The sequence below is a fragment of the Narcine bancroftii genome, chromosome 1, assembly GCF_036971445.1.
Source record: "Narcine bancroftii isolate sNarBan1 chromosome 1, sNarBan1.hap1, whole genome shotgun sequence".
NCBI lineage: Eukaryota > Metazoa > Chordata > Chondrichthyes > Torpediniformes > Narcinidae > Narcine > Narcine bancroftii.
In genome coordinates this window covers 494,404,655-494,476,743 of record NC_091469.1, presented here as the reverse complement: position 1 = coordinate 494,476,743, position 72,089 = coordinate 494,404,655, and the positions used below count along the sequence as shown (strand labels likewise).

Below are 72,089 nucleotides of genomic sequence, written 5' to 3'. Positions count from 1 at the left end.
CCATCTCTCTACTACATCCTGCCCATAAAACAAATTGTCCCAATGCACACCCTGCAAGTCCTTTCGCATCTCCTCAAATCTAGCTTTTCCCCAATCAAAAACCTCAATCCTTGGCCCTGATTTCTCTCTTTCCATAATGACATTGAAGCTGATGGCATTATGATCACTGGACCCGAAGTGCTCGCCAACACTAACCTCCGTCACTTGACCCATCCCATTTGCCAACAGTAGATCTAACACTGCTCCTTCTCTGGTCGGCACCTCTACATATTGTTGTAAAAAACTATCTTGCACACATTTCACAAACTCTAACCCATCCATTCCTTTCACAGAATGTGTTTCCCAATCTATATGTGGAAAATTAAAATCTCCCATAATTACAACCCTGTGCTTATCACAAATATCTACTATCTCCCTACAGATTTGCTCCTCTAGGTCTCGGTCCCCTCCGGGTGGTCTATAATACACCCCTACAAGTGTAACCTCTCCTTTCCTACTCCTCAGTTACACCCAAATAGCCTCCGTGGATGTGCCCTCTAATCTATCCTTCCTAGGCACTGCTGTAATATTTTCCCTGACAAGCAATGCAACCCCACCTCCTCTTGCCCCTCTGACTCTATCACACCTAAAACAACGAAACCCAGGGATATTCAGTTGCCAATCACATCCCTCCCTCAACCATGTCTCACTAATCGCTACCACATCATACTTCCAAGTATCAATCCACACCTTCAGCTCATCCACCTTTTTTACAATACTCCTGGCATTAAAATATATGAATTTCAGGGATTTCCCAATTTTAAATCCCTGTTTTCCCTCATCTTTAAGAACAACATTATTTACTTTTCCTGCCAATTGCCCTTCATCTTCTTCCAGAGCATTTCCCTTCTCTATCACCTGCCCATCCATATTCAAATACTTACTACAAACTTTCATTGTTTGCATTCTAACCTTCTCCTTACTGCTCTGTACTATTTTGTTCCCTCCCCCCAACCATTCTAATTTAAAGGATCCTGAGTAGCCCTAGCAAATACCTCTGCCAGGATTCTGGTCCCCCTGGGATTTAAGTGTAACCCGTCCTTACTGTAGAGGTCACATCTCCCCCAAAAAAGGTCCCAGTTATCCAGAAACTTAAAACCCTGCCCTTTACTCCACACCTTCAGCCACGTGTTAATCCTCCACCTCATTCTATTTCTATTCACACTGTCACGTGGCACAGGGAGTAATCCAGAGATTACCCCCTTTGCGGTCCTTCTTTTTAACTCCCTACCTAACTGCCTGTACTCACTTTTTAGGACCTCTTCTCTAATTCTCCCTATGTCATTGGTCCCTACATGTACCACGACCTCTGGCTCCTGTCCCTCCCACTTTAGGATATCCGGGACACGAGCAGCAACATCCCGGACCCTGGCACCAGGGAGGCAAACCACCATCCGGTTCTCCTTGCTGCGTCCGCAGAATCCCCTATCCGTCCTCTTAACTATGGAGTCCCCTACCACTATTGCCCTCCTCTTCCTTTCCCTCCCTTTCTGAGCTACAGGGGCCGACGTCGTGCCGGAGGCATAGCCACTGTCACTCTCCCCAACCTTGATGTCCCCCTCAACAGTACTCAAAGAGGCGTACTTATTGCTGAGGGTTACATTCACAGGGCTCGTCTCTGGCACCTTACGTTCTTTTGTCCCTCTCCTAACAGTTACCCACCTTTCATCCTCCCGTGGCCCTGGCGTGACCACCTGGCTGTAACTCCTGTCTATGACTACCTCTGTTTCCCTAACCAGCCTGAGGTCATCGAGCTGCAGCTCTAGTTCCCTAACACGGTCCCTGACAATCTGCAGCTCGACACACCTAGTGCAGATATGGACATCCGGGAGTCTGGAAGACTCCAGGACCTCCCACATCCGGCACTCCCGACAACACACAGCCTTAACACTCATCCCTTACCCCAATGAAGAAGTAATGAAGACTATCTTAGCTTTCTCTCCGCCTGCTTTCGCCGAAGCCTGATGAGCCAAAGCCTGGAAGTCCCACTCCTTCACTGGGCTGATGAGCCAAAGCCTGGAAGTCCCTCTCCTTCACTGGGCTGATGAGCCAAAGCCTGGAAGTCCCACTCCTTCACTGGGCTGATGAGCCAAAGCCTGGAAGTCCCACTCCTTCACTGGGCTGATGAGCCAAAGCCTGGAAGTCCCACTCCTTCACTGGGCCACTCACTCGCTGGGCCACTCGCTGTCCCTCTTATTTATTGGCCTTTTACCAATTAACCCCTTCACACTCTCCTGTACGCTGGCTCGACCAATGGCCGCCTCCGACGCCGACTCCTCCCCGCAGACCCTGGTAAGAGACTTTTAAAAAAGTTTTCTTACCTGCCCCGGACTCTTTTCTTTTCTGTCCTTCTCCTCTCTCCTCTCCTCTCCTCTCCCTACTGCTAAGCTCTGTCCCCAGTAAGAGTCTTTAAAAAGACCTTACCTTCCCGTCACACTCTCCTGTACGCTGGCTCGACCAATGGCCGCCTCTGACGCTGACTCCTCCCCGCAGACCCTGGTAAGAGACTTTTAAAAAAGTTTTTCCAGGGGACTCTAACCCCCATTTTTCCAGGGGACTCTAACCCCCTTTTTTTCCAGGGGTCTCTAACCCCCGTTTTTCCAGGGGACCCTAACCCCTGTTTTTCCAGGAGACTCTAATCCCCATTTTTCCAGGGGACTCTAACCCCCATTTTTCCAGGGGACTCTAACCCCTGTTTTTCTCCAGGGGTCTCTAACCCCCATTTTTCCAGGGGACTCTAACCCCCGTTTTTTCCAGGGGACTCTAACCCCCATTTTTCCAGGGGACTTTAACCCCCGTTTTTCTCCAGGGGACTCTAACCCCCGGATTTTCAGGGGACTCTAACCCCCAGTATCTCCAGGGGACTCTAACCCCCAGATTTTTTAAACTTTATTCATTGGCTTCTACTAGGACTTTTGCAGAGTGGTGACAACACACAATTTTATCATTGCCAATAGCAGAACTTCATTTAAACAGGGGTCTGGTTACCTCCTTTTGTTGAGTGGCCACTTGTTGTTATCACCACACCATAATCGACCATTGTTTCGTCTCTTTCTCTTCCGTCACTTCTCCATCTTCATCACGTCGGGGTCACCAAATTGTCGGACTCTGGCTTTACCTACCCTCAATTTAGTCTACGTGTCGTCTGAGTCCAGCGTGCTCGTTGAATGAAGTGATAGGGGAAGGTATTCAGTTTAACAATCAGTTTATTGCACAGCACAAGAATAAAGCTTAACAGAGCTCTGGTTCAGTCGTTAGTTCATAGGTCACCCGCTCAGTGAGCTATTCCCCAAGACTGACTCCTACTGTCCAGTCTCTTCTGTTTATATAGATCAACATTATTACACTGAACAAAAGTTGGCTTTCTTTGCTAGATTCCTTGCATAAGATTTATCTCAAGCAATTTCCTGCTCTGCAGTTATCTAGGGTGTAGACCTCCCATCTTAATACTCAAGGCCAGAACATCCTATTGTCTTGATCAGAAATCAGTTCATACCCCATATATTTCTAATTGTTTCTTTCTTCTCGTCTGGCCATAGTCTTCTGTTCTACTCAACACCTCCTCATGTCTTAGCATTCCTACTAAATTGGTTCATACATTTTCTCTCTTTTGTGTTTGGAGACAGCAAATTCTACACGTACTATAATCAGCCAACTTTGCTACATACTGTGCCTGTTACTTAATTGCATTCCTATTTCCCTTAAACAGTTCTTTCTTTGGCTTGGCTTCGCAGCCGAAGATTAATGGAGGGGTAATGTCCACGTCAGCTGCAGGCTTATTTGTGGCTGACAAGTCCGATGCGGGACAGGCAGACACGGTTACAGCGGTTGCAAGGGAAAATTGGTTGGTTGGGGTTGGGTGTTGGGTTATTCCTCCTTTGTCTTTTGTCAGTGAGGTGGGCTCTGCGGTCTTCTTCAAAGGAGGTTGCTGCCCGCTGAACTGTGAGGCGCCAAGATGCACGGTTTGAGGCGATATCAGCCCACTGGCAGAGGTCAATGTGGCAGGCACCAAGAGATTTCTTTAGGCAGTCCTTGTACCTCTTCTTTGGTATACCTCTGTCTCGGTGGCCAGTGGAGAGCTCGCCATATAACACGATCTTGGGAAGGCGATGGTCCTCCATTCTGGAGACGTGACCTACCCAGCGTAGTTGGATCTTCAGCAGCGTGGATTTGATGCTATTGGCCTCTGCCATCTCAAGTACTTCGACGTTGGTGATGAAGTCGCTCCAATGAATGTTGAGGATGGAGCGGAGACAACACTGGTGGAAGCGTTCTCTTTTGTGTAGTCTTCCAAAGGCGCTATTTGCCTTGGCGAGTCTGTTGTCTATCTTAAACAGTATAATTGAAGTAAATAGTAAATTGTTACATAGTACTGGATTAATGAATACATAATGAATAGTACATAGGCATATTTTCTATGATTAGTTAACCCCTTGGTTCCAACACCATCCTGAGCCCAAGTAGCAGGGCCATAATATGAAATTATACGTTCAAGGGGCCAATCTTCACCCCAATTTCCAATTTTAAGTTCTCTCTTTGGACGAGTATCATGAGGAGATTGTGGGATTTGGTGCATATATAGCTTGGTGGAAAGGTGATGGTCGGCATGCAAAGGCAGTAAGACAAATTGAGGTTGAATGATTCCAATACAACAAGTGCCACTCCAATCAGGTTCTAAAAAGGTATAAGCCATATTCCCACAAATCCAATATAAACCCTCTGGGGCCTATCCATGTGGGATAGTCTGGTTCCAGATCTGCCGAAGCGAGGGGATGCCCCAGTGAGGATTTTCACCTGAACAGTTCCATATGTCACTGGTGTCATTGATGTTCTCATAAAGCACACAATCCGAATCTTTTTCCAGAGAGAAATACCACGTAGAGGTTGCAGGATGCCAAAGGGCTGTAGTATTCTTGAGCAGCTTAAGCCGTTTACAACTGGAATCCCCCTTATAGTGACGGCCTTCAGCCTTCCGAACGCATTCGTGACCCAGTGGGTGATTTACAAGATGCCAAGTTTGGGGGGGGGGGGCGTTCAATTTCATTCGTTGTAGCATTAAAGTGTAGAAGTTCCCATATATCCAAAGGCTCACCTTGCCAGGGGCCAGGTACCATCTTTAGTTGGCCCTCCGCATATCCAACAATTCTTCAACCCCACCAAGTCAGCTGTTCGTTGACTTAAATCTACCCATTTATTGTCACCTAACTGGTGAGTAGCAGCCTGTCTGCGAGCATTAGCATATATATATCCCCTTTATTCCTACTCCAGGTATAGCCCTGACTAATATTTTGCTTATAATTCTCCCACCATCTCCTTTGTACCATATTCTTTGGACTTGTCTTTTTAATACTCTTAGAGGCCGGGACAGAAACCCAATCAACTCCCCTAGGACATTTCTGCTTCCCTGGTCCATGTTGGGATCCTAAATTAAACCACAATAAATGAGGTACCCCACTGTGAATACACTCTATACCCGTGGCCCGTCTGCATTCTAAAGGTAAGCTTGTCCATTCTTCAAAGTAACTATCACCTCTGCTGCCCCTATTCCAGGAGGACTTAATACATTGTGTACAATTGGATGGTTTCCCAAAAATTGGGAACCAGCAGGAAAACAATACAGCAAATAATAAAAATAACATTACAACAATTTTTGTCGGCGGAGCGTAACTTTCAGACCAGAAGGATGCAAAACTACATGCCAGATGGAGGGGATATTATCAACGTCCTTAGTCTGTGGATTAGCACACTTAACGCATTGTACGTGAGTCCATCCCTTTTCTTTTGTTCGTACTACAGTGTCTGTAATCAAAAGTACACATAAGGGCCGTCCCATGTAGGTCCTAGTTTATGGTCTTGCCATGCTTTTACATATACCCAATCACCAGCTTTAATGGAATGAATAGGATAGTCCAGAGGTGGGTTTTGAGCTAATAAACCCTTCTGTCTTAAGTCATATAAAGAAGTAGAAAGTCCCTGTAAATATTTAGATATATATTGGTCATTAACCTCAGGGGTAGGGGAATCGGTGTGGAATCCCATGTAAGGAAGACCAAACATCATTTCATATGGTGAGACAGCAAGGTCCTTACGAGGAGCTGTGCGGATCCTGATTAAAGCTAAGGGTAAGCATTTAATCCAGGAGAGGCCAGTTTCCTCATGAAGTCGAGTGAGTTGGTTTTTCAGGGTCTGATTCATCCGCTCGACTCGGCCTGAACTCTGGGGGTGCCATGGGGCATATAACTGCCAATCTATTCCCAAGATTTTACACACCCCCTGGAGTACCTGAGAGGTAAAATGTGTACCTCGATCTGAATCAATAGTTTGCACAATACCGTAACGTGGAATAATAGCCTCTAGTAATATCCGAATAACGGTGTTAGCATGATCGTTAGGGGTCGGGAAAACTTCAACCCATCGAGTAAAATGATTGACCATTAGACCCCTATCTTGGGCAATTTTGTGAAGTCAATCTGTATTTGTTGAAACGGGCGTACGGCTATATCGCGACCCCCAGGTCTTACATAGCGCATTACTTTCTTATTCACTCGCTGACAAATTGGACATCCCTGAGTACTCTGTTTGGCTAAGGTGTATATTCCAGAACAATTAAAGGACCGTACAAAGGCATCAACCAGTGCCTGCGTTTCCCCAGTGTGTCTGCTGGTGGAGCTGATCAATAATCTGACGAGCCAAGGCTTTATTCAGGACTTGACATCCCTCTGCCGTCCACCATAACCCATCTGCAGTTTGACGCATTCCCTGGTGTTTCATATAAATCTCCTCCTCCTATGAGAAGATGGGAGTCTTTTGAATCTCATGTGGGATGGAGAGTAACAGCTGCATCTCTATTATTTTTGTTAGTGCAGCCTGTTTGGCAGCTTCATCTACCCATCTGTTACCCTGGGCTTCAGGACTGTCAATAATTTGATGGCCTCGTACATGAACTACAGCTATCTCCTCAGGTAACATAAGAGCATCTAAGGATTGAAAAATTAAGTTCTCATGGATCAACTTTTGTCCTTTCCCGGTTATCATTCCCTGCTCTTTCCAAATCTTTCTGAAGATGTGTACTACACCAAAAGCATATTTGGAGTCAGTATGCCCACCTTTCCCTCTAAACCCTGGAGAGCTCTACAGAGGGCATACAATTCACAGGATTGGGCCGACCAATGACCGGGAAGACGACCGGCTTCAGTCACAACTCCTCCTTTCCCATCCACTACACTATACCCGCTATAACGAATGCCGTCAATGCAGCGGGAAGGTCCATCAATAAACCATCTTTCACCCTCCCGTAAAGGTTCATCACTTAAATCATCTCTAATTTTTGTCTGTAAATCGATCACTTCTAAACATACATGCTCTAAATCAATGGGGACAGTATCAGAATCTGGAGAAACCAAGAAGGCGGCTGGATTCTGTTCTTTGTTCATATTCAGTGTCAAATCATCCTTATCCATGAGAATCGCTTCATACTTTAAAATTCTAGAATCAGTAAGCCACCTTCTGGCAAGTTGTAAGAGAATGGTGCAGACTGTGTGAGAGGTATGAACTAACATCGGGGCACCAAACATTCTCCGTGCAGCCCCATGGTGTGCATTAGCTGAGAACCGTGACACCCCTATTCATAATCTTCCTCCATCAATGCATAAGATTGCGTCTCCCTGGCCCGCATCGGGCATTCCCTCTTAAAGTGTCCCTCCTTTTTACAATAATAGCATACCAATGCTCCTGTTTCCCAATTTCTGCCAGGGTCTCCACAGGGACCCGGGAACGGTCGCCATCCCCGGAATCCTCCTCTACCCATAACTCTGTCCTGGTCTCTACTTCCCCCCTCCCGGCGCTCCTCCCAACATCCAGGAGCCAACACACGGCTCCTAACACTTCCTTGCTTTCCATCCACAACTTCCTTTGCTGCCTGCATCAAAATTTTAGCCTTTCCTTTCTGTTTTTCTTCAGACCTCTGGATGTATGCCCTTTGTGCGAACTGCAAAAGCTGTGATAGGCCCTGTTCATGCCAATTCTCTGTTTTTTGTAATTTCTTCCTGATATCTAAAGCTGAATTAGTAACAAAACCCGTCAAGACCAACTGTTCGCCTGCTGGGGATTCTATATCCAACCCCCCATATTGCTGGATGGCCGCATGTAATCTAGTCAAAAATGCAGAGAGGGGTCTCCTCGGGACCTTGGGGAACCTCAAATGCCTTCTTAAAGTTCTGTCCTTTTGGAACAGACTCCTTCATTCCTTTTATTAGATTAACCCTGTACTCATCCATTCGCGTGCGACCATCATTAGTAGTCTTATCCCAATTTGGGTTTACCACGGGAAATTTAGCTTCTCCAGGTATCGCCTCTGCCCCCCCCCCCCCGGTGTTCCCTATCCCAGACTCTGATCCCTGCCTGGCGGATCATTCCACGCTCATCCAAAGTAAATAGAGTCTTAAAGATAGACATTAATTCATCCCAGGTATATATATATTAGGTCCCAAAAATTGATCTAATTTTTCTGCACATCCCTGAGGGTCTTCTATCAGAGGTCATTTCCTTCTTAAAATTGCGCACCTCAGTACTAGTCAAAGGCACATTCACAAATCCGAGACCCCCTGCATCCCCTCCCAAGGGAACCTCTCGTAAAGGTCTCATCCAGTTAGTTTCTGGCTTATCTCCTCCTCTATGATGGTTAAGTTCCTGCCCTCTGGGAGACAAATCAAAGAGTCTGGCCCCTTCCTCACGAAGGGCCTCACACTGTTCTTCTGAATGACCCTCACAATCAAAGTCTCCTCCCTCTCGTGTCAATTGAGGCGGTAATCTTGCACTCTGTGAGCGAGTCCTCATACCACTCCTACTTTCTCCTTTCTTTAACTGTGGAGGAGGAGGGGAAGGTAAAGAAGGGTAAAACATAGGGGGAAAAGGGGAATGGGAGCTGGCACAGGGGAAACATAAGGTGGAGGAAGGGAATGTAACACATCCCATCCCTTTATTTCGGGGCCAGAAGGTTCCTCATGCTTCTTATTTGTATCTTTCTTCTCGTCCAATATCATCTGATTAAACGATTCACTAAGCCAACAGGCTGCATATTCCCTACTCCTGGTATTGTCTCCTTGATTTTGGTAGAGCCAGATGTTCAATGCCTGACACATCCAGCCCTCGTCGGATCCGAACTTTGGCCAATATACTGAACTCCCTTTTATCAGATTCTTAACCCATTCCCGACAACAATACCTGACCATGGTCTGCTTATCCTTCCCACGGGTTTTCCCCGCACTCCAATTGGATAACATTAGCCCTAACGGACTATGTTTTGGTAATTTATCCTCCCATCCTTCTTAAGGACTTTTTCCCTTGCTACTTCCTCCTCCCATATTGGCAGGAAAATGAAATTCCTCTTACCGGAATCCAGTAGCTATTCCTCGCACGCTTCTTTAACGTCCTCCCGTCGTTTGTTCTCAATGCCTCTTCTCGGATATCACTCGCTTCATCCACTGACCAGCTACCCGTCGCCTGGGAGTCCAGCTGAATCAGCCGGGGTGCACCTACCCCCGTCGTCAGGCACTCTGTCAGTGGAGGGAGTGGGATCCCAGACGAGACCCCAAGTTGTGAGAAGTAGAGGTACCTTCACAGATTTCACTCGAGACAAAAATTGAGAACAAAGAACATTTATTTTACAACAGTGCAAAGTTGGGTGCTTCCCCTTACCCTGGGAATACACACACATACTGGGGCTTACCCAACTTTTTATACATTCTATTTCAGTACAGAGGTACCTTCCCCCTTAACATTCTTCTGCCTCCTGGATTGGTTTAGCATTAGGTAATTCTGCCTACGTGCAGTTTGTGCCTTTCTGTGTGTAAACTTGTTTACCAGAAAGTGTCGTCTTTGTTCTTATTCAGAAATCTCAACCCCCTGGACTTGCTAAATCTATCTCTATTCTATTATACTTGCTTAATCCTTCCTCACACTCCATTCTTACTCCACCCTTATTCAACCCATCATAATTCATTCCTATTTAGCACTTGCTTGACTTCCCTTATTCCATTATCCCTTCACCCCATCCTAATTCATTCCTATTTAGCAATTGATTAACTTCCCATATTCCATTATCTCTCTCAAACCTATATCTTACATCTATAAGTTTAGTCGTACTATTCCATCCAGGCCCTTATGCTTATTTGAGTATTTAAATCTATTTCCCATCTTAATCTAGATTTATGTACCCCAGTTTTGGGGGCCTTACTTTGAAGTAAGTTATACATTACTGAAATAAATTTATTTCCAGTAGGATTACAAATCAGTTATTCTCATTCACTTTGATTAGGTAACGTCAAAGTAAGACTTATTTTGCCAGATAAAAAAGCTTTAACTTGGTAATAACAAAATAATTATTTCAAATATATAAATCTCACATTCTCAAAACTATCCTCTTAATACCCTCTATCTCCAAATCTTCTAGAGGTGTTTTTCTTGATATTAAACCTTTCATGCCAATTTCATTATCAACTCAATCAAAATATTTCAAAATAGATGATTCCCCACTTCCAAATAACAGCTTAGGATTCCATTTGTAAATAAAATCTTGGGGATCCACATTCCCTATTGCATTAAATTCAACAGAAACCCAAGCTGGAATATCATCTAAATTAAACAATATATTTATAAATCTCAATTGAGCTGCTTTCTAAAATTCTTCAAATGAGGAAGACGCAAACGCAACCAGCCCTCCACAGAGAAAAGGAAAAAACGAAGCTAAACAAAGAAAACAGAGGAGCTGAAAGATAAAGAAACCAAGAAGGCCCAGGAGATGGCGCCAAAAAAGATCAAAAGATCAGAGCGACAGACAAAGAAGAAAGAAAAACACTGGAAAGAAAAGAGGTAAGCTTTACCTGTACATGGGAAAATCATCTGGCCCCAAAGCTGGCAGGCGCCCAGCAGAGTGGCAACCTCTCCCGGAGCGGACTGCAAAAATGGCTGACTGAGCCAGAAAAAGAAACGCAACTGTGCATGTGCGCCTCCTAGTGCATGCGCAGTGCACCTAACAGAGAAGACGCCGAGGGGAGAGAGGCCCAGCCGCGGGATTGCGGCCAAAGTAGCAGAGGGAGTTGGGCAAGCGACATCGAGGGAAGAGGAGACGCTAAAAAGACAAGAGAAGGAGCCAGAGATGGAAGAAGAGGAAGACAAAGACCTACCACGGGAAAGAAGGTAAAAAAGATAAGCAGTTAATAGATAGGGATTATTTTGATGAGCAAATGAGGATATTAAAAGACATTTTAACAAAAGAATTCAATACAATAAAAAAATGGAAAAGGCAGAAGACAGAATACAGAGAATGGAGCTGGCCATAGCAGAGATAGGAAAAAGAACAGATGAAATGGAAGAAAGAGGGGCAATGGTGGAAACAGATGAATGAACAAAAAGAAAAAGCTGAAAGATAGAGAGGCAAGATTTGTTCATTCAAAAAATTGATGTGTTTTTGGAGAATTATAGCAAACGCAACAATATAAAAATAGTGGGCATGCAAGAAAGCAAAGGGACGGACATAAAGGGATTTATAAAAAGATGGATCCAACAAGTCTTGGAGATGGAAGAATTACAAGAGGAAATAGAAATCGAAAGAGCCCACAGAGCATTGGCATCAAAATAATAACCAAACCAAAGACTGCGCTCCAAATTAATAAAGTTACTAAGTCACACAATGAGAGAGAAAATATTGGAGTGGGCAAAGGATAAAGTAAAGAAAATAAATGGCCACTGGAATACAAGGGACAAAAAATATTTTTCTACCCGGACATTAGTTTCGAACTCTTCAAGAAATGGAAGGAGTTCAACTTGACAAAAAAAGGTATTGTGGAAGAAAGGCTGTAATTTTGGGCTCAACATGCAGCAGTATTAAAATTATTCATCCCTGGGGAGCAGAATAGACTGTTCTCAGATCTGAAAGAAGCTCAATACTTTGCAGAACGATTGCTGAACAGACAGGGAGATGAGGAGTTTTGAGAAAGACAAGACAAAGTATAAAAATAAGTTGTAAAGATGATAATGTGAATATAGAAGTTTAAGGATGAAAAAGATAAGGGGAAAAGGAAAAGAAGAAAAATTTAGTGTTTCTCTGGGAGAAGCTGGGGAGGGGCAGGAAGATATGCCACTACACAATCTGTTGACGTTTGCAGTTATTATCACAACCCAAGTGGATAAGGGAGTTGTGATTGTCTGGCAAGGAGTAAAAGACAACCCAATGCAGGGGGGGAGGGGGTTAATGTTATTTTGGTTAGGAGTATATTATGTGTTAGTTTTTGTGGGGGTTTCTGGGGTACCTTGTTTTTTAATTGTGTCGTTATGCATCGAAACAAGCAAGAATAATTTAAAGAGTAATACTGGATAAAGGGTGATGGAGGAGCTGAGGAGGCAAGAGAGAACTGAAAATAGAGGTATAAGATGGGTACATTTAATTATATGACCTTAAATATTAATGGAATACACAACTTGGAGGCTTGGTTTTTGAGGAATATTGGAAATTTGGTTAGGAGAAAAAGGGAGGTGTACAAGAGGTATAAAGAGCATGGAGCTGAGAATTTAAAGGACTACAAGGAGTGTAGAAGGAATCTTAAGAAAGAAATTAGAAAGGCCAAAAAAGGGCACAAAGAGGCTTTAGCAGGCAGAGTAAAAATAAATCCAAAGGGTTTCTATAGGTACGTTAAAAGTAAAAGATTAGTGAGGGATAAAATTGGACCCCTTGTAGATAACGAGGGGAGGCCGAGTGAGAAGTCAGAGGAAATGGGGGAAATTTTGAATGATTTCTTTGCCTCGGTATTCACTAGGGAAAAAAATATTGAACCAGTTGAAGTAAATAAAAATAGAGGGGAGGTCATGAAGCATATAAGGATAACCGAGGAGGTAGTAATGGCTGTGTTGAAAAAGATAAAGGTGGATAAATCTCCGGGACTGGACAAAATATTCCCAAAGACACTCAGGGAGGCTTGTGGACAGATAGTAGTGCCATTAACAGAGATATTTAGGATGTCACTGGCCACGGGGGTAGTGCCAAAGGATTGGAGGGTGGTGCATGTGGTTCCGCTGTAAACCTGGGAATTATAGGCCCGTGAGTCTGAGATCTGTGGTGGGCAAGTTGATGGAAAGTATTCTGAGGGATGGTATTTACAAATATTTGGAGGTACAGGGATTGATAGGGAGTAATCAGCATGGTTTTGTCAGGGATAGATCATGCTTGACAAACCTGATTGAGTTTTTCAAGGGGGTTACAAAAAAGGTTGATGAAAGGAAAGCTGTGGATGTTGTCTATTTAGACTTTAGTAAAGCTTTTGAGAAAGTTCCCCACAGGAGGTTAGGAAAAAAGGTGGAGGCATTAGGTATAAATAATGAGGTAGTGAAATGGATTAAGCCATTGTTGGATGGGAGGTGTCAGACAGTAGTGGAGGAAAATTGTTTGTCCAATTGGAGGCCAGTGACTAGTGGAGTTCCTCAGGGATCAGTCCTGGGTCCACAATTGTTTGTTATATATATTAACGATCTGGAAGTAGGGGTGGAGAATTGGATAAGCAAGTTTGTGGATGATACAAAGATTGGTGGTGTTGTGGACAGTGAGGAAGATTACCGTAGATTAAAAGGTGATTTAGGAAGGCTGGAGGTGTGGGCTGAGAAATGGCTGATGGAATTTAATACAGATAAATGTGAGGTGCTACATTTTGGAAAGGCAAATCTAAATAGGTCATATGCATTAAATGGTAGACAATTGAGGAGTGCAGAGCAACAAAGGAATTTAGGAGTTGTGGTAAATAGTACCCTCAAGGCTGATACTCAGGTAGATGGTGTGGTGAAGAAGGCATTTGGAATGTTGGCCTTCATAAATCGGAGTATTGAATTCAAGAGTAGGGAGGTTATAATGAAATTGTACAAGGCATTGGTGAGGCCAAATTTGGAGTACTGTGTACAGTTTTGGTCACCAAATTATAGGAAAGATATAAACAAAATCGAGAGAGTGCAGAGAAGGTTCACGATTGGTTATGATGGTTATGATTTCAAGGTTTGAGTTACAGGGAAAGGTTGTGCAGACTGGGGCTTTTTTTCTCTGGAGCGTAGAAGATTGAGTGGGGACTTGATCGAGGTGTTTAAGATTTTAAAAGGGACAGACAGAGTAAACGTGGATAGGCTTTTTCAATTAAGAGTGGGGGAGATTCAAACTAGAGGGCATTGTTTAAGATTGAAGGGGGAAAATTATAAGGGGAACATGAGGGGAAATGTCTTTATGCAAAGGGTGGTGGGGATGTGGAATGAGCTTCCGGCAGATGTGGTCGAGGCGGGATCATTAGTTACATTTAAGGAAAGACTGGATAGTTACATGGATAGGAGGAGGGTGGGGATTTGTTACGGCATGGACTAGTTTGGCCGAACTGGCCTGTTCTGTGCTGTAAGTGGTTATATGGTTATCTGGTTAACTAAATTAAAAGGAAGAGGTTACTGACATGACACAAAAAGGAGTGGACATTGCATTTGTGCAAGAAACACACAACGGAGATAGAACATAGTAAATTGGAGAGACTGGGTAGGTCATGTAGTGGCATCATACAATCCAAAAGCCAGGGGAGAAGCTGGACTAGTTAACAGGAATTTGCCAATTAATATCAAGGATGGAATAACAGATCCAGTGGGAAGGTTTGTAATGAAGTGCCAGATTTACTCCGAATTTTGGAATTTGTAAAATGTTATGCACCTAATGAAGAAGATCAGGAATTCATGCAGGACATCTTCCTAAAGAAAATGGATACACAGGGACATATTTTGCTAGGGAGGGATTTCAACTTCAACCTGGACCCAATGATAGATAAAACTGGGAAGACAATTAACAATATGAATAAAGTAACTAAATTCACGTTAAAATCAATGCAGGATATGAACTTCATTGATCTATGGAGGAAGCAACATCCAAAAGAGAGCACTCATATTACGCAAATGGACATAAGACCTACTCAAGGATAGATATGTTTTTGTTGTCGGTGCAGATCCAAGGGAGAGTTAGAAAGACAGAATACAAAGCAAGACTATTATCTGATCACTCACCCTTGTTATTAACAATCGAATTAGAGGATGTCCCACCAAAGACATATAGATGGAGGATAAACCCTATACTGTTAAAAAGGCAAGCTTTCAGGGGAAAAGATTGAACAGCAAATTAAAACAGATTTCGAGAAAAATATAGACAGTAAAAGATAAATTCATACTATGGGATGCAATGAAGGCCTTTATTAGAGGGCAAATAATTAGCTATACGGCTAACATTAAAAAAGGAATATAACTGTGTGATGCATTGCTGCAGCAGTAGGGAGACACAAAACTCGAGAAAGACAGTACAACAGGCTTTATTCAGTTAAAAGTCTCTGCTACAGTGGTAGCTGTACTGATGGCTCCCAAGTGACTGGCTCAAGAGGGGCCAGCTCAGGATAATATCCCGGATGGTTGATTGACAGCCAGCTGGGTGGAGTTAGGTCTATTCAGGTCGGCTGATTGACAGCTGGCCAGGTGTGGTCTGTCCTCTGGTGATCTTCCTGCAGGTACAAAGATTGCCCTCTACAGTAGGCTAGTGGTCTATCACCACAAACTGGAAAGTAGAACAGATGGAAAAAGAGATAGCATTTATAGAAAAGGAATTAGCAAAAAGAGAAGACAGAGAGAAAGAGAGAATTGGCTGAGAAAAAGATAAAATATAAAACACTACAAACGTATAAAGTGGAGAAAAATATAAAGCAAAGATATTATGAATTGGGAGAGAAAACCCACAAAATATTGGCCTGGCAACTTAAAACTGAGCAAGCTAAAAGAACCATACTAGCAACAAGAAAAGATGATAAACAGATCACATACAACCCATTGGAGATTAATGATAATTTTAAAAAATTCTATAAACAATTGTATCAAACTGAAAATACAGGAAAAAACAACAAAATTGATTAGTTTTTATCTAATATCGAACAACCACAACTACAAATAGAAGATCAAAATAAACTGACAAAACCCTTTAAGATTGAAGAAGTACAGGATATATTTATGAAACTACCAAACAATAAAACACCAGGTGAAGATTTATTTCCCTATAGAGTTTTATATAGTATTTAAGAATCTATTAATCCCGCCCCTCCTAGAAGTAATGAAACAGGTGGAAGAGACCCAAAACTTACCGGAATCATGTCTTCTTTGGCTTGGCTTAGCGGACGAAGATTTATGGAGGGGGTAAAAGTCCACGTCAGCTGCAGGCTCGTTTATGGTTGATAAGTCCGATGCGGGACAGGCAGACACGGTTGCAGCGGCTGCAGGGGAAAATTGGTTGGTTGGGGTTGGGTGTTGGGTTTTTCCTCCTTTGCCTTTTGTCAGTGAGGTGGGCTCTGTGGTCTTCTTCAAAGGAGGTTGCTGCCCGCCAAACTGTGAGGTGCCAAGATGCACGGTTTGAGGCGATATCAGCCCACTGGCGGTGGTCAATGTGGCAGGCACCAAGAGATTTCTTTAGGCAGTCCTTGTACCTTTTCTTTGGTGCACCTCTGTCACGGTGGCCAGTGGAGAGCTCGCCATATAACACGATCTTGGGAAGGCGATGGTCCTCCATTCTGGAGACGTGACCGACACAGCGCAGCTGGATCTTCAGCAGTGTGGACTCGATGCTGTCGACCTCTGCCATCTCGAGTACTTCCACGTTAGGGATAAAAGCGCTCCAATGGATGTTGAGGATGGAGCGGAGACAACGCTGGTGGAAGCGTTCTAGGAGCCGTAGGTGATGCCGGTAGAGGACCCATGATTCGGAGCTGAACAGGAGTGTGGGTATGACAACAGCTCTGTATACGCTTATCTTTGTGAGGTTTTTCAGTTGGTTGTTTTTCCAGACTCTTTTATGTAGTCTTCCAAAGGCGCTATTTGCCTTGGCGAGTCTGTTGTCTATCTCATTGTCGATCCTTGCATCTGATGAAATGGTGCAGCCGAGATAGGTAAACTGGTTGACCGCTTTGAGTTTTGTGTGCCCGATGGAGATGTGGGGGGGCTGGTGGTCATGGTGGGGAGCTGGCTGATGGAGGACCTCAGTTTTCTTCAGGCTGACTTCCAGGCCAAACATTTTGGCAGTTTCTGCAAAGCAGGACGTCAAGCGCTGAAGAGCTGGCTCTGAATGGGCAACTAAAGCGGCATCGTCTGCAAAGAGTAGTTCATGGACAAGTTTCTCTTGTGTCTTGGTGTGAGCTTGCAGGCGCCTCAGATTGAAGAGACTGCCATCCGTGCGGTACCGGATGTAAACAGCGTCTTCATTGTTGGGGTCTTTCATGGCTTGGTTCAGCATCATGCTGAAGAAGATTGAAAAGAGGGTTGGTGCAAGAACACAGCCTTGCTTCATGCCATTGTTAATGGAGAAGGGTTCAGAGAGCTCATTGCTGTATCTGACCCGACCTTGTTGGTTTTCGTGCAGTTGGATAATCATGTTGAGGAATTTTGGGGGACATCCGATGCGCTCTAGTATTTGCCAAAGCCCTTTCCTGCTCACGGTGTCGAAGGCTTTGGTGAGGTCAACAAAGGTGATGTAGAGTCCTTTGTTTTGTTCTCTGCACTTTTCTTGGAGCTGTCTGAGGGCAAAGACCATGTCAGTAGTTCCTCTGTTTGCGCGAAAGCCGCACTGTGATTCTGGGAGAATATTCTCGGCGACACTAGGTATTATTCTATTTAGTAGAATCCTAGCGAAGATTTTGCCTGCAATGGAGAGCAACGTGATTCCCCTGTAGTTTGAGCAGTCTGATTTCTCGCCTTTGTTTTTGTACAGGGTGATGATGGTGGCATCACGAAGATCCTGAGGCAGTTTACCTTGGTCCCAACAAAGCTTGAAAAACTCATGCAGTTTGGCATGCAGAGTTTTGCCACCAGCCTTCCAGACCTCTGGGGGATTCCATCCATACCTGCTGCTTTGCCACTTTTCAGTTGTTCGATTGCCTTATATGTCTCATCCAGGGTGAGGACCTCATCCAGCTCTAGCCTTAGGGGCTGTTGAGGGAGCTGGAGCAGGGCGGAATCTTGGACTGAGCGGTTGGCACTGAAAAGAGATTGGAAGTGTTCTGACCGTCGGTTGAGGATGGAGATCTTGTCGCTGAGGAGGACTTTGCCGTCTGAGCTGCGCAGCGGGCTTTGGACTTGGGGTGAGGGGCCGTACACAGCATTTAGAGCCTCGTAGAAACCCCTGAAGTCGCCAATGTCCGCGCTGAGCTGGGTTCGTTTGGCGAGGCTAGTCCACCACTCATTTTGGCTCTCCCGGAGTTTGCGCTGAAGATGGCTGCATGCGCGACGGAAGGCTTGTTTCTTCTCTGGACAGGACGGCTTTGTAAGGTGAGCCTGGTGGGCAGCTCGCTTCTTTGCCAGCAGCTCCTGGATTTCCTGGCTGTTTTCGTCAAACCAGTCCTTGTTTTTCCTGGAGGAGAAGCCCAGTACCTCTTCAGTGGATTGCAGTATGGTAGTCTTCAACTGATCCCAGAGGGTTTCAGGGGACGGGTCCGTGAGGCGGGTTGCATCGTCGAGCTTTGCTTTGAGGTTTGCCTGGAAGTTTCCTCTCGCTTCGTCTGACTGCAGGTTTCCAACATTGAACCTCTTTCTGGGGGCTTTACTGTTCCTGGGCTTTGGCTTGAAGTGAAGGTTGAGCTTGCAGCGAATGCCACATTGACCGGAATCATGTAAAACAGCAATAATCACAGAAATTCCAAAAATGGGAAAGGATCTGCTGTTGTCAGCATCATACAGGCCAATATCTTTATTAAATACAGATTACAAATTAATACCAAAACTACTACCAAACAGGCTGATTGACCGTGTACTGAAATTGGTGAAGTAGGATCAAACTGGATTTTTTTTAAAAAGATGAGTGGCCGATAATGTTTGTAAACTTACTAATTTAATCCACACAGCCCAAATTAATAAAATGCCAATGGTGGCTGTTATGCTAGATGCAGAGAAAGCCTTTGACAGGGTTGAATGGAATTATTTGTTTAAAGTGTTACAGAAATTTAAATTACTGGAAAAATGTATTAATTGGATTAGAGTACTATATAATGGACTGTTAGCAAAGGTCAGGTACACAATCCTTTATTTGGACATCTATAATCCAGAAAGATCCAAACTCCGGCAATTGGGGAGAGAGATGGCAGCGCGAGTCGGGTAGGTGACGGGAGAGACTGGCAGTGCAGCTGGAAGGGAGTGGGGGTGGATACAGCAGCGCAATTCGGGTGGGCTTCAATCTGGCTTTCCGAAATCCATAAAAATCTGAAATTCAGAACATACTGTCCGCCAAGGGTTCCAGATAAAGGATTGTGTACCTACAGGAATAAATAGATTTGTGTCAGATGACTTCAAATTGAGCAGGTTACTCACTGTTCACTCTGGTGATAGAACCACTGCCAGAGCTGATTAGGAAAGAAACTATGATAAAAGGAATAAAAATAAAAGGGAAAGAATATAAAATCAGCCTATGTGCAGACGACATCATAGTGTATTTAACAGAGCCAGATAGATCAATAAAAAGGCCATATTTGAAACTGAAAGAGTATGGAGAGATATCAGGGTACAAGGTTAACAAAAGTGAAGTGATGCCAATTAATAAAGTTGATTATACGGAATTTAATGATGAATTCCCTTTTAAATGGCAGTCACAGGTGATACATTATCTTGGCATCAGAATAGATAATAACCTAAAACATTTATATAAATTAAACTACGAACCACTAATAAAAAATATACAGGAAGATTTAGAGAATTGGAAAGAGTTACCGTTAACTTTAATAGGGAGACTAAACTGTATTAAGATGAATGTGTTTCCACGGGTGCAATATCTGTTCCAATTACCATTTCCCCTGACAGAAAAGAAAATGTTTATGGAAGGGTAAGAAATTAAGAAGAGCACTAGAAAAATTAACATGGAGATACAAACAAGGAGGGCTGCAACTACCAAACTTCAAAATTATTCTAGGGCAGGGCAGCTAAGATATTTATCAGATGTTTTATCAGAGAGGCGAAAAACCAGACTGGAGTAGGATAGAATTAGATAAAATGGGAGAAAATGTCCTGGAACATGTACTTTACAAATGGGATGAAAAGCTTGTACAATACAACAATTCACCAGTATCACATCACATACTTAAAATATGGAAAAGAATACACATGGAAGACAATAGACAATAGATGCTGGAGTAGGCCAATTGGTCCTTCGAGCCAACATTTATCGGATTTGGCTGATCTTTCCCTTTCAATAACCAATCCTAGCCTTATCCCCATAACCTTCAACTCCCCTGTCCACCAGAGCCTTATCCAACTCTCTCTTAAATCTATCCAATGAATCCACCCCCACCACCCTCTGTGTATTCCACAGACCCTCAACTCTCTGTGTAAAAATTTTTTCCTAATTTCTGTCTTAAATGGATTTTCCTGTTTTCATAAACTATGCCCTCTAATCCTAGTCTCACCCATCATTGGGAAAATGTGCTCTGATTTCACCCTGTCAAGCCCTTTGATAATCCTAAATGCCTTATCCTTCTAAATTCCATCGCATATAATCCAAGTCTTTCTAACCTATCCACATATGACAATCCTGCCATCTCGGGAACTAACCTTGTAAACCTGGGCTGCACTCCCTCTATAGCAAGTATGTCCTTTCTTAAATATGGGGACCAGAACGTGACTCAATACTCCAGGTGAGGTTTCACCAGGGCCCTGTACAACTGCAGGAGGGCTTCTCTTCTATACTCCAATCCCCTCTTTATGAAAGCCAACATACCATTCACTTTCTTCACCGCATGCTGAACCTGCATGCTAGTTTTTTAATGACTGGTGAACAAGAACACCCAGATCCTTTTGCATTACCCCACTCCCTAGCTCAACACCATTTAAATAATATTCTGTTCTCTTGTTTCTGCCTCCAAAATGGACAACCTCGCATTTACTCACATTAAATTTCATCTGCCATCTTTCCGCCCACTCCCCTAAAGTATCCAAATCCCCTTGCAATTTCCTGACATCCTCCTCGCTCTTTACACTCCCACCCAGTTTAGTGTCGTCTGCAAATTTGCATATGTAGTTATTTATCCCCTCATCCAAATAATTTACATAAATGATTAACAACTGAGGGCCCAACACCAACCCCTGCGGGTCCCCATTCGTCACATCCTGCCATCCAGAAAATGACCTGTTTATCGCAATCCTTTGTTTCCTATTTCTCAACCAATTATCTATCTATGACAGACCCCTACCCCCGATACCATGCTCGTTGATTTTTCAAACTAGCCTCCTGTGTGGGACTTTATCGCAGGCTTTCTGAAAGTCCAAGTACAGCACATCCACTGGCTCTCCTGAGTCCACCCTCCTTGTTACGTCCTCGAAACATTCCAGGAGATTAGTCAAGCAAGATTTCCCTTTCAGGAGCCCATCCTGACCAGCACCGAGACTATTCCCTTCCTAAATGTTCTGCTATTTCTCCTCTAATCATGGATTCCAGTATCTTCCCCACCTCCGACGTCAGGCTGGCCGGTCTAGAATTTCCCGTAATCTCCCTCCCTTCTTAAAAAGTGGTACAATGTCGGCCACTCTCCAATCCACCGGCACCTTCCCCGAATCTATGGAACTTTGGGAAATGTCAATGAGTGCCTCCACAATTTCCAGAGCAACTTCTCTTAGCACCCTGGGATGCAGCCCATCAGGGCCAGGGGACTTATCAGGCCTTAGTCCTAAGAATTTACCCACAACCACCTGCTTCTGGATCTGGATATCCATCAAATTCTCTGTTCCCTTTGGTAATTTCACCAAGTCCCTAGATACTGCTTGACCCCCTACCCCTATTCTGATCATAAACTAAATCCTCCTTGGTGGAAACAGATGCAAAGTAATTGTTAAATTCCTCAGCCATCTCCATGTCCCCATTGATAATTTCATCTTTCTCTGTTTTCAAGGGCCCAATTTTGGCCCTAACCAATTTCTTCCTTTTAACATATCTGAAGAAGCTTTTGCTATTCCATTTTATATTACTTGCCAATTTGCCCTCGTACTTCATTTTCCCCTCCTGAATGACTTTCTTAGTTTCTCTCTGTTGGTTTTTAAAGGCCTCCCAATCCTCTAACCTCCCACTCTGCTTTGCCATCTTATACTTACTTCTTTTAGATCTGATACTGCACTTGATCTTCTTTGTCAGCCACGGCTCCCGTTTGCTCTTTGAAGAGCCTTTCCTCCTCTTTGGGATGAATCTATTCTGAATCCTGTGAAAAATGTCTAGAAATACCTACCATTTTTGCCCAGTTGTCCTCCCTGCTAGAATGTCCTTCCATTTTATTTTGGCTAGCTCCTCCCTCATAGCTGTATAGTCACCCTTATTTAGCTGTAGCACTAATGTTTCTGACTTCCTTCTCTACCAAAACTGCTATGGACACAAAACCCATTAATCCTTTTACAATAGATCATTCATTTTTCAAGGTATGGGTTAGAAAAGGAATCAATAGAAGATTGTTTTTTGGGGAATAACTTATTAACATTTGAGCAATTAAAAGATAAATATGGAATAACACAAGGTACAATGTTTGCATATTACCAGTTGAAAATTTATTTAAAATGAGACTACCAGAAAATAGCAGCGATGAATATTTAATCAAGATACAAAGAGAGTTAAAAAAATTTATAACCAACATATACAACAAACTGCAATATAAGATATAAACCGAAACAAAGTTGGGAAAAAGATTTAAATATAAGGATAAAGAACGAAAGATGGGAGGAGTTACGTACAGGAACTATGAGAAACACAACAAATACTAGATTACGTATGATACAATATAACTGGCTACATAGACAACATATTACTCCTTAAATTAAAAGAGTGGGGCCCCACAGCATCGGACAGATGCTTCCGCTGTAAGCAAGAGACTGGAACAACATTACATGCAATTTGGACATGTTCAAAAGTGATAACCTAATATTAAACAAAATCACAAAAAATAATATACCAAAAGATCCAGAAATGTTTCTGTTAAATAGTAGGAGACAAAAAACTAGGACTAAAGTTAGATAGAGCCCAAAAATGATTTATTATGAGAGCACAAGCAGTAGCAAAAAAGTATATTATGACAACTTGGAAAATGGAAGCAAGCCTAAAAATACAACAGTGGTAAACAGAAATAAACAAGTGTATTCCATTCGAAAAAATGACATACCATCTGAAAGACAAGTGGACATTATTTCAACAAATTCGGGAACCGAACATAAAATGTTAGAAAGTGCCGACCTCAAATCTCCAGCTCCTAAAGTGATCATGAATACAAACACAATAAGATTCAAATATGGAAACCTGGTGATACGACTTCTTTGCTTTTTGTTGTTTTCTTTGCTTTGTGTGTTTTATTATTTATTAGTTTTGGAAGGGGGTTGGGGAGGGATAAGGGGGGGGGAAACAGGGGAAAAAAAGAAATGTCACTGTGTATATTTTATTGATGAACATTTGTAAATATTTTTATTGCTATGATTCATGGATCAATAAACAAAAAATATTTGAAGAAAGGAAGACGCAAACCCCTGACTCGTATTCCAAGTCAATTTTTCCAAAGAAACCCTGGGCATTTTATCTTTCCATAAAACTTTCCAAACCGCCAATTTAAATCCTGACAATGCAATTTGTTGAAACATCGAAACATAGAAGATAGGAGCAGGAGTAGGTCATTTGGCCCTTTGAGCCTGCTCCGCCATTCAACGAGATCATGGCTGATCTTAAAGTTCAGTACCCCATCCCTGCCTTCTCTCCGTAACCTTTAATTCCCTTATACTGAAGAAATAGATCTAATTCCCTCTTAAATATATTCAATGAACCTGCCTCTACTGCCCTCTGTGGCAATGAATTCCACAGATTCACCACTCTCTGGGTAAAGAAATTCCTCCTCATCTCGGTCCTAAATGGTTTGCCTATTATCCTTAAACCACGGCCCCGGGTTCTGGATTTTCCCGTCATTGGAAACATCCCATCTGCATCCATTCTGTCCAGTCCTGCCAGAATTTTATAGGTCTCTATGAGATCCCCTCTCAATCTTCTAAACTCCAGCAAGTACAATCCCAAATTGCGCAATATTTCCTCATAAGTCATTCCTGCCATTCCAGGTCTCAGCCTGGTGAATCGCCTCTGCACTCCCTCCATTGCAAGAACATCCTTCCTTAGATAAAGTGACCAAAACTGCACACAATACTCCAGGTGGGGTCTCACCAAGGCCCTGTACAGCTGCAGTAAGGTATCCTTATTCCTATTCTCAAACCCTCTTGATATGAAGGCCAACATACCATTTGCCTTTTTAACCGCCTGCTGTACTTGCATGCACGCCTTCAGTGACTAGTGCACAAGAACCCCTAGGTCTCTCTGCCCTTCCCTATCTCCCAATCTATTGCCATTCAAATAGTAATCTGCCCTCCGGTTTGTATTACCAAAGTGGATAACCTCACATTTATCCACATTGTAGTGCATTTGCCATGTATCTGCCCAGTCCCTCAATTTATCCAAATCACACTGGAGCTTCCTGACCCCCTCTTCCATGCATCATCTGCAAATTTGGAGATATTACATCCAATCCCCTCATCCAGATCATTAATGTAAGTTGTGAACAGCTGGGGTACCAGTACAGATCCCTGTGGTACCCCACTAGTCACCGCCAGAGAGATGAGCCATTTACCCAACTCTCTGTCTTCTATCTGCCAGCCAGTTCTCAATCCACATCAATACCTTGCCCCCAATCCCATGAGCCTTGATTTTGCATGCCAGTCGTTTATGTGGGACCTTATTGAAGGCCTTTTGGAAGTCCAGGTACACCACATCCACTGGCTCTCCCCCATCTATTTTACCTGTCACCATCTCAAAGAATTCCAATAGATTTGTCAAACACGATTTACCTTTTGTAAATCCATGTTGACTCTGTCCGATCCCTTCTCTGCTAGTTTATAAATTAACTGTTGAAATACACCTGACAAAATTCTTTCGCTGATCTGATTTTATTTCTTTTGGCAGACCAAATGAACTGAAAATTTTTCTCGAGCCGCAGACACAGTTTTTGCCTTAATGTTCCCAAGTGGTATGGCTTCTGTACTCCTGGAAATGGCACACATAATGGTCAACAGATATTCATTTCCAGTTTTCGTTTCAGGCATTGGACCAACACAGTCCACAATTACTTTAGAAAAAAGTTCTCTAAAAACGGAGTTTAAAGATGACATTGTGGGTCCTTCATTAGGTTTCCTTGCTACTTGACAAGTGTGACAAGTCTTACAAAATCTCTTACCATCCTTTTCCAAATTAGGCCAGTAGAAGTGTTTCATCATTTCTTTTACCCCAAGGTGCCCACCCAAATGTGTTTCATGATCCATGTTCAAAATCTCATCTCTGTAGGCTTTAGGATCTAAAAGCCAATGAACCTCCACCCATTCTTCATTGGCCAATATCACACATAACCTATATTTTCTCATTAATAAACATCCTTTGAAATAATATCCAACTGGCACTTTTTAATTTCTTCACCAGAGAGTGATTTCTCTCCAACTTCAGCAAGGTCACCATCTCCACTTTGCTTTTCTATCAATTTTGCCCCAAGTTCTGAAAAATCTTCCAACTGCTGCTCACTGTCACAAACCTTTCAATCATTTTGGACATCACTGCCTTCACTGTCACAACTGCAAGTTTAAAATCAGAATCAGAATTCGGACTGAAAGAAATATTTAAAATGCCAGAGATTCACAGCTTGTCTTTGATCGCCCAACCAGTTTGCTTCCACACCTGACAGCTTGTTTCTTTCTGTATCTCGCAAGCTTTCTTTAAATCAATTTGTCCAATTTCTTTTTCACTGGCCAAGGTTTTAAACATCACTTTCAACTTGGTTGCACAGCTTTTTCTACATGCCAACAATTGGATACTTTACTCCAGAGACAACATTATCTCTTGACACAAGAGATTTAAATTCCTCCCCAACTTTATCAACAGTTCCTTTTCCATACAAGTGGGTAATGTTGTTTCCTGTTCTCTCTAAGGAAAAAACAATTAGCTACCACATGTCCAGCTTTCTTACAATAATTGCAAAATGAACCAAAAGGTTTACCCTATTTAATTTCTACCTTATTTTGGATTTTCATGTAACCCTTTTGAAAAGGTATTTTGGGCACAAATTTCACATTGTGACTATTTTATCCAACGTAGCAGAATTATGTCCCTTCTAAAAATTTCACTTGGCTTTAAATTAAGATCTGGATTTAACACATCAAAACCAGCTGTAACTTTATTCTTTTTTCTGGCTTCCTCAGCATCAAATTTCCTTTATTTCCTTGCTTCTTCCACCGCAAATTGCCTGTCTTTTACCCTCCTTTAAGTTTTTCCCTTTTTCTGTCCCTCTGTTTTGCTTTCTCTCTCTCCCACTAATCTAAATTTTTCCATCTCTCTCTCCCTCAAACTTGTTTTTCTCTCTCTCTCCAACTTCCATTTCTCTCTCCCTCCAACTTCCATTTCTCTCTCTCCCTCCAACTTCCGTCTCTCCCTCCAACTTCCGTCTCTCCCTCCAACTTCCGTCTCTCTCTCCAACTTCCGTCTCTCTCTCCAACTTCCATCTCTCTCTCCAACTTCCGTCTCTCTCTCCAACTTCCGTCTCTCTCTCCAACTTCCGTCTCTCTCTCCAACTTCCGTCTCTCCAACTTCCGTCTCTCTCTCCAACTTCCGTCTCTCTCTCCAACTTCCGTCTCTCTCTCCAACTTCCGTCTCTCTCTCTCCAACTTCCGTCTCTCTCTCTCCAACTTCCGTCTCTCTCTCTCCAACTTCCATCTCTCTCTCTCCAACTTCCGTCTCTCTCTCTCCAACTTCCGTCTCTCTCTCCAACTTCCGTCTCTCTCTCCAACTTCCTTCTCTCTCTCTCCAACTTCCGTCTCTCTCTCTCCAACTTCCGTCTCTCTCTCTCCAACTTCCGTCTCTCTCTCCAACTTCCGTCTCTCTCTCCAACTTCCGTCTCTCTCCAACTTCCGTCTCTCTCCAACTTCCGTCTCTCTCCAACTTCCGTCTCTCTCTCCAACTTCCGTCTCTCTCTCCAACTTCCGTTTATCTCTCTCTCCAATCATTTATCTCTCTCCCTCTCCAACTTCTGTCTCTCTCCAACTTCCGTCTCTCTCTCCAACTTCCGTCTCTCTCTCCAACTTCCGTCTCTCTCTCCAACTTCCGTCTCTCTCTCCAACTTCCGTCTCTCTCTCCAACTTCCGTCTCTCTCTCTCCAACTTCCGTCTCTCTCTCTCTCTCCAACTTCTGTCTCTCTCTCTCCAACTTCCGTCTCTCTCTCCAACTTCTGTCTCTCTCTCCAACTTCCGTCTCTCTCTCCAACTTCTGTCTCTCTCTCTCCAACTTCTGTCTCTCTCTCTCCAACTTCTGTCTCTCTCTCTCCAACTTCCATCTCTCTCTCTCCAACTTCTGTCTCTCTCTCCAACTTCCATCTCTCTCTCCAACTTCCGTCTTTCTCCAACTTCCGTCTCTCTCTCTCCAACTTCCGTCTCTCCCTCCAACTTCCGTTTTTATTCCCTCTCGCTCATTAGCTCATGCTCATTCTACTGTAATTGCTGGTGAAGAGATCTACTCTCAAGAAATTGCTTTAACTTTATCTCTTCAAAAATACTTTCTTTTATATAGTCGTCAGCTATAATTTTCTGAATCACTGTTTTTGTCATCAACACTTTAACCTCCAGAAGTGTTATCTCCTTAGCAATAAGCAACAACTCCTCCTTTTTCAAATCTGAAAAGTTTGGTATTCCAAACACATTTTTAATATCTATTTGGACAAGTTCACTTGGCCCACACATAAGTTTTGTTTCCAAAACACACTCGTCTGTACTTTGTACAGAATCTCACTAGGTTTGGAAAGTTTCACTTGGCCCATACTTAATTTTGGAGTTTAAAACATTCACATTCTGCAGAATATGATCCAGAATGATTTGATGACCATGGCTCTGGTCATATCCGAATAAGGGCTAACAAACTCATCCAGTACATTCAGGAAGTAGAGATTCCTGTTATTGGATGGGAGGGGACCGTTGAAGACTATACTAAGACATTAGAAGAGATGGGTTGCCTTAATCAGTTGGGCTCTATCCAGTCCGTAAAAATGTGGCTTGCATTTGACACACACCGAGCAGTTACGGGACAGTTCCCGAATCTTCTCAACTGAGTCAGATAAATTTCTAGCCCTCACAAAGTGCTACAGCCTTGTGACCCAATGGTGTCAGAGATTGTGTCATGCAAGAACTTCAGACAATCCCCTTGTGCATTGGCACACGTTACCAGGACAGAGCACCAGCTCATTAAGCTTCCCAGCCAGTGTAAGATCTCAATAATTATATGTGGAGAGTTCAATTCTCCACCCCATGATCTTACCATTTTTTATTCTAGCCTTGTTTGTTGTTAAACATAAATGCAATGACCCTCTAGTCTATCAGCAGGGAAAATGGTCTACCAGCCAAATAATGCCTCCACTCTGGCCTGGGCCTCTTTCTCCATTGCCGAGTGTCGAGTGCCTGTGTTCTGGGCTCTGGAGTGTTCTAGAGAAAAATGCCACTGGCCCGCCAGCCTGATTCAACGTGGCTGCGAGGGTAACATCAGGAGGCAACACTTTCCACTTGGAGTGGGATGGATTCATCAAAGGGTTGCATCGCTACCTTGGCAATCTCATCCTTGATGCCCTCGAAGGCTTTACGAGCCTCATCTGATGGGGTAAAATCCATTGTCTTCTGCGTAATTGGGAACCCATTGGGCATAATAATAAAAGAATCCGAGGCACCTTTTCAGGGCTTTCAGGTGCTGGGGCAATGGGAGTTCCCTAAGGGGCCGCGTTCTCTTGGGGTCTGGGGACATGATACCTCCCTCCACCACATAGCCTAGTATCACCAGCACTTCTGATTATATGTCAGGTTTAGGGTTTTTGCCATGGTGAGGAATTCCCTTAGATTCGTTATCCAAATACAGGAATGTTGGCTTTAGTTTGTGATCGCCCACCATGTGGTCCATCTCCCTTTGGAACACCGATAGCCCATTCATCGGACTGAATGGCACCCTGTGGAACTGATAGAGTCAGCTGTCAGCTTCTAAAGCCGTGTAGGACCTGTCCTCAGATGGGTTGGGATCTGATGGCATGCTGACTTAAGATCTGTGGTGGAGAAGACCCAATATTGGGAAATCTCGTGCACCATGTCGGCGATTCAGGGTAGGGAGCAAGCATCCAATAACGTAAGTCTATTCGCAGTCTGGCTGGAGATTATTACCATCCGGTTCTTCTCCCCAACTTTTACCACCAGCATCTGTGCTCACCAGGGGCCGAGCTGGGCTCAATGATGACTTCGGCCCACAGCCTCTGGACTTCAGTTTTAATGAAATGCCTGTCCTCCAGGCTGTATCTCCTGCTTTTGGCAAATAGCGGGGCCAGAGGGACCCGAAGGGTGGACAGCCCACACCTACTGCCCAGCTTGCTCTCATTGGCTGGACAGAATTCCTCGTTCTGCCCTGTCAAACTGCCTCGTTACACTTTCCAGCTGACACTGGAAGTCTAACCGCAGGATAACCGACGGGCAGAGGTTGGGCATTACCATGATTTTAAAATCCCTGTACTTCCTGCTCTGCACCCTTCAGTCTACCCGACAGTATCCACACGTATCTGCAGACTGGGCTTTAGATGCCAGGGATATTCAGCACTTTTCCGGAGACACCTTCTGTGCACAGCGCTTTATTAAATCGGGGGGATAAAACTTTTGATGCTCCCTGTGTTAAACAAACAACCCGGGACACGACTGTTTACCTCAATGATCATCAATCGTGCCAGCTGGTGAAGCCTGTTCTGATCCAGCGTCACGGAGGCCAGAGTTAGGTCCGATTCAAAGACACCATTGTACTGTTCCTGTCGGTAATATGTCGGACTCGACATCTCAGAAGACGCCGCCCCCTTACGGAATTTCAGCAAGCCCTGCGATTTTCCAAGCAACAAAGGACAAATTACTACATGGACTCTCAGTTGGGTGTTTCCTCGATGATATCATCGTCGCGGGCTGAACAGAACCCCTTGAAAAGGTTTGAACCGGACGACACAGACTAATATACGATTATGAAAGGTCAAATATGTCTTCATGTGACCTCAGTAACATATCTCGGGTTTACAATCGACAGCGATGGGGCGCGAATGAATCCAGCAGGAACAGAAGCCGTTCGCAAGGCCCCGGGTCCCAACCAACAAATTGGAATTACAGTCCTCCCTAGGACTTGTTAATCACGACCTAACATCGAAGTACTCGAGATGGCAGAGGTCGACAGTATCGAGTCCACGCTGCTGAAGATCCAACTGCGCTGGGTAGGTCACGTCTCCAGAATGGAGGACCATCGCCTACCGCAGGGGGCAACCTCTGTACCTGCAGGAGTGTAAGGGGACAGGACAACTCCTGGCCGGCTGTCAATCGGTCAACCTGAAGGGATAAAGCCCCATCCAGTCGGGTGTCAATCACCCTCCGGGATATAAGCCTGTGTCAGCTTCCCGAAGTTCACTCAGAGTTACTGCAGCTATAGCCAGCCTGGTTCTGTGGAAGTGGTTGTGGATTAAAGCCTGTTGTACAGTCTTTACCTTGTGTGTGTCTGATTCTGGCTAACAGCGCACCACAATTTAATCCACAAAATTTTCTCACGGCTGCCATGGTAAAACTCTTGAGTGCAGGGAGCCTCAAAGTCGACCCACACCACCCAGAGGCCCAGACACGCTTCAAGATCTGGCAGCACGCAGACAAGGCAATCAGAGAGGCACACAAAGGCGGCATCCTGGACTCAGATCAGAAGAGGTTGGTCCTATTCCGGTCAAAGCTGGGTCCCCACACTTTCCAGGCAACCAAAGGCTACTCCACAAACAAGAGCACAATGGACACTCTCGAAAACTTGTACAAGCCCCCCATGAATGCAAGATACCTCCTCAACACCTGAGCTGAGCAACCCGGGGAGACGGCTGAGTCTTACCTGGGACACCTGCAAGAGTTGGCCCGACCATGTCTGGCTGAACCTGGGGTAAGTGCAGAGGAGAAGCTGATCTGGGATGCCTTCATCTGAGGGCTACGCTCGAGGGCCATCCAGCAGAAGCTGCTGGAAGACAATATCTACGCCCTAACCAAGACAGTGGAAGTTGTCCAAACCCTAGAAGCGGCAGCCCTGCACATCAAAGCCTTCAATTCCAGGTTCGCCCAGGCTCCCTCATTGCCCTCTAACACTGCACCTGCAGCCCCAGACTGAGCTGGGAAGGAAAATGTCACTGTGGCAGGTGCCCAGCGCCCCTGTAAGTACTGTGGGCTCCTGATGTGAGTCAGCCCAACAATTGTGCCAAAACTGCCCAGCTAGGAACCAGTACTGTTCCTGATGCGGCAAGAGAGGCCACTTCGCTACAGTGTGCCTCTCAAAATGAGCCAACAGCTCAGCAACTCTCTATAACCTTCCCACCTCCCCTGCAGACTCCTCCATGTGCGCGTGCCGGGCGGCGCCATTGTCCCCGCTACTACTTCTGCCTTCCCCAACTTCGACGGTGCAACATCCAGCCCTGCCAGCGACTGTCGCTGCGTATGCGCCGAGCTCCTGGACCAGCCCCAGCCCTTGCCAGCACTGCTCGCCAAGAACTACAGCGACGTCACTTCAAGCTCATGGTGTGACATCACTTCCAGCTGATGTCATGATGTCACTGCTGCCGGCTGTGATGACATCACTTTCCTGGCACAACGAACAAGGCTGGGGAAGGAGGCTAGCTATGCAGCGGGCCCCCACATGCCGCCGCCATCTTGGGCCAGGCAGTGGCCAACATGGAGGGCACCCGACAACGTTGAGCACATGGTCAATATGGGCAGTGACCAGGCCGCCCTACTGACACTCTCCACGCCTCCGGATGCTATCGACTACCATACGCCACACTCCACAACTGATGTTGATATGGTCAACATGACCAGGCCACCCTATTGATGCTCCCCATGCGTCCAGATGCCATAAATCGCCGCGCACAACCAGAGAGCGATGACTCCGACTCCGAGACGGTTCTGGCCACTACCACACTGACCAGGGACATTCCCCATGATCTCGGGCGCTCAATGATGGGCGTGCGAGTCAATGGGCAGGTAACAAAGTGCCTGTTGGACAGTGTCAGCACCGAGAGTTTCGTTCACCCAAGTGTGGCCCACTCCCTAAGGTTAAAGGTCCACCCCACCACCTGCTCGATCGTCCTCGCCACCAAGGATAAGACTGTTGGTACCCTATGGCACTGCTCGGTCAATATAATGGTGGGAGGGGAGACTTGCACAGGATTCAGGCTCTTGGTCATGCCCAAACTCTGTGCACCACTCCTGGGCCTGGATTTCCAGTGCCACCTGCAGAGTATCACCCTTGCCTTCGGGGGGCCCCAACCTCCACTCACATTGCACAGCACGCCAACCTACCAGCCCCGGCCAACCCACAGCCTCTCCACACTGCGCATCACCCCACCGGTGGTCTTCCTACATCTTGCACTAGGCTGCAAGCTGATCGCCGCCAGAAGTAGGCGCTATTGCGCTGCAGACAAGGACTTCATCAAGGCAGAGGTGCGGCGACTCCTGGTGGAAGGCGTTATAAAGCCCAGTAACAGCCCTTGGAGAGCCTAAGTCCTGGTGGTCAAAGGGGGAAGTAAGACGAGGATGGTCGTGGATTACAGCCAGACCATTAATCGGTACACCCAGCTGGATGCCTACCCCCTGCCGAAGATTGCCAACATGGTCAATGAGATTGCCCGCTACCAGATTTTCTCCATGATTGACCTGAATGCCTATCCACCCGAAGGACAAGCCCTACACCGCCTCCGAGGCAGATGGGTGCCTGTACCAGTTTTTCCGGGTTTCTTTTGGGGTCACGAATGGGGTCTTCGACTCCCAGTGGGAGATGGATCGCATGGTAGACCGGCATAAGCAGAAGGCGATGTTCCCATAGCTGGATAACATCACAATCTGCAGCCGTAACCAGCAGGACCACGATGCTATTCCTTCAGACGGCCGCGGAGCTGAATCTCACTTACAACAAGGAGAAGTCTGTCTTCAGCACCACCCGCCTCATCATCATGGGGTATATCATGGCCCATGGAGTCGTTGGTCCAGATCCAGAAAGGATGCGCCAATTAAGGGAGTTACCCCTTCTCCCCCCCACCCCACGCTAAATGCCCTCCGCAGTTGCCTGGGCCTGTTCTCTTATTACTCGCAGGGGGTCCCTCACTTCTCGGACAAGGTCCATCCACTGGCCCAAGCCACAACTTTTCCCCTCCCTCCTGAGGAGCAGGCAGCCTTCACCCGCATCAGGCAAGACATCGTGGATGCCACGATGCAGGCTGTGGATGAGGACTTCCCCTTCCAGGTGGGGAGCAATGCCTCCGAGATGGCCCTTGCTGCTACCCTCAACCAAGGGGTGGCACCCTGTCATCTTCTTTTCCAGGACCCTCCATGGCTCCGAGCTAGGGCACTCCGCCATTGAAAAGGAGGCTCAGGTGATTGTGAAAGCGGTCCGCCACTGGTGCCACTACCTGGCAGGCAGGAGATTCACTCTCTTACAGACCAGCGGGCCGTGGCGTTCATGTTTAACATTTCCCATAAGAGCAAGATAAAGAACGACAAGATCCTGCGCTGGAGAGTCGAGTTGCCACAACATCCAGTACCGCCCTGGGAAGTTTAACGACTCCCTTGATGCCCTCTTTGGCACCTGCGCGTCTATGCATGACGACAAGTTGCAGGCATTGCATGAGTCCCTCTGCCATCTGGGCATCACCCAGTTGTACCATTTTGTTAAGTCCCGAAATCTGCCATACACCATCAGGGATATGACCAAGGCCTGTCGGGTCTGTGCGGAGTGTAAACCATGCTTCTTACGCCCCCACCCAACACCCCCCCCCCCCCACCAGGCCCACGTTGTAAAGTTTACAATCCCATCCCACCCCATCCTATCTTCCTGCCTCCCACGAACCGAAACATATACTTCCTCACGGTAGTGGTTGAGTACTCATGCTTCCCTTTCACCATCCCTTGTCTGGACACCTCCACGGCCACCATCATCAGGGCCCTGGGACAGATCTTCACCATGTTTGGCTACCCCACCTCCATCCACAGCAACCGGGATTCTAGTTTCTTGAGCGACGAGCTGCGCCAGTAACTGATGGCGAGGGGCATCGCGACCAGTCGCACGACAAACTATAACCCAAGAGGCAACGGGCAAGTGAAACGCGAGAATGGGGTGGTCTGGAAGGCAGTCCTCCCGGCTCTCAAGTCAAAAGGGTGGGCCATTGAATTCTGCCAGGACGCCTTGGCCGAGGCACTCCATGCCATGGTAGCACGGCTACCAACGAGACTCTCACAAACGTCTGTTCTCATTCCCCAGGAGGTCGGCGACTGGAATGTCACTCCCAGTATGGCTCACGTCCCCAGGACTGGTGCTTCTGTGTAAGTATGTAAGGACACGCAAGGCTGAAGCCCTGGTGGAACAGGTTTTCCTCCTTCATGAAAACCATAACTACGCTGACATCAGGTTCAGCAGTGGCAGGGAGGACACCGTCTCAACCAGGGACCTGGCAGCAACAGGAGCACCCACCACTCCATGCCACGCTCAAACCCAGGACAATGCTGACCGGACATACACCCCCATCCCCATGCAGCTAAGGGGCACGCAGCGCCTCCTTGACCACCAAGGGCCCACTTCAGTCTTAAGAGATAAACCCGCACCCCCCACCTATCCAATACGACTCACATACATCGACCCCGGCTCCCCTGGCTACCCCTCCACGTGGCACACCAGCCACACACACCCCTGTTGCCAGCCCCCCCCTTCCCCTCTGACCAGGAGCCAGTCCTACGACGGTCAGAGAGACCCCGGCAGCCGCCGAATCGTCTCAACCTGTAAATATTGTGTGTACATAGTTTGCCCCACCCCCCCCCCCCAACTTCCAGGACAATTTTAAAGAAGGGGGTGAATGTGGTGGTAAACCTCCGGCCTACTGCAGGGGGCATCCTCTGTACCTGCAGGAGTGTAAGGGGACAGGAAAACACTTGGCCGGCTGCCAATCAGTCAGCCTTAAGAGATCAAGCCCCACCCGGTTGGGTATCAATCACCCTCCGGGATACAAGCCTGTGCCAGCCTCCCAAGGCCTCACACTGAGTTGCTGCATTCACAGCCAGCCTGGCACTGTGGAGGTTTTTGTGGATTTTTGTGGATTTCAAGCTTTGCTGGGACCAAGGAAAACTGCCTCAGGACCTTCGTGATGCCACCATCATCACCCTGTACAAAAACAAAGGCGAGAAATCAGACTGCTCAAACTACAGGGGAATCACGCTGCTCTCCATTGCAGGCAAAATCTTCGCTAAGATTCTCCATAATAGACTAATACCTAGTGTGGCCGAGAATATTCTCCCAGAATCACAGTGCGGCTTTTGGGCAAACAGAGGAACTACTGACATGGTCTTTGCCCTCAGACAGCTCCAAGAAAAGTGCAGAGAACAAAACAAATGACTCTACATCACCTTTGTTGACCTCACCAAAGCCTTCGACACCATGAGTAGGAAAGGGCTTTGGCAAATACTAGAGCGCATCGGATGTCCCCCAAAGTTCCTCAACATGATTATCCAACTGCACAAAAACCAACAAGGTCAGGTGAGATACAGCAATGAGCTCTCTGAACCCTTCTCCATTAACAATGGCGTGAAGCAAGGCTGCGTTCTCGCACCAACCCTCTTTACTATCTTCTTCAGCATGATGCTGAAACAAGCCATGAAAGACCTCAACAATGAAGACGCTGTTTACATCCAGTACCGCACGGATGGCAGTCTCTTCAATCTGAGGCACCTGCAAGCTCACACCAAGACACAAGAGCAACTTGTCCGTGAACTACTCTTTGCAGACGATGCCGCTTTAGTTGCCTATTCAGAGCCAGCTCTTCAGCGCTTGATGTCCTGTTTTGCGGAAACTGCCAAAATGTTTGGCCTGGAAGTCAGCCTGAAGAAGACTGAGGTCCTCCATCAGCCAGTTCCCCACCATGACTACCAGCCCCCCCACATCTCCATCGGGCACACAAAACTCAAAACGGTCAACCAGTTTACCTATCTCGGCTGCACCATTTCATCAGATGCAAGGATCAACAACGAGATAGACAACAGACTCGCCAAGGCAAATGGCGCCTTTGGAAGACTACACAAAAGAGTCTGGAAAAACAACCAACTGAAAAACCTCACAAAGATAAGCGTAGACAGAGCTGTTGTCATACCCACACTCCTGTTCGGCTCCGAATCATGGGTCCTCTACCGGCATCACCTACGGTTCCTAAAACGCTTCCACCAGCGTTGTCTCCGCTCCATACTCAACATTCATTGGAGCGACTTCATCCCTAACATCGAAGTACTTGAGATGGCAGAGGCCGACAGCATCGAATCCACGCTGTTGAAGATCCAACTGCGCTGGGTAGGTCACATCTCCAGAATGGAGGACCATCGCCTTCCCAAGATCGTGTTATATGGCGAGCTCTCCACTGGCCATCGTGTCAGAGGTGCACCAAAGAAGAAGTACAAGGACTGCCTAAAGAAATCTCTTGGTGCCTGCCACATTGACCACTGCCAGTAGCCTGATATCACCTCAAACCGTGCATCTTGGCGCCTCACAGTTCGGCGGGCAGCAACCTCCTTTGAAGAAGACCGCAGAGCCCACCTTACTGACAAAAGACAAAGGAGGAAAAACCCAACACCCAACCCTAACCAACAAATTTTCCCCTGCAACCGCTGCAACCGTGTCTGCCTGTCCCACATCGGACTTGTCAGCCACAAACGAGCCTGCAGCTGACGTGGACATTTACCCCTCCATAAATCTTCGTCCGCGAAGCCAAGCCAAAGAGAGAGAGAAGAGAGATCTCATACCTCATACAGGGTAGTATTTTTTACATACAAATGTTTTTAAAAGGGATGGATTGTCGGGGGGGGGGGGGGGGGGGGGGGGGGGTGGGGGGTGAGTGGGTGGTGGTTAAGTGTAGGTCACTTCATATCTCATTTAAAATACAAGGGCTTTGCTGAAGCCAGACATTCAGGCACCAGTAATTTTGCAGAAACAATGGAGATGTAAATGGAACAAAGTCCGGGTCAAGTGCTGATAAAGATCTTTCAAGCATTGGGGGTTTGGAGCCTTGGGAGTTGTTTTTTTTACAAGCAGAGAGAGGAAGAGAAATAGGATTCTTCTTAGAGGTCATTTCTGCAGTGGCCTTTGAGGCCTGGCCATCCACTCTCTCTACACCAATCCCAACCTCACCATCAATCCCAGTCAAGAGTGGACTGCTGTGTCTGCTGGCACTTGCCCTCCATGCCCCAACACACAGGATCGACCAGATTCCCCTTGTCTTCACCCCACCAGCCTTTCCCACCAACTGCTGATCCCACATTAACATTGACCTTCCTTCCCCAGCTCTCTACTGCCTTCCCTGCCCATTTCCCAGAGCCATCCCCCTCCCCCCCCATTCACTGCTGTTCCCTCTCTTCTCCACCCATTACCTCCTGGCTGTGGGATCGTGCTCCTTCCCCAGCCCCTCTGCCTCGATTTTGTTCAGGCACCTGCCCACATTTTGCTCACACCTTGATTTTTTTTTAAATTTTTAACACAATAAACCAAATTGACCAAACTACATAGACATTTTTCTCTTGAATATGTAGTGTCATTTTCTCCCCCATTTCCCCCCTCCCTTCCCTCCCTCCCTCTCCCCCCTCCCATTTATTCAAAGTTCAATCTATAAGATATATTAAATCCGTTAAACAATGTTGTCACTCAATAAAAATGAACAAGAAATTCCACGGAGTCAGTTCTTTTCATTCTCTTCTCCTTCTGTCATTTTAGGTGGTAGATGTCCACGGTAGGATTTCTCTATTGTATTTCATGTATGGCTCCCATATTTGTTCGAATATTATAATATTATTTCTTAAATTATGTTATTTTTTCTAATGGAATACATTTATTCATTTCTATATACCATTGTTGTATTCTCAAGTTATCTTCTAATTTCCAGGCTGACATAATACATTTTTTTGCTACAGTTAGGGCTATCGTAACAAATCTTTTTTGTGCATCCTCCAAATCAATTCCAAATTCTTTGTTTTTTATGTTACTTAGGAGGAAGATCTCTGGGTTTTTTGGTATATTGTTTTCTGTGATTTTATTTAATATCTGGTTTAGATCTTCCCAAAATTTTTCCACTTTCTCACATGTCCAAATTGCATGAATTGTTGTTCCTGTTTCCTTTTTACAGCGAAAACATCTGTCAGATACTGTTGGGTCCCATTTATTTAACTTTTGAGGTGTAATGTATAGCCTGTGTAACCAATTATATTGTATCATACGTAACCTCGTGTTTATTGTATTTCTCATAGTTCCGGACATGTTTCATTCTTTATCTTTATATTTCAATCTTGTTCCCATTTTTGTTTAGGTTTACCGTTTGTTTCCTTATTCTCCTTTTCTTGCAGTTTGATGTACATGTTTTTTCATTATCATTGTGTCTGTAATCACATACTCAAAATTGCTTCCTTCTGGTAAACTCTGACTGTTTCCCAATTTGTCCTTCAAGTAGGATTTCAGTTGGTAATATGCCAACACTGTATCTTGAGTTATATTATATTTATCCTTCATTTGTTCAAAGGATAATAATTTATTTCCCGAAAAACAATTTTCTATTCTTTTGATCCCTTTTCTCTCCCATTCTCTAAAGGAAAGGTTATTTAAATGTGAAAGGGATTAGTTGATTTTGTATCAATATTAATTTTGGTAGTTGGTAATTTATTTTATTCCTTTCTACGTGAATCTTCCAAATGTTGAGCAGATGGTGCAATACTGGTGAATTCCTACATTGCACCAATTTTTCATCCCATTTATATAGTATATGTTCAGGTATCTTCTCCCCTATTTTATCTAGCTCTAATCTGGTCCAATCCGGTTTTTCCCTTGTTTGATAAAAATCTGATAGGTATCTTAATTGTGCTGCTCTATAATAATTCTTAAAGTTTGGTAGCTGTAACCCTCCTTGTTTGTACCATTCTGTTAATTTATCTAGTGCTATCTTCGGTTTCCCTCCTTTCCATAAGAATTTCCTTATTATTTTCTTTAGCTCTTTGAAGAATTTCTCTGATAGGTGAATTGGTAATGATTGAAATAGGTATTGTATCCTTGGGAAAATGTTCATTTTAATAGTTTACCCTTCCTATCAGTGTTAGGGGTAAGTTTGCTCACACCTTGATGAAGGGATCAAACCCAAAACATTCATTCTATCTTTAACTTTGCTATTTTAAGGACATTGTGGAGCCGGACACCCCCTACCCCTCATACATGGCGTCGGGCCTCACCTCCTGACGTCCCACAGAGACATGGAGCCGGCCTTCTGCTCACGCCCCGCACAGACGGCGCCGGGGCCCACCTGCTCATGCCCTACACACATGGCACCGGCTTTCTCCTGCTCATTTTCCGCAGACATGGTGCCAGGTCCCACCTTCTCTCTGCCCCGTATAGACATGGCGCCGGGTCCCGCCTGCTCTCTGCCCCGCACAAACATGGCGCCATTGTCCACCCCGCATTGACGCCCCACCTCAGTGTGTCACCTGCCTGCCGCTTGGTGCTGATGTGTCTGTGCTTCTCCTTGGAGAAAGTCTGAGCGCTGAGGTCGGAACTGGCAGCAGGGCCTCGGGTTGGAGCAAGGACCGGCAACTCGATGACCGGACCGACCCCCCCCCCCTTCCTGGGCCGATGCGTCGCTGCACCGCCGCTGAGCTGTACGCATTGAGGTTCCCGCAGCCCAGCCTGGCAGTGGGTGGAGGCGCCGCCGCCAACACCGGCATCAGGAACGGGCTGGTGAGCCTGAGCCTAGCAGCGGGGCAGGGCCAGGCACTTCAGGCCTCACCTGTATGGGGGGGGGGGGGCTTCTCGAGCCAAAAGTAGTAACCTCTCCCTCCTCCCTCTCCATCCCCCCCCCCCATTCACCTTGACAGGTGGCTGCACCTGCAAACCAACCTTCTAAAATTCACGCACAATCGCTTGTTGTTTAAATAATAATCGGAACATCTGTCGTTCCTTCCAAAGTGGATAACATTGCCAACATGGTCCTCCATCTGCCAGTCCTTTCCCACTCACTTAACCTGTCTACTCTCTGCCAAACCTCTGTATCCTCTGTCAAGCAGGTTGATTTGTCCTTGACAGTTGGAGAAACACCCATACAGATAATTGGAGTCTATTCTATCACCCTCTTGACATGTTTGAAAGTTGCTTTGGGAGAATCAATATTCAATTTATTGTCAAACCAATAAAACAGTGCTATATTACATGAAATGTTTTTGCCTGCTGCAAGGCAGACAGATTTGCCACTGGCAGGAATTGCCTGAGCACCTTCTACAGTTCTTACAGTCAGACTTAAGAGAGGGAAGCAAAAGAGAGTCCCCCCAGTCACCAAGTGTCCATAGATTTGCCTCCAGCGCTTCTGCAGCCCCACAGGGTCCTGTCCAAAACATGGGCAACCCAAGCTCCAGATCTGAATTCCCCTCATGGTCAGGACCATTCAGCCCTCTCGGCACCTCCGTGCATTAATCCACGCGGAACCTGCAAAACAAAAACATCAATGATGGATATACATCAGAAACAGGAGCAGGAATTGGCCACCCGGCCCGTCGAGCCTGCTCAGCCGTTCACTATGATCATGGCTCATCTGGTGATCGGCTCACTTCCACCTACCTGCCTTTTCCCCATCTCCTTTAATTCCCTTACTGGCTATGTTTCCTAGTTCTGGTCTCCCCCACCAATGGAAACAACTTATTGTATAACAATTTTCTACATTTCTATAAGATCCCCTCATTCTTCTAAATTCCAGCGAGTCCCAGATGACTCAACCTCTCCTCATAGGCCAACCCCCTCATCTCTGGAATTAACCTGGGGAACCTCCTCTGCGTTGCCTCCAAAGCAAGTGAGACCAGAAATGAATGCAGTTCTCCAGAAGCGGGCTCACCAGCACCATGTAAACTTGCAGCATAACCTCACAGCTCCTAAACTCAATCCCTCCAGCAGAAAGGCCAACATTCCATTTGTGAATGCTGCATTGAAGGGCTGTCACCTGGTTGATGAAAGACCAACGTGGTTCTTAATTATAACATTGCTATTCTGGGTATGTGGCAGGAAAAGCTGATATTCCTTAGCTATCCTGAGGAATCCAAGCAGACAGTGTCAAATCCTGATCCACTGCAGGCTAGAATGTAAATTTCTGAAGAAAACTCATCTCCACAGAACTGTAGAAACTTTCCAGTATTTTCCTTTTAAAACCATTTCCTTGCCTGAAAAAAATTAAGATCCTGCTCCTGAACTCAATGCCCTGACTACAAAGGTAAGTATGGCAAACACCTCCTTCACCATCCTGTCTACCTACATCTCAACTTTCCTGATACTCCCTGTTTCAAATTCCAATTCCAAGCATCTAAAGGAAGAGTAGCCCCGATACTCATTCACTCCTTTTTGATCTGAAAAAGAGATGCTCAGTATTACTTCCAGCTTTCTCTCTGTGAAGTTAATATACTTTTCGTACCACTGATCACGGAGCTGGTCAGAACCTAGTCCTTACCTTTAATTGAGCTGACGGATAAGCTTGTTGATTTCTTTTCTACGGTTTCCAGTCTCTCCAAACTCGTTGAGAAATCCCACTTTATTCCTTGCTGCATGTCGAGCGACTGACAGCCTGAAGGGCCAGAGAAAGTTGTTGGCCTCCTTGAAGGATTTTCCGACTGTGTAAATCTCACAAATCAAATCCTCAAGACAGATCATGCCCCACTTTCCTGTAAAAACAATGGCAAAAATCTCCAATAAACTCTTACTTGTCTCCGTCACACCTGCAAAGTGAAGTTGCCCGTCCTACTCTTACCAAAGGGCAGGGGAGTTTTGAGCCACCCAACTAAATTAATTTTAAAAAACAGTAGTTTTCTTTATGCACTTGTTACAATTGTGACTCTTTATCAATCCTGCTACATATTAATTTGGATAACAAAATGTTAACAAAAAAACAAATTGTCTCTGACATTATCAAGAATCGGGCAAATTGTCATTTTTAAAATAACATATAACATAACATAACAATTACAGCACGGAAACAAGCCATTAGGCCCTTCTAGTCCGCACCGAACCAACACCCCTTTCTAGTCCCACCTCCCTGCACAATGCCCATAACCCTCCATCTTCTTCTCATCCATATACCTGTCCAACCTTTTCTTAAATAATACAATTGACTCCGCCGCCACTATTTCTCCCGGAAGATCATTCCACACGGCTACCACTCTCTGAGTAAAGAAGTTCCCCCTCATGTTACCTCTAAACCTCTGCCCCTTAATTCTTAACTCATGTCCTCTTATTTTAATCTTTCCTCCTCTTAACGGAAATAGTCTATCCACATCCACTCTGTCTATCCCTTTCATAATCTTAAATACTTCTATCAAATCCCCTCTCAACCTTCTACGCTCCAAAGAATAAAGACCCAATCTGTCCAATCTCTCCCCATACTCCAGATGCTTAAACCCAGGCAACATTCTGGTAAACCTTCTCTGCACTCTCTCCACTCTGTTTATATCCTTCCTATAATTAGGCGACCAGAACTGCCCGCAGAACTCCAAATGAGGCCGCACCAACGTCTTATACAATCTCAACATCACCTCCCAACTCCTAGATTCCATGCAATGATTGATAAAGGCCAGCATACTAAAAGCCTTCTTCACCACCCTATTCACGTGAGTTTCTACCTTCAGGGAACGATGTACCGTTACTCCTAAATCTTTCTGCTCTTCTGTATTCCTCAACGCTCTCCCATTTACCACGTATGTCCTATTCTGATTCTTACCAATTCTGATTCTTACCAATTCTGATTCTACTTACCAATCTACATCAATCACCATTTCATGATCAGAGTATTCTGAATATTTTTTATCTAGCTGTTACTCGTAGGCATGGTTTTAACGACATTCTCCGACGTATTCTTAGATTTTAAAATGTATCCATTTTATACAATATGTTTCCATAACCTGAAATTGGCATGTTTGTGAGACATACTTTTCCAAGAGCCATATGCCTTCTGTACAATGAACAGTACAGTACGGGCCTTAGTCCACCATGTTGTGCCATCCTATATAGACCACTCCTCAATCAATCCAATCTTTCCCTCATCCATAGCCCAAAAAAAAATCAAATTTTTTCTTTCATTGCTATGCTTAAGAATCTTGTAAATACCCCATTGTAACAGCCTCCAGCACTAGACAGACTGAGTATTCTAGGTCCCCAACTCTGTGTAAAATACATTTCTCTGACATTTCTAAATGTTCCTCCACTCAAACTGAACAGTTGTTCCCTGCATATTGGTCAATGTTGACCTGGGAAAAAGGAGGTGGTTGTCCACCACATCCATGTATAAAATGCACTGGTTGTCCACTCATCCATAAATAAAAAGCACTAGTGACAACAGTAGATGGTTTTCCACTCCATCCATGTATAACAAGAGCTGGTTGTCCACCCCATCCATGTATAACAGGAGCTGGTTGTCCACCCCATCCATGTATAACAGGAGCTGGTTGTCCACCCCATCCATGTATAACAGGAGCTGGTGTCCACCCCATCCATGTATAACAGGAGCTGGTGTCCACCCCATCCATGTATAACAGGAGCTGGTTGTCCACCCCATCCATGTATAACAGGAGCTGGTGTCCACCCCATCCATGTATAACAGGAGCTGGTTGTCCACCCCATCCATGTATAACAGGAGCTGGTTGTCCACCCCATCCATGTATAACAGGAGCTGGTTGTCCACCCCATCCATGTATAACAGGAGCTGGTTGTCCACCCCATCCATGTATAACAGGAGCTGGTTGTCCACCCCATCCATGTATAAAAGGAGCTGGTTGTCCACCCATCCATGTATAACTGGAGCTGGTTGTCCACCCCATCCATGTATAACAGGAGCTGGTTGTCCACCCCATCCATGTATAACAGGAGCTGGTTGTCCACCCCATCCATGTATAACAGGAGCTGGTTGTCCACCCCATCCATGTATAAAAGGAGCTGGTTGTCTACCCCATCTATATATTAAAGGCGCTGGTTGTCCACCCTCCATGTATAAAAGACACTGCTCTCCACCCCACCCATACATAAAACATGTGCCCCTCTATAAAGTTGCCTCTCAACCTACATCACTCCAAAGAGAAAAGCTCCAGCCTACTCAACCTTTCTTCATAACACATTTAGACATAATCCTAGTAATTTCCTCAATACCTTCTCCAGAGTCGCCACATCCTTCCAATAATGAGCAACACAAGACTTTGTGTGGTCTAACCGGACATTTGGAAAGCCAGAAGACGATCTGCTTTTATACTCAATGAAGTCCAAATGAAGCCAAATACTCCACACGCCACCTTTACCACTCGATCGACATGTGTGACCACTTTCAAAGAGCTATGGATCTGGATGCCCAGATTCCTCTGCACAGGAATACTTTATGGAACCCTACCATTAGACATTCCCAATGTATTTGGCTTCTCATTCTTGTCCGGATTAAACACCATCTTCCACCTCCCTGCTCATATCTGTAACTGATCTCTATCCTATTCTATAATAGGTAAGCGTCACTTAAAAGCTGTTTGGGCAATGTCCGACCACATATACATCTGTCATCTGTGGTCCTATAAGGTTATAATAGAGTTGAGAAATCCCGATCGGAGAACTGGACTTAGCAGACGTATGATTTTTACTGATAGAGGGGAATGCTCATACAGTGTTTGTTAAATATAAAGACATTTATGAAGAAAAAATCAAACTAGGCAACAACACTGGGCATATTCCTGAAGAAGCCAACACCTCCCCAAGAAGGGCCTCAGCCAGGTCCTTAGTTCCTTCAGGGATGACAGATCATCAATGGAGGTTATTCAACTTGAAACCCTTCCAGGGGAAGACTATGAGGAAGATAAGAACAGTGATGGAGGTGATCCTGATCCCCTTTGTTCAATGGTGTGTGATATAGGCTACAAAGTTTTTACACAGAAGTTTAAAAACAAAAAAGATTAAAGTGTAATTTAGCCTAAGTTCTGAATCCCATATACTGCAGTTTTGCAAAATGTATATAGTAATATGGTAACATAACATAAAACATAACATAACAATTACAGCACGGAAACAGGCCATTAGGCCCTTCTAGTCCGCACCGAACCAAACACGCCTTTCTAGTCCCACCTCCCTGCACAATGCCCATAACCCTCCATCTTCTTCTCATCCATATACCTGTCCAACCTTTTCTTAAATAATACAATTGACTCCGCCGCCACTATTTCTCCCGGAAGATCATTCCACACAGCTACCACTCTCTGAGTAAAGAAGTTCCCCCTCATGTTACCTCTAAACCTCTGCCCCTTAATTCTTAACTCATGTCCTCTTGTTTTAAACTTTCCTCCTCTTAACGGAAATAGTCTATCCACATCCATTCTGTCTATCCCTTTCATAATCTTAAATACTTCTATCAAATCCCCTCTCAACCTTCTACGCTCCAAAGAATAAAGACCCAATCTGTCCAATCTCTCCCCATTCTCCAGATGCTTAAACCCAGGCAACATTCTGGTAAACCTTCTCTGCACTCTCTCCACTCTGTTTATATCCTTCCTATAATTAGGCGACCAGAACTGCACACAGAACTCCAAATGAGGCCGCACCAACGTCTTATACAATCTCAACATCACCTCCCAACTCCTAGATTCCATGCAATGATTGATAAAGGCCAGCATACTAAAAGCCTTCTTCACCACCCTATTCACGTGAGTTTCTACCTTCAGGGAACGATGTACCGTTTCTCCTAAATCTTTCTGCTCTTCTGTATTCCTCAATGCTCTCCCATTTACCACGTATGTCCTATTCTGATTCTTCTTACCAAAGTGAAGCACCTCACACTTATCAGGTGTTCGCACAATATTCATGTCGCCTAATGCCCAATTTCACAGGACGAATCGTGGACATCAAGTGGTGCACACTCGGTATTTGATCATTCTCTACACTGTCCAGAAATCTAATCTTTATATTAGCTGCAAACTTTTGATATCTTGAAAAAGGGCCCAGGTCTGAAACATTGATTATGTATCTTTACCACCTGCGGATGCTGCGAGACCTGCTGAGTTCCACCAGCACTTCTGTGCTTTTTCTTTGGCTTGGCTTCGCGGACGAAGATTTATGGAGGGGGTAAAAAGTCCACGTCAGCTGCAGGCTCGTTTGTGGCTGAGAAGTCCGGTGCGGGACAGGCAGACACGGTTGCAGCGGTTGCAGGGGAAAATTGGTTGGTTGGGGTTGGGTGTTGGGTTTTTCCTCCTTTGCCTTTTGTCAGTGAGGTGGGCTCTGCGGTCTTCTTCAAAGGAGGTTGCTGCCCGCCAAACTGTGAGGCGCCAAGATGCACGGTTTGAGGCGATATCAGCCCACTGGCGGTGGTCAATGTGGCAGGCACCAAGAGATTTCTTTAGGCAGTCCTTGTACCTTTTCTTTGGTGCACCTCTGTCACGGTGGCCAGTGGAGAGCTCGCCATATAACACGATCTTGGGAAGGCGATGGTCCTCCATTCTGGAGACGTGACCCATCCAGCGCAGCTGGATCTTCAGGAGCGTGGACTCGATGCTGTCGACCTCTGCCATCTCGAGTACTTCGACGTTAGGGATGAAAGCGCTCCAATGGATGTTGAGGATGGAGCGGAGACAACGCTGGTGGAAGCGTTCTCGGAGCCATAGGTGGTGCCAGTAGAGGACCCATGATTCGGAGCCGAACAGGAGTGTGGGTATGACAACGGCTCTGTATACGCTTATCTTTGTGAGGTTTTTCAGTTGGTTGTTTTTCCAGACTCTTTTGTGTAGTCTTCCAAAGGCGCCATTTGCCTTGGCGAGTCTGTTGTCTATCTCATTGTCGATCCTTGCATCTGATGAAATGGTGCAGCCGAGATAGGTAAACTGGTTGACCGTTTTGAGTTTTGTGTGCCCGATGGAGATGTGGGGGGGCTGGTAGTCATGGTGGGGAGCTGGCTGATGGAGGACCTCAGTTTTCTTCAGGCTGACTTCCAGGCCAAACATTTTGGCAGTTTCCGCAAAGCAGGACGTCAAGCGCTGAAGAGCTGGCTCTGAATGGGCAACTAAAGCGGCATCGTCTGCAAAGAGTAGTTCACGGACAAGTTTCTCTTGTGTCTTGGTGTGAGCTTGCAGGCGCCTCAGATTGAAGAGACTGCCATCCGTGCGGTACCGGATGTAAACAGCGTCTTCATTGTTGGGGTCTTTCATGGCTTTGTTCAGCATCATGCTGAAGAAGATTGAAAAGAGGGTTGGTGCGAGAACACAGCCTTGCTTCACGCCATTGTTAATGGAGAAGGGTTCAGAGAGCTCATTGCTGTATCTGACCCGACCTTGTTGGTTTTCGTGCAGTTGGATAATCATGTTGAGGAACTTTGGGGGACATCCGATGCGCTCTAGTATTTGCCAAAGCCCTTTCCTGCTCACGGTGTCGAAGGCTTTGGTGAGGTCAACAAAGGTGATGTAGAGTCCTTTGTTTTGTTCTCTGCACTTTTCTTGGAGCTGTCTGAGGGCAAAGACCAAGTCAGTAGTTCCTCTGTTTGCGCGAAAGCCGCACTGTGATTCTGGGAGAATATTCTTCTGTGCTTTACTGAGGTTCTAAATGGGTACTTTATCTCACTATTCGCCAAGCCGGACGTGGACAATATAGAGTGGATAATTAGGACAGTGCTCCTATATCAGCCAGAGAGTGGTGCCACAGGCAGTTGTTGAGGCCGGCTCATTGGGTACATTTCAGGCAGAGATTGACAGGTTCTTGATTATGATCACAAGATAAAAGAGCAGAAGTAGGCCATTCGGCCATCGAGTCCTCCCCACAGCTCTTTTCCCCATATTCCTTGATGCCCTGACGTCTCTATTTCCCTTTAAACTTCACCAATGATTGAGCCTCCACAGCTGGATGTAGAAACGAATTCCACAAATCCACAACCCTCTGGATAAAGAAATTTCTCCTCATCTGTTTTAAATGGGACCCTTCTAATTCTAAGACTGTGCCCTCTTGTTCTGGATTCACCCACCAAGGGAAACATCCTATTCACATCTACTCTGTTCAATCCTTTCAGCATTGGAAATGTTTCTGAGATCCTCTCATTCTTCTAAATCCTTCAGATATAGTCCAAATGCTCTCAATGCTCCTCATGTGCATTCCAGGAACCATCCTGGTCAAGAGGAGAGACGAAATCACCTGGCATTACACTCTGTTGAATTCAGAAGAATGAGAGATCTCATAGAAACATATCAAATTATGAAAGGGATGGATAAGATAGAGGCAGGAAAATTGTTTTCAATGGTAGGTGAGACCAGAACTAGGGGACACAGCCTCAAAATTATGGGGAATAGATTTAAGATGGAGATAAGGAAAAACTTTTTCACAGAGAGTCGTGAATCTGTGGAATTCTCCAGCCAGGGAAGCAGTTGAGGTGACTTCATTAAGGTCATATTTAAGGTTTATTTAGATAGATTTTTACATTAAAAAAGGAATTAAGGGATATGGAGAAAATGCAGGTCGGTGGAGTTAAGTCAATGATCAGATCAGCCGTGATCATATTGAATGGCCGAGCAGACTCAACGTGCTGAATGGCCGACTCCTGCTTATATTTCTTATATTCTTACACCAAGACTGAAGGTGCAAGCAAGACCCTCAAAGCTGGCAACAGGATCTGGACAGCTAGAAAAGTAAGAGATATGAAATTTAATGCAGATGTGAGGTGTTGCACTTGCAAAGACAAACCAGGGTAAGACTTCAAGGCTGCTGGGAAACAGAGGGATCCGACAATGCAGAAACTGCTTTCCTTGAAAGTAGTCACACAGATTGATCTGGCTGTAAAGAGAGCTTTGGGCACAAATGGAAGTATTGCATTGGAGGTGGGAACAGGCTTTTTCCAGAGGTTGTACGAGACAAGAAATGGCATGGGTTGAGGATGAAATTCTTTCAGAGGGTGTGGGGAGTGAGGAACAAGCTGCCATGTTTAAGGGGAATTCCTACACAGTAGATGTGGGGAGTGAGGAACGAGCTGCCATGTTTAAGGGGATTTCCTACACAGTGGATGTGGGGAGTGAGGAACGAGCTGCCATGTTTAAGAGGAATTCCCACACAGGGGGTGTGGGGAGTGAGGAACGTGCTGCCATGTTTAAGGGAAATTCCTAAACAGGGGTGTGGAGAGTGAGGAACGAGCTGCCATGTTTAAGGGGAATTCCTACACTGGGGTGTGGAGAGTGAGGAACGTGCTGCCATGTTTAAGGGGAATTCCTACACTGGGGTGTGGAGAGTGAGGAACGTGCTGCCATGTTTAAGGGGAATTCCTACACAGGGGTGTGGAGAGTGAGGAACGTGCTGCCATGTTTAAGGGGAATTCTTTCTCGGGGGTGTGGGGAGTGAGGAACGAGCTGCCATGTTTAAGGGGAATTCCTACACTGGGGTGTGGAGAGTGAGGAACGTGCTGCCATGTTTAAGGGGAATTCCTACACTGGGGTGTGGAGAGTGAGGAACGTGCTGCCATGTTTAAGGGGAATTCCTACACGGGGGTGTGGAGAGTGAGGAATGTGCTGCCATGTTAAAGGGGAATTCCTAAACGGGGGTGTGGAGAGTGAGGAATGAGCTACCATGTTTAAGGGGAATTCCTACACGGGGGTGTGGAGAGTGAGGAACGTGCTGCCATGTTTAAGGTGAATTCCTACACAGGGGTGTGGAGAGTGAGGAACGTGCTGCCATGTTTAAGGGGAATTCCTACACTGGGGTGTGGAGAGTGAGGAACGTGCTGCCATGTTTAAGGGGAATTCCTACACGGGGGTGTGGGGAGTGATGAACGAGCTGCCATGTTTAAGGGGAATTCCTTCATGGGGGTGAGGGGAGTGAGGAACGTGCTACCATGTTTAAGGGGAATTCCTACACTGCGGTGTGGAGAGTGAGGAACATGCTGTCATGTTTAAGGGGAATTCCTACACGGGGGTGTGGGGAGTGAGGAACGTGCTGCCATGTTTAAGGGGAATTCCTTCACGGGGGTGTGGGGAGTGATGAACGAGCTACCTGTTTAAGGGGAATTCCTACACGGGGGGGGGTCTGGGGAGTGAGGAACGTGCTGCCATGTTTAAGGGGAATTCCTACACGGGGGTGTGGGGAGTGATGAACGAGCTGCCATGTTTAAGGGGAATTCCAACACGTGGGTGTGGGGAGTGATGAACGAGCTACCTGTTTAAGGGGAATTCCTTCACGGGGGGGGGTCTGGGGAGTGAGGAACGAGCTACCTGTTTAAGGGGAATTTCTACACAGTGGATGTGGGGAGTGAGGAACGAGCTGCCATGTTTAAGGGGATTTCCTACATAGTGGATGTGGGGAGTGAGGAACGAACTGCCATGTTTAAGGGGAATTTCTACACAGTGGATGTGGGGAGTGAGGAACGAGCTGCCATGTTTAAGGGGATTTCCTACACAGTGGATGTGGGGAGTGAGGAACGAGCTGCCATGTTTAAGGGGAATTCCTACACAAGGTGTGTGGGGAGTGAGGAACGAGCTGCCATGTTTAAGGGGAATTCCTACACAGGGAGTGTGGGGAGTGAGGAACATGCTGCCATGTTTAAGGGGAATTCCTTCACAGGGGTGTGGATAGTGAGAAACGAGCTGCCATGTTTAAGGGGAATTCCTACACAGGGGTGTGGATAGTGAGGAACGTGCTGCCATGTTTAAGGGGAATTCCTACACGGGGGTGTGGATAGTGAGGAACGTGCTGCCATGTTTAAGGGGAATTCCTACACAGGGAGTGTGGGGAGTGAGGAACGTGCTGCCAAGTTTAAGGGGAATTCCTACACGGGGGTGTGGAGAGTGAGGAACGTGCTGCCATGTTTAAGGGGAATTCCTACACGGGGGTGTGGAGAGTGAGGAACGTGCTGCCATGTTTTAGGGCAATTCCTACACTGGGGTGTGGAGAGTGAGGAACGTGCTGCCATGTTTAAGGGGAATTCCTAAACGGGCATGTGGAGAGTGAGGAACAAGCTGCCATTTTTAAGGGGAATTCCTACACGGGGGTGTGGAGAGTGAGGAACGTGCTGCCATGTTTAAGGTGAATTCCTACACAGGGGTGTGGAGAGTGAGGAACGTGCTGCCATGTTTAAGGGGAATTCCTACACGGGGGTGTGGAGAGTGAGGAACGTCTTGCCATGTTTAAGGGGAATTCCTACACGGGGGTGTGGATAGTGAGGAACATTCTGCCATGTTTGAGGGGAATTCCTACACGGGAGTGTGGGGAGTGATGAACGAGCTGCCATGTTTAAGGGGAATTCCTTCACGGGGGTGTGGGGAGTGAGGAACGTGCTACCATGTTTAAGGGGAATTCCTACACTGGGGTGTGGAGAGTGAGGAACGTGCTGCCATGTTTAAGGGGAATTCCTTCACGGGGGTGTGGGGAGTGATGAACGAGCTACCTGTTTAAGGGGAATTCCTTCACGGGGGGGTCTGGGGAGTGAGGAACGTGCTGCCATGTTTAAGGGGAATTCCTACACGGGGGTGTGGGGAGTGATGAACGAGCTGCCATGTTTAAGGGGAATTCCTACACGGGGGTGTCGGGAGTGATGAACGAGCTACCTGTTTAAGGGGAATTCCTACACGGGGGTGTGGAGAGTGAGGAACGTCTTGCCATGTTTAAGGGGAATTCCTACACGGGGGTGTGGATAGTGAGGAACATTCTGCCATGTTTGAGGGGAATTCCTACACGGGAGTGTGGGGAGTGATGAACGAGCTGCCATGTTTAAGGGGAATTCCTTCACGGGGGTGTGGGGAGTGAGGAACGTGCTACCATGTTTAAGGGGAATTCCTACACTGGGGTGTGGAGAGTGAGGAACGTGCTGCCATGTTTAAGGGGAATTCCTTCACGGGGGTGTGGGGAGTGATGAACGAGCTACCTGTTTAAGGGGAATTCCTTCACGGGGGGGTCTGGGGAGTGAGGAACGTGCTGCCATGTTTAAGGGGAATTCCTACACGGGGGTGTGGGGAGTGATGAACGAGCTGCCATGTTTAAGGGGAATTCCTACACGGGGGTGTCGGGAGTGATGAACGAGCTACCTGTTTAAGGGGAATTCCTTCACGGGGGGGGTGGTCTGGGGAGTGAGGAACGAGCTACCTGTTTAAGAGGAATTCCTACACGGGGGTGTGGATAGTGAGGAACGTGCTGCCATGTTTAAGGGGAATTCCTACACGGGGGTGTGGGGAGTGATGAACGAGCTACCTGTTTCAGGGGAATTCCTTCACGGGTGTGTGGAGAGTGAGGAATGAGCTACCTGTTTCAGGGGAATTCCTTCACGGGGGGTCTGGGGAGTGAGGAACGAGCAGCCATGTTTAAGGGGAATTCCTTCACGGGGGGGGGGGTCTGGGGAGTGAGGAACGACCTACCTGTTTAAGGGGAATTCCTACACGGGGGTGTGGATAGTGAGGAACGTGCTGCCATGTTTAAGGGGAATTCCTACACGGGGGTGTGGGGAGTGATGAACGAGCTACCTGTTTCAGGGGAATTCCTTCACGGGTGTGTGGAGAGTGAGGAATGAGCTACCTGTTTCAGGGGAATTCCTTCACGGGGGGTCTGGGGAGTGAGGAACGAGCAGCCATGTTTAAGGGGAATTCCTACACAGGGAGTGTGGGGAGTGAGGAACGTGCTGCCATGTTTAAGGGGAATTTCTTCACTAGGGGTGTGGGGTGTGAGGAACTTGGCCACAAAGCTGTTAATTCCAGAATCCATATCATGAAAAGCAGCGTCCCCAACCCTAACCCCTGTGGACACCACCAGCAACTGGCAGCCAACCAGAGTACGATCCTGGTCTTCCAACTCTGTTTCATGCCAATCAGCCAATAGCCTCTTGTTAAGTAACCTCACGTGCAGCACCTTGTCAAAGGCCTTCTGAAAATCTAAATCATCGAATGTGTCTCCCATATCCAGCCGGCTTGTCACTTTTTCAAAGAATTTTAATAGGTTTGTCAAGCAAGATTTCCCTGAAGGACACCCTGATGCTTTGGCCTGTCCTGTCACTTGCCTCCAAGTTCTCTGTAACCTCATCCTTTACAATTGTTTCCATCATCTTCCCAACCATTGACGTGAACTAACCGGTCTATAAATTCCTTTTTGATGCCTCCCTCCCTCCTGAATAGCGGGGTGACATTTGCAATTTTCTAATCCTCCGAGACTATGCCAAAATCTATCGATTCCTGAAAGATCATGACCAATGCGTCCACAATCTCTACCACCACCTCTTTCAGATCCCGAGGGTGTGATCTATCTGGTCCGAGAGACGCATCCACCTTGAGACCATTCAGCTTTCTGAGCTCCTTCTCCCTTTAAATAATAACTGCACTCACTTCCCTTCCATGACACTCTTCAACATCCAGCACACGGCTCACGTCTTCCACAGTGAAGACTGAGGCAAGACACTGATTTAGTTCCTCTGCCATCTTCTCATCTCCAGGGTCATTTTCTAATTTTACCTTCCTTGTCTGCCCTCCCTTTGGCTTTCAGATTGGCTTTGACTTCCCTCATCAGCCACAGTTGTGACATTTTTCCATATGAATATTCCCTCTTTTTTAAGGGTCTGTATTTATCCTCCACCTTCCCCATTTCATCCATCCATTGCTGCTCTGCCGTCTTCCCTCCCAGTCACCCCTTCCAGTCTACTTTGGCCAGTTCCTCTCTCATGCCCCCATAATTCCCTTCACTCCATTGAAATATCAACACATCTGGCTTTCTTCCTTGTTAAATCTCAAATTGAACTCACTCTAAGCTCTCCAATCACCTTTGTTACTCACACAACACCTATTCCAGTACAGTTGATCCCCTCGTGGGCTCATTAAAAACCGTTCTCCGAGGCTTTCTCTAAATTATTTCTCGAGATCCAGTCCCAACTTGGTTTTCCCAATCTACTTGCATGTCAAAATCCCCCACAATGACCATTGTGCCCTTCTGACACACCTTTTCTATTTGTTGTCCACATCCCGGCTACTGTTTGGAGGTCTGTATATAACAGCTAACTGTGTCTTTTTACCCTTGCCATTTTGTAACTCAACCCACAATGATTCTGTATCTTCTGCTCCTGTCCCCTCTTTCCAATAATTTAATGTTGTTCCTGACCAACACACCACCCCACTGCTTACCTGCCTATCCTTGAACATTCAGCTCTCAATGACACTGTCCTTTAGCCACGACTCCATGACCATACCTGCCAGTGTGCAGCTGTATGACAAGGTCATCCACTTTATTTCTTATGCCTTTTACATTTAAATATGAAACCTTTAACCCTGTATTTGTTACTTCTCTGATTCTGCGTCCTGTTGCATTGCAACTCATCCCCATGGCTGCAATGTTACCGTCTGTCTTTCCTTCCACACAAACTCCCTATGAGCTGGCCCTACTAGTGTGCTCACCACCTTTTCCTCTGCCTCTTCACTTTGGTTCCCACCCCCATGAATCTAGTTTAACCCGCGCCGCCCCTCCCCGAACTGCATTCCCAGACCTCCCTGCCAGGACGTTGGTACCCCTCCAGTACAGGTGTAACACATTCCACTTGTACAGGTCACACCTTCACCAGAGAAGGTTCCAATGACACAGACTTTAATCCCTGTACCCACACCATTTCTTTAGCCACACATTCATCTGCACTGCGTTCTTGTTCTGACCTTCCCCAGCATGTGACACCGTGAGTAATCCAGAAGTTCCCAGCTTGGAGATCCTGCTTGTCAGCCTCTTTCCGAATTCCCTAAACCCCACTCCTGCCCCTATCATTGGTTCCAATATGTTCCACGCCTCAAGTTAGGTTGAACGATCCAAGCCTAATTCTAGCATGCTGTTCAGATTATGGATGAGTAGAGCAGAGGAACACTGGTCCTTTGGCCCATCTGTCTGAACCAAACAAAATGCCCAAGTTAAACTGAAACTCTGCTGTTTGAAAGTGACACCTATCCCTCGTTCCCCTGATGATTCCTGTGTGCGCATGAAAGCCTCTTCAACACTACCCACGTATCTGCTTTCACTAGGTTGATCCAGGCACGTACCCCTCTCTATGTTTAAAAATAAATACCCCGAACATCTCTCTCCTCCTTTCCCCACCTCACTGGAATGCACAACCTCTCGTTAATGACATTTGTACCTGGGGAAACCGTACTGTCCACCCAATGAAAACCTCACGTTATTTTATAAAATTCCAGCAGGTGTGATGCTCCAGAGAAAACAATCCGTTTGCCCGACCTCCCCAATAATTGGTTCTAATCCCCCAGTGTCTGCATGGAGTTTGTACATTCTCCCCGTGTCAGTTTTCCCCAGGGGCTCTGGTTTCCTCCCACTGTTCAAAATGTCCCTGGGGTTGTAAGTTAATAAGGTGTAAATTAGGTGGGACAAAATGTCAGAGATTGAAAGATTCTCCCCTCAGTAATTCGTTATTAACTTGGAAACAAGAACCTCAATTCGATTTCTTTTTACCATTGTGATGTTAGGCTTGTCTGCATTACCTAGGTGTTGCTCGATGATCGCGTTGTCAGTGAGAGGGACACGCTTCTTGTTGACTCTAGCTTGACCTCGTTTCAAAACAAGTTCCCGGATGGATTTTAAATTCGGAAACCTGCAGAGTAAAAGCCCACCACTATGAACTGAGCACGTTGATGAAGCAAGTGACAGTACATGCTGACTGCACTGACAGAGATAACACAAACCCCATGCTACTCAACCCTCTCCACACCACCATTTACCTGGTAGAATTTTTAAAAAACATTAATTATCTAAAAGCTGTGCTCAATTCCTCTCCTGCTGCTGCCGGTAATCCTGCTGCACTTCCCTACCCTTAAGGTTTGTCTTTGAAAAGTTGCACTGAGTTTCCATCCTCTAATCGGTACTGAGAGGGCTGAATTCTTCTGATGGGCTGGGCGGAGGGGCATTGAGAACAGAGGCAATTCTGCAATGACATATCTAATCTTTCAGATCTCATGTTCAATGTCTGCCTTCTTTCCCAATGTATGAAGCCCAAGAGTCTGCAGGAAAGTTCTTTTTGGCACAGCAGAAATGTGGAGGATGCTTAGGGAGAACATGTGTGGGGTCATGGATCGGTTCAACCGCCACCCCACAGGAGAGGCTAAAGGTGGTAAAGGAATTACAGTTAACGAGAGCTGGTCAGGAGGAAGAAAGCAGTCACAAGGGTGAGGAAGCAGAAGTCAGGAAGGGCCCATGAGAATTATATGGTTGCCAGGAAGGAGTGTATAAAAAAAAGGACTTTGGAACTCAAAGGATGTTATCCATGTACTGAAGAACAAAAGAATGATGAGTGAGGGTGGGACTATTAGTGATAAAGGGGAGAACATGTGTCTGGAGGCAGAGTAGGCCCTAAATGAATACCTTGCTTCAATGTTCACGGAAGATGGATCTTGATGAACACGAGGTCAGTGCAGAACAGGCTAATGTGCTGGAGCATACTGAGGTAAAGAAAGTGAAGTGCAGATCTTCTTAAAAATATTCGGATAGACAAATCCCCAGGATGGGACAGACTGTAGCCCAGGTTACAACAGAGAAGAGTTCATTGGGAGTGCTCATGAGGACTTTTGCGACCTTCCCGGCCACAAGAAAGGTACTAGAAGATTGGGGAATGGTAAATATAAGAAAGGTAAGAATCCCAGGAATTATAGACCAGTGAGGCTTATGTCAGTGGTAAATGATTGGAGAGAGGCAGTTTTCTCAGGGATGGGCAGCATGGTTTTGTGACTGGAAGGTTGTACATCACAAATCTAATTGAGTTTTCAAAGAGGTGACAAAGGAAATTAATGAAGTTAAGGCAGTGGATGTAGTGGATTTGGATTTTAGTAAGGAGATGACAAGGCTCCCCATTGCAGGCTCATTCAGAAAGTCATGACGCATAGATCCATGACACGTTGGGTGATTGGATTCCAAGTTGGCAAAAGTGAATGGAACATCTTCCTGGAGGACAGTGATCCGTGGCATTCTGCAGGGATCTACTCTCTTTGATTTTTATAGATGAAGTGGAGGGGTAGGTCAGAAAGTTTGCAGATGATAAGAGCTTGAAGGTGTTGCGGAGAGTGTATCCACTGGTAATATTGATAGATTGCAACAGGATATAGACAGGATGCAGAGTTGGGAGAAGAGGTAGATACAGTTCTTTTCCAGTTAAGGGTGAAGTGATGCACTTTTGGAAAGCCCAACTTGGAAGGTGGAGTACATGGTTAATGGCAGGATTCTTAAGAGTGTGGAGGAAAAGTTGGCTCTTGGGGTCCAGGTCTACAGATCTCTCAAGGCCACTCAAGTTGATAGGGTAGTCAAGAATGCATATGGTGTGTTCAACTTCAATAGTCGGGAGATTGAGTTTAAAAGCTGTGAGGTGGTGGAGGCCCGAAAAATAGAGACAGTGAACACTCTTAGATATGCACGTGGCTGCAAGAATAGTGAGTTGTGTGTAGTAGGTGGGGAAAGATTAGATTGTTGTGGAGTAGGTTTACATAGGTCAGCATATTGTGGGCTGAAGGGCCTGCACTTTGCTGCAATCTTCCATAACTTGGAAATTATTTATTCCTCCATCAAATAAAACAGATGTAATCAATTTTGCATTGGTGTTTATGGGATATGACTATGTAAAAATGAACCTCTGGGTTAATTCATTAATTATACAGCCAAGGAGGCCATCAAATGGGGCAATACTGACGTGGTGCACAGAAGGACAAGGTCACAGTGACTCAAACAAAACCAGTCTCAAAGCATCATCCCACTTCCCATCATAGAACTAGCATGGTTAGTGCCGTGGCTCGCACAACGGTGCTCAGCACCAGCAATCAGGACCGAGGTTCCAATTCCACATTTTCTGTAAGGAGTCTGTATGCTCTCCCCGTGTTGCGTGGGTTTCCTCCGGGGGCTCTGGTTTCATCCCACTGTACAAAATGTACCAGGGGTTGTAGGTTGATTGAGTGTAAACTGGGCAGCATGGACTTGTGGGCCAAAAGGTCCTGTCCCCGTGCTGTAGGTCTAAATTTAAAAATTTATGAATTTAAACTGTCGCTTTATCCCCAGAAGTCAAAATAGCCCCACTGCTATTGGACACGATGTTCTGCTCCGATATGCCATCTGAACTGAATGATCCACAAGCAACAATTCTTTCCTTACCCCCAAGCAACGTAGGGCTCCACCACCTTCAGCATCTGCAGCGACGTCTTACTTAACTTCACAAACACTCCACTGTACAGTTTTCTGAGCCGCAACATCTGAATAACTTGCCGCACTTGAGGACTGACCCCCTGAATCCTGCAAAAATAGTTGGTGGATTTAAAGACGAAGCATTTGAGCCAGCCGGACAACTATATCTAGTAAATCTGTACTTTGTAGATGCCAGGGGCGGGACCCACGGTCTAGGTTGGGACTCACGGTCTCAGCCGCACTGCAAATGCCAGCTTCTGGTCCTCAGGCACATCCTTCTTCTTTGGAGACTTTGCCATTCGTGCTAACCGGACTTCATCCCGGTGTCTCTGCCTGGAGTCCTTCATAAAATTCTCAAATCGCTTAAAACGAATTTGCTTTCCCTTCTGAAACTGAAAAGAAAGAGCAGCGATGGTTCAAAGTGAGAGCTGCACGAATGCAAAATCAGCATCGAATTCAGTAGCCAGATCCAAATCAAATTTGAAACACCAGATCCCAAAACTCAATTAAAATGTGTTAGTTGTACTTTAAAGATTAAATCTGGATGGGATAGACGAAATCACATTTTACAAATTTGTTTGCCTTTTTTGAGGATCGATGAAGGTAGTGAGCACTGTTACCTCTAATTTTTAGTCAGTGTGCAAAAATCTTTGGGTGTGCACATTTTTTTCCTGTCACTTAAGTCTATGTGCGCTAAATGCCTGTGCAACTATGAAATGGTTGCAGGATCATTTTGACACAGGTTAGTTCTCATGGCTAATCAAACTATTTTGGCCTGTTTTAATAAAATACCAGTATGACTGCATTCTACAAAGCAATGTACATCGTTACAATTTTATTTTCCACCAAATGAGGGAACTGTCCTTTTGTGCGCACATGAATTCCCTTTGTGCTCTGGCACAAAACGCGCGTGCACTTGCACAGCTTAGAGCAGGGGGTGCCCAACCTTTTTATTCCTCTGTCCCCCTTGGGCATTTTTATAGGTTCCCATGTACCCCTAAAAATTAAGGATTAAAAAAAAACATTGTGCAATCTGACTGCAGATTACAATACCATGCATTGTGCAGTAGTGGTTATTCTCTCAGACCCAATGCACCCCCTGAAAAGTGCAAATGTACCACGGGGGGGGGGGGGGGGGGGGGGGGGGGGGGGACATGTTCCCCAAGTTGGGAACCTCTGGCTTCGAGGGAACAATGGTGATGAGTGGCTTTTGGGTTTAAAATGGACTGACCTGTCAGTAACAGAGGGTAGTAGTTGCAGGATGTTGCTCCATGACCAGTATTGTACAGGATCGATGTTGGGATCTCTGCTGAAGCTTGGATGAAAAACTAAGTAGGTGGGTAAGTTTGCCGAGAAGGCTCAGATCTGGACAATGGAGACGGCCATCGATGAATACAAAAGGACAGTTACATATCTGGACAGAAATGGCAGATAAGGTAAGTGTGGCACTTTGAGAGGTCAAATGTTTAGTAACATGTACAGTTAATGACTGTTCAAGACATTGATGTGCAGAGGGATCTTTGTGAAGCGTACGGGAGGGTGAAAGGTGAGGATTGGGGAAAGGAGGCCTAGAATTTCTCTGCAGGGTTCTACTGCCTGGCCCAACTACTGATGGACCCATACAGGCCTTAAGCAGCCCATTAAAGGAGCTGATGGTGGTCCTGCGACTGCAAGGTCTGTGCCAAAGATAGTAGCACGTGTGATCGGCAGCGGCCTCGAGGGGTTGCGGACTCTGAGGAAGCAGACCACTGGTGGAGGGCTGCAGAAAATGGGGAAACCAACCCCCATATGAGGAGAAGCAGAGGAGTTGACCCTATGGGACGAGGACCATGGCGGTAGACTAATGAGAGGCTCTGAGGCTGAAGAACATACAGGCAGCTGATGACTGTGGTCAAAGGATTTGCACCAGGCTACAGACTGGCTGAAGGGATACCAGGTATCGGAAGTGGGATACGAGAGGGTGCCGAGGGCACTGACTACTTCCTGATTGTGTGGGAGGTTTGGATCAGAATTGCCGATAGTTTGGACTGAAGATTGTGTGGCTACAGAAGCGCTGGAGGTGAATCCATGGACACTCAGTGATTCTGGGGCAGGGAACACTCTTTTGTTTCTTTTCCTGACTATAAGGGTTGCCAGTGATGGGAATATTTGTCTGCCTTACAGCAGACTAAAGTTGAATTTCTGTATTATTACACCTGTTTTAATACATGACAATAAAAGAATCTTATGTCATGAGATGGGATTCAGGCCCACAACTCCTTGAAAGTGCCCACACAATTAGAGCGGTGGTATACTTGCCTTCATTGGATATTAAACTATAAAAGTCATGTTGCAGCCCGATAGAATTTGGTCAGTTTGCATGGAATATTGTGCACAATTCTGGTTGCCTCATGACAGGAATGATATGGAGGCTTTGGAAAGGACAGAGAAGAAATTCTCCAGGGTGTTGCTTGGATTAGAAACTATGAGGTTCAAGGAGAGACCAGAGAAACTTGGTCTGGGAAATGTCTAAAATTATGGGAGGGTTGCAAGGCAAGGTACTCAGAATCTTTTTGCATCAATCCATAGAACATGACAGCACAGAAACAGGCCCTTCAGCCCTTCTAGCATGTGCAGACCACAACCCTCTGTACCTGACACATCCTCTTATCTGTCCAAATTCTTCTTAAAAGTTTAAATTGAGCCCGCATTCACCACTTCAGCTGGCAGCTCGTTCCACACCCCCATCATTCCCTGTGTGAAGAAGTTTCCCCTTAACCCATGTACTCTGGTTTGTATTTCACCCACTCTCAGTGGAAAAGTCTATCTACATTTACTCTGTCTACCCCCCTCATAATTTTAAATACTTTGATTAAATCTTCCTTCATGCAGTCATCCCTCCCCACCAATCACATCCCCAACAGCTTCCCTTGGGCCCGCAGGAGGTGCAACACTTGCGCCCACACCTCCTCCCTCACCCCAGTCCGGGGCCCCAAACAGGCCTCTCACGTCAAGCAACACTTCACCTGTACACCCAGAGATCTGATTTACTGCATTCGGTGCTCCATTTGTGGCCATCACTACATCTCCTGCCCTACCACACTCCCACCCTTTTACCCTCATGCTTGCTGGCATTCTTCCATCTCTCAAGCCTGAAACGTTGGTTCAGTCTCTCTGCCGTTGCAATGTAAAGGACACGGTTTGACCTGCTGAATCCCTGCAGCATCTTGTGTATTTCCTCCAACTGCAGTGTCCATAGAATCCAGAACCATCCTGTGATCCTTGAACCCAACCCCCCAGTTTCCTCAGATCCTCTTCCTTAGATCATTCATATAAACAACAGGTGCTGGGGTAGGCCACTTGGCCCGTGCAATACTATCAGTGCAGAGACAGCCCGTGGTGCTGAGGAGGCCACTCAGCCTGTGCAATACTATCTATCAGTGCAGAGACAGCCCGTGGTGCTGGGTAGGCAACCGCCCCGTGCAATACTATCTATCAGTGCAGAGACATCCCGTGGTACTGGGTAGGCCACTCGGCCCGTGCAATACTACCTATCAGTGCAGAGACAGCCCGTGGTGCTGGGTAGGCAACCGCCCCGTGCAATACCCTCTATCAGTGCAGAGGCAGCCTGTGGTGTTGGGTAGGCCACTCAGCCCCTGCAATACTACCTATCAGTGCAGAGACAGCCCGTGGTGCTGAGTAGGCCACTCGGCCCGTACAATACTACCTATCAGTGCAGAGACAGCCCGTGGTGTTGGGTAGGCCACTCGGCCCGTGCAATACTACCTATCAGTGCAGAGGCAGCCCGTGGTGCTAGGTAGGCCACTCGGCCCGTGCAAAACTACCTATCAGTGCAGAGACAGCCCGTGGTGCTGGGTAGGCCACTCGGCCCGTGCAATACTATCTATCAGTGCAGAGACAGCCCGTGGTGCTGGGTAGGCCACTCGGCCCGTGCAATACTATCTATCAGTGCAAAGACAGCCCGTGGTGCTGGGTAGGCCACTCGGCCCGTGCAATACAACCTATAAGTGCAGAGACAGCCCGTGGTGCTGGGTAGGCCACTCGCCCCGTGCAATACTATCTATCAGTGCAGAGACAGCCCGTGGTGCTGGGTAGGCCACTCGGCCCGTGCAATACTATCTATCAGTGCAGAGACAGCCCGTGGTGCTGGGTAGGCCACTCGGCCCGTGCAATACAACCTATAAGTGCAGAGACAGCCCGTGGTGCTGGGTAGGCCACTCGGCCCGTGCAATACTATCTATCAGTGCTGAGACAGCCCGTGGTGCTGGGTAGGCCACTCGGCCCGTGCAATACTATCTATCAGTGCAGAGACAGCCCGTGGTGCTGGGTAGGCCACTCAGCCCGTGCAATACTATCTATCAGTGCAGAGACAGCCCGTGGTGCTGGGGAGGCCACTCGGCCCGTGCAATACTACCTATCAGCGCAGAGACAGCCCGTGGTGCTGGGTAGGCCACTCAGCCCGTGCAATACCATCTATCAGTTTAGAGACAGCCCGTGGTGCTGGGTAGGCCACTCGGCCCGTGCAATACTCTCTATCAGTGCAGAGACAGCCCGTGGTGCTGGGTAGGCCACTCGGCCCGTGCAATACTCTCTATCAGTGCAGAGACAGCCCATGGTGATGGGTAGGCCACTCGGCCCATGCAATACTACCTATCAGTGCAGAGACAGCCCGTGGTGCTGGGTAGGCCACTCGGCCCGTGCAATACTCTCTATCAGTGCAGAGACAGCCCGTGGTGCTGGGTAGGCCACTCGGCCCGTGCAATACTATCTATCAGTGCAGAGACAGCCCGTGGTGCTGGGTAGGCCACTCGGCCCGTGCAATTCTATCTATCAGTGCAGAGACAGCCCGTGGTGCTGGGTAGGCCACTCGGCCCGTGCAATACTATCTATCAGTGCAGAGACAGCCCGTGGTGCTGGGTAGGCCACTCGGCCCGTGCAATTCTATCTATCAGTGCAGAGACAGCCCGTGGTGCTGGGTAGGCCACTCGGCCCGTGCAATACTACCTATCAGTGCAGAGACAGCCCGTGGTACCTTGCGCTTCTGCTCCAAGGCCTGCTTCGCCTGAGTCGCTTTGACCGCCTGATAGACCTTCCTCTTCTTCAGCAGGGACTCGGGGACCAGGGGCAGCCGCCTTTTCTCTCTGTGAAGTGAAAGCAGTTCAGCTGCAGCGGCGGAAAACGGGGGGGGGGGAGGAACGGACACGGAGGACGGACGGACGGACATTGTAGACGGTGAAAGGGCAGGGACGAGGGGGACGCTCGGGGCCGAGGCCTGACACTCACTCCACGCCGTCCATCTTCCAGCAGCTCCACGCGCCGGCTCCGTCCGCATGCGCAACGTCGCTGCCCTGTCCGCTGCTGCCCCCTGCCGTCTGGGAGAGCAACGACACGGCCCTGGCCGATGCTGCCCCCCGCCGTCCGACCCTGGGCTCTGCTGCCCCTCGCTGTTCGACCCGGGGTTCTGCTGCCCCCTGCCGTCCGACCCTGGGCTCTGCTGCCCCTCGCTGTCTGACCCGGGGTTCTGCTCCCCCCCTGCCGTCCGACCCTGGGCTCTGCTGCCCCTCGCTGTCTGACCCGGGGTTCTGCTCCCCCCCTGCCGTCCGACCCTGGGCTCTGCTGCCCCTCGCTGTTCGACCCTGGGCTCTGCTGCCCCCTGCCGTCCGACCCGGGGTCCTGCTGCCCCTCGCTGTTCGGCCCTGGGCTCTGCTGCCCCTCGCTGTTCGACTCGGGGTTCTGCTGCCCCCTGCCGTCCGACCCGGGGTCCTGCTGCCACTGATGCACAATGAGTGGAGATTAAATAGCCTTTAATCAGCATAAACCAAACCCCTCTCACATGTTGCAGCCCCGGTTCTCAGGCAGGTCCCGAGGATGGAGGGGTGTGGGCAGAGCCCCCTTTATGGGAATGCTGAGGGGAGAGGTCACAGGTACGGGACAGGGTCCACCACATTGTTAGAGATGAGAAAAACTGACATTGCAATATGAACATGAAGAAATGAAGAAAATAAAATTGACACACAGTAAATGAATGAAGCCAGTGCAAACAACATGAGACATGGATATTAGAAGGCAGGAGGCTGACACTGTCTGAGTAAGATAAGAATCTCCTACAGCAGCAAGTTCACTGAATGAAGGAGAGAAGGACAGACAATTGAGAATAGAAGTAGAGTTAGTCTGAACGAGATAAGGGTCTCCAAGCCCCAGATAGAATTAGCAAGGCTTGCATAAATAATTAGAAGACCTTAGACAGTATTAGCAAGTTCTACATATATAATTAGTAAGCCATACACAGATTTATCAAGTTATGCATATTTAATTAGTAAACCCTAGACAAGATTAACGAACCCTGCAGATGAAGGGACTGTAGCCCTGAGAGTCGGGAAGGTGTGAATGGGGACAAGGGCTAGGATGTGAATAAGGGCAATGGGAATAATGGCATAAGAAGACACCGACAGGATACCCCCTGGTCCTCCAAGTCTACTGAAACTGCATGTAGGCAGGAAGGATTGCCTCTGCCAAACCCATCCAGGGGGCAGAAGAATGTAAGGGGGAGGGTATTCTGATACTAAAATTTACTGTATAAAAGTTGGGTGAGCCCCAGTGTATGTGTGTATTCCCAGGGTAAGGGGAAGCACCCAACTTTGCATTGTTGTTGTAATAAATGTTCTTTGTTCTCAATATTTGTCTCGAGCAATTTCTTTGAAGGTACTTCTATTTCTAACAACACCTTTCCCAGTCAGGAATTGAGTTCATTTACAAGGACAAATAAAGGGTGAGTTGGGGAAATGAGAGGCCAGCCAGCGAGAAGTAGCCCAGTGAGTGAGCGGCCTAGTGAAGGCGTAGGAAACGAGGCTTTGGCGAGCAGGGCTCCCACTGAGATAGGGTTGGTCAGTTTAATTAACTTAATTTAATTTAACAGTTGGTTATGGATGCAGTTGGGGTCATCCTGTGCTCCGACTGCAGGATGTGGGAGGTCAGGGACAGATGTTCCTGATGACAACACCTGCAAAAGGTACATCCAGCTGCAGCTCTTGGGACATCGAGTTAGGGAACTGGAGATGTAGTTGGATGAACTTTGCATCATAAGGGAGGAAGAGGCAATGATCAATCAGAGTTACAGGGAGATGGTCACCCCAGACAGACAGGAGTCAGCTAACTGGGCGACTGTGATGAAAGGGAAGGGGGAGGAGACAGACAGTGCAGAGTGCCCCTGCCATCCCACAGTGCCCCCTCAATAATAAGCCTACTATTTTAGATACTGTGGCAGGTGAGGGGGAACAGCCTACCAGAGACAAGTCGCCGTGGTTAGTTCTCTGACACAAGAGCTAGTCCCTCAGCTCAGAAGGGAAGGGGGGAAAAGAGGAGATCTCTTGTAATTGGGGACTCGCTGGTTACGGGAGCAGATAGGAGGTTTGGTGGACAAAATCGGGGCTCCCAGCTGGTAGCTACCTCCCAGGTACTAGGGTCAAGGACGTCTCTGATCGAGTTCACAGTATTCTGGAGGAGGAGGGCGAGCAGCCGGATGTTGTGGTCCACCTGGGGACCAATGATGTAGATAGGAGTGGGGATGAGGTCCTGAAGAGGGAATATAGGGAGATAGGGAAGAAGTTAAAAAGCAGGACCTTGAGGTTGGAGATCTTGGGATTGGTTCCTGTGCCATGCGCCAGAGAGGGCAAGAACAGGAAGATGTAGTGAATGAACGTGTGGCTGAAAAGTTGGTGCAGGAGGCAGGGGTTCAGATTTGTGGATCATTGGGAACTTGTCTGGGGAAAGTCTGACCTGTACAAAAGGGAGAGGCTTCACATGGACTGGAGGGGGACCAATATCCTGGCGGGTAGGTTTGGTAGAGCTGGTGGGGAGGGTTAAAATTAGTTTGGCAGGGGGTGGGAATCAGAATGAGAGTGTGGAGATTAGGGTAGAAGGACAACTAGATTTGAAGGGAGAAAGGAATCAGATTTTTAAAGTTAATAAAGGGGGGGTGGTAAAAGTAGATAGAGATCAAAGGAATGAATGTGGGGACATTCTCTCAAGTGTCAATATTTCAATGCAAAGAGCTCAGTGAGAAAGGGGAATGAGCTTAGAATAGGGGAAAGGCATGAAAACACAAATGGGGATGTATTATCAACCCCTAATGGGCTGAGGGAATTAGAGGAGCACATTTATAAGGAGATATCATGTATGTGTAATAAACATAAGGTGGTGATTATAGGAGATTTTAACTTTCCACACATTGTCTGGGATGTCCCTACTGTAAAAGGGCTGGATGGGTTGGAGTTTGTCAAATGTGTTCAGGAAAGTTTTCTAAATAAATATGTACACGAACCGACTCGAGAAGGGGCAGAATTGGATCTCCTATTAGGGAACGAGGTAGGTCAGGGGACAGAGGCTTGTGTTGGGGAACACTTTGGGTCTCGTGATTACAATACTATTAGTCTTTGGCTAGTAATGGAAGAGAATAGAGATGGGCCAAAGGTTGAGATTCTTGATAGGAAGAAAGCAAATTTCAAGGGGATAAGAAGATTTGAGGGTGTCAATTAGTAAGATATTTTCAGGGGTGGATGCAGCTGATAAATAAAGGATATTCAAAGGAGAAGTTGTGAGAGTGCACAGTTGGTCTGTCCCCGTGAGGATTAAAGGAATGGTTAGAAACTGTAGGGAGCCTTGATTTTCAAAAGATATTGGGAACTTGGTTTGGAGGAAGAGGGATGTGAACAACAGGTAGGAACAGCAAGGAAGGGATGAACTGTTTGAGGAATAGAAGGAGTGTTAAAGAAATCTTAAGAAGGAAATTAGAAAGGCGAAAAGGAGAAATAAAGCTGCTTTGGCAGGAAAAGTAAAAATCCAAAGTGTTTTGACAGGTACATTAAAAGTAAAAAAATAGTGAGGGATAAAATTGGGCCCCTGGAAGATCAGAGAAGGAGGGCGGGGAGGCATCATGAGATGCCAAAGGAGATAAATGAAATTTTAAACAATTTTATTCTTCCATATTCACTAAGGAAAAGAATATTGAGCCAGATGAAGTGAAGAAATATGGTAGGGAGCTCATGGATAATATAAGAATTAATGAGGAGGTAGTGTTGGCTATATTGAAAAAGATCAGGGTGGATATTTCTCCAGGTCCCGACAAAATATTCCCTCGGACCCTGAGGGAGGTTAATGAACAAATAATGGGGGCGTTGACAGAAATATTTAAAATGTCACTTGCCATGGGGGCAGTGCTGGAGGACTGGAGGGTGGCTCATGTTGTTCTGGTATTCATAAAAGGACCGTCCTTGAGGAAAGATTGTGTGCTCTCGAGAGATTGAATGTCACAAGCTCTTTCCATAGGATTGGTCATTGTCATTTGATAACTGGCAGTGACCCCCATGGCTCCTTGGTCAAGTCTATTTGTTCTTGTGGATGCGTTACCCATGGCTCTGCTGGAAGGTGACGTGAGACCCTTTGGGAATGTCACTTTGAGTGAGAAATCTTGCAGATGGCTGATCTAAGGCTTTCACTTTGGCCATATTCATAGCATGTTGTTCCTCAGGCTCTAGTCTTTTCTTTTCTTGATTCAATCATCTGTTTTGTTCTTCTTGCTTTTTCTTGATTTGAACCACCTTATCCTCTACAGAACACATGTAAAACTCAGGCCCGCGGGCCAAATTTGGCCTGTGATATAATTATATATGGCCCACAAGATCATATCAAATATGTATTAGAGCTGGCCCACTGGCCGCCGCGCCAGTATAGCGCACGCACAGCTAATACTACAAATCCCAGAATGCTTTGCAAATGCGTTGGCACCGGCCCGTCAGCCCGCTAATCGCCCCCACCTCCTCTCTTTCCCTTCATTAGCATCTGTGACCTGTCACCCAACTCACATGTAATAAACCCCTTACGAAAAATGGCCAAACGAAAGACAGAAAACAGGACCTTTCAAGACAGGTGAGAGGGAGACTATATGTTCATCATTTTAAAAGACAAACCTGTTTGTCATTGAAGCAAGTTGTTATTTGTTTGACTTGTTGGCTTGTGAAAAAAATACATTTAAAAGGAGCTTAAAGGCTATAGAGAAATATTATTTATTGAATATTTTATTTCTCAGTTGTTAATGGATTTTGGAAGGGGATTATAAAGAGTGTAAAAATATTATAAAATTAAGATGGTCTGATAAAATTATTTAGGGGTAATTGTGAATGCAAATTATCAATCTTTATATGATAAATTATGTACCTTTATTGAAAAAGACTAAAATGGATTTGATTAAATGGAAGGATCTAATTACTAACAGTAATTAGTCGAGTCTTCTTTTCTGTCTCTGTCTTTGGCTTGGCTTCGCAGACAAGGATTTATGGAGGGGTAGAATGTCCACGTCAGTTGCAGGCTCGTTTGTGGCTGACAAGTCCGATGCGGGACAGGCAGACACGGTTGCAGCGGTTGCAAGGGAAAATTGGTTGGTTGGGGTTGGGTGCTGGGTTTTTCCTCCTTTGTCTTTTGTCAGTGAGGTGGGCTCTGCGGTCTTCTTCAAAGGAGGTTGCTGCCCGCCGAACTGTGAGCCGACAAGATGCACGGTGTGAGGTGATATCAGCCCACTGGCGGTGGTCAATGTGGCAGGCACCAAGAGATTTCTTTAGGCAGTCCTTGTACCTCTTCTTTGGTGCACGTCTGTCACGGTGGCCAGTGGAGAGCTCGCCATGTAACACGATCCCAAGATCGTAGTTAGTCGAGTAAATTGTATTAAAATGAATATTTTTCTTTGTATTCAATACTTATTTCAGTCAATTTCATGTTCACTTTCAAAGGGTTTTTTTTCAGGATTTAAATAAGATGGTGAGGAAAATTTTATGGAAGGGAAAATTAGCTCGAGAAGCCTGACAGAAATTGACATGGAAATATGCACTAGGTGGACTCCAGTTGCCTCATTTTCAAAATATTATGAAGCTGCACAGTTGAAGTTTGTTCGTCGAATGATGGATATTAATCAGCCTCCGAGTTGGGCCAAGCTGGAGTTAGCATGCATTTCTGAATTTGATGTTCACCAATTTATATAGAAGTGGAATTTTAATTTATTGCACGGATATGATAAGCCAGTATTAAAACATTTGTTAAAGATATGGGTTAAAAGAAATGATGTTATAGGAACAAAGGGTAAATTATCAATTCAAACTCCATTATATCAAACTCAGCTTATTCCTTTTTCAATGTTTCATTGAAACATTGATACATTAAGCCTTGCTCAATAAAGAATACTTTAACACCCTACACCTGTCTTGCCACTTTCAAGGAGCTAAGGCTTGCACCCCAAGGTCCCTCTTTGCAACACTACTGCAAGTCCTCTCAAAGTAACATAACATAACATAACAATTACAGCACGGAAACAGGCCATTAGGCCCTTCTAGTCCGCACCGAACCAAACACCCCTTTCTAGTCCCACCTCCCTGCACAATGCCCATAACCCTCCATCTTCTTCTCATCCATATACCTGTCCAACCTTTTCTTAAATAATACAATTGACTCCGCCGCCACTATTTCTCCCGGAAGATCATTCCACACAGCTACCACTCTCTGAGTAAAGAAGTTCCCCCTCATGTTACCTCTAAACCTCTGCCCCTTAATTCTTAACTCATGTCCTCTTGTTTTAAACTTTCCTCCTCTTAACGGAAATAGTCTATCCACATCCATTCTGTCTATCCCTTTCATAATCTTAAATACTTCTATCAAATCCCCTCTCAACCTTCTACGCTCCAAAGAATAAAGACCCAATCTGTCCAATCTCTCCCCATACTCCAGATGCTTAAACCCAGGCAACATTCTGGTAAACCTTCTCTGCACTCTCTCCACTCTGTTTATATCCTTCCTATAATTAGGCGACCAGAACTGCACACAGAACTCCAAACTCCATCTGCCATTTCTCTGCCCACATTACTGTTATCTAGTTTGCAATGGAAAATACGAGGCGACCTGGGTGAATCAGCAGGAGATAGAATGAAACTTGAGGGGGGGATGTGGGCAGGTTACCATCGAGTCATAGGACTACACAAATGAAATAAGAGATGGTTCCTCTGGATTTGACCTCACCCTGACAGTGGAAGAGGCAGAAAACAAAGGTCAGTGTGGGAATGGAATGGAACTTAAAACAGCTTGTGACCATGAGCCAAGATGGCCATTGTGATCAAAGTGCGGGTGCTCAGCCAATCTGTCATTTACTCTGCATTGGGTTTCCTGCCACAGAGGAGGATACATCAAGAGCACGGACATGCTTGGTGGAGGTGAATGTGAAAATTAACCCTACAAGAGAATGGTTGTTTAGGTCCCTGGATGGTGGTGACTGATGCAGGTTGCAGAAGAAAAAGCCCAAGAATGGGGAGGAATGTGTGGGGAGAGATGAGCGAACTAGAAAGTCTGGACGAAAGCAGACCCTGGCAAAAGCAGAAAGTGGGGAGGGGAAGATGCAACTCTCCATCATGTTGTAGGTGGCAGAATGATAAAGTTACTGGCCACAACACATGCTGGGGATTGCATGTGGTAATTAGGAGTCTGTAATTTGTGGAAAGATCTTCCTGCTAAATTCCTCACCAATGAGTAGGAAAGCAGCTTCAGTCCATTCTCCCTCTCAGAAAGATTTAGTTCATAAACAAAACAACCTTTCAGTAGGGCCAGGTGCAAAAGGGCTCTTCATTTTGTCTTACATTCAACGTACTTTGAAGTTACCCACCCTAAATGACTCAAAATTCAATTCTGGTGGAAGTGTAAGAGCCAATGTCTCGCCAATTCTGGGTATTACCCTTATTCTGGGTATCTATTTTGACTTTCACACCGTTAAATGCAGGCCCCAGTTGTTGATCCCCAACCATTTTCGATCCTTACCCATATGCTGCAATAAATACAAATGATAATTTTGCAACCACCCCACCTGAAATTGGAACAAACAACAGCTAATTTTTCCATGTATAAATTACATACAAAATAATTTCCCCACATTTTAACTTCACTGTGGCCATTGATGGATAACTTCTGCCCATCAGGAAACTGCACCAGCCACTACAAGGTGCTATTTACCTTGGTGTTACTGACTCTTTTCCAATGTTACTGGCAGACATGAGATCATATTTAACACGCACAATATTTCTTTTCTTACTGACCAGAACTATAAAGCGTTGTGTAAAAACGAGGAAAGCACAAGTAAACCAAGAGACACAAACTCCCAACTGCAATGTTGCTGTGCTCATTTGCTACATTATTAAAGTCTCCTAGTGCCTACAACAGATATTCAAAGTCAAGCAATAACAGAAATAACAGAATATTACAGCTTAGTAGAAACCCTTTGGCCCATGATGTTGTGCCAACCAAGATACTTCCACCAAAAAAAAACCCGTTTCTCTTTCATCCATGTCTGCCTGCCTAAGAGTCTCTTAAATGCCCCTTACGTGATATAAGCTTGGATAATGACATTGACATGGCTTCTACCAGCAGGAGTTTCTATTTGAGGAAAATATTGATAGATGGCTGGCCACATAAGTTTGCTAAAAATTAATACCCTCTCCCTCTCTACACCACATTCAGCCCCGTGACATCTTCCTGCATTGCATTACTGGGATCACCAAAGACCTGACCCATTTTCCATCTCTCCTTGCAATGCCAAGATGGCAGCTGCCATTGACAACTGACCAATCACATTTTAATTCAGCAGCAAGATGAAAATCATCCTGACATCCTGCTTAAGGGTGGAGCAAAATCATGATCCCTG

At 46.1% G+C, this 72,089-nt stretch overlaps 1 protein-coding gene across 1 annotated transcript; it reads right to left on the bottom strand.

Moving 5' to 3' along the window:
* Positions 1-40,376: 40,376 nt before the first annotated feature.
* LOC138752028 (ribosomal protein uL30-like) lies at positions 40,377-63,747 on the bottom strand. Its single transcript, XM_069915184.1, has 7 exons — positions 63,647-63,747; positions 63,396-63,504; positions 58,592-58,755; positions 58,334-58,471; positions 55,687-55,796; positions 41,715-41,925; positions 40,377-40,705 (listed from the first exon to the last, which is right to left on the bottom strand). The coding sequence occupies exons 1-6, from the start codon at positions 63,658-63,660 to the stop codon at positions 41,717-41,719; spliced, it is 744 nt and encodes a 247-aa protein (XP_069771285.1). The 5' UTR covers positions 63,661-63,747; the 3' UTR covers positions 40,377-40,705; positions 41,715-41,716.
* Positions 63,748-72,089: the final 8,342 nt, after the last annotated feature.

Bases quoted from the DNA above. Each gene is read 5' to 3' on its own strand.
- LOC138752028 (XM_069915184.1), bottom strand. The intron at 58,472-58,591 runs GTGAGTCCCAAC...CTATTTTTGCAG, and splicing joins TTTGCAGTGCGGCTGAGACC to GATTCAGGGGGTCAGTCCTC. The intron at 41,926-55,686 runs GTAATGCAGACA...TTGTTTTTACAG, and splicing joins GATCATCGAGCAACACCTAG to GAAAGTGGGGCATGATCTGT.